Here is a 72,089-nt window from a genome sequence, read left to right on the forward strand (position 1 = left end):
AGCCCTAGTCGAATGAGCTCTGATACCGAAGGGGCAGTTCTGACCCTGGCTTTCGTACGCCAAGGTAATAGCGTCCACTACCCAGTGAGAGAGCCTCTGTTTTGAGACAGCCCGGCCTTTAGTACCCCCACCAAAACAAATAAAGAGCTGCTCCGACTGCCGAAACCCGGCCGTGCGATCTATGTAAGCCCGCAATACCCTTACCGGGCATACCGCTCTCTGAGCGTCAGCATCCTGTGGGTCTGACGACTCGGAAGACAAGGCGGGCAAGGAAATGACCTGAGCTCTAAAAGGGGTAGACATGGACTTCGGCACATAACCCGATTTTGGCCGGAGAGTGACGCTGCAGTCGCCTGGCCCAAAACGAATGAAATCAGCGCCGACTGAGAGCGCTTGCAAATCCCCTATGCGCTTAGCCGAAGCAAGGGCGAGAAGGAGAACGGTTTTTAGAGTGAGCTCTCTTACCGAAGCCGCGTCCAAAGGCTCAAAGGGGGGAGAAGAGAGAGCCTTCAACACCAGTGCTAAGTCCCAAGGTGGCACCGAAGGGGTTCGCGGGGGGAAAAGTCTCCTCGCTCCTCTGAGGAATCTGACCACCAGCATGTGCCTACCAATCGATTGCCCATCAACCGGGGAACGAAACGAGGCGATGGCCGCTACGTAAACCTTCAGCGTTGACGGGAGGCCGCCGCTGTCCAGCCTGTGCTGCAGGAAAGACAAAATATCAGACACGGGGCAAGACGCCGGGTCGATATTGTTGCTGCTGCACCATTTAGCAAACACCCCCCATTTTAGAGCGTATAAACGTCTGGTAGACGGCGCGCGAGACTCCGAAATAGTATCCAGCACACGCTGAGGGAGTGCAGTTAGAATCCCCGAAGCGGCCAGGCATGAAGGTTCCACAACTCCGGGCTGGGGTGCCAAATCGTGCCGTTCACTTGGGACAACAGGTCTCTCCTGAGGGGAATCCGCCACGGCGGTGCCGTCAACAACTCCCTCAGGTCCGGGAACCATGGTTGATTCAGCCAGAACGGAGCGACGAGAATCACCGACGCCGTCTCCTCTCTGACTTTGCACAGCACTAGGGGTAAAATCTTCACCGGAGGAAACGCGTAAAGCCGAACGGCCGGCCAACGCCCCGTCAGCGCGTCGCTCCCCATAGGGGAGTGGATCAGCGAGAAATACAACGGGCAGTGTGCGTTCTCGCTTGTCGCGAATAGATCCACCTCCGCTTTCCCGAAGCGTTCCCAAATTAACAGGACTGTGTCGGGATGAAGCCTCCATTCCCCGTGCTGAAGACCCTCCCTCGAAAGCATGTCCGCTCCGCGGTTCAGATGACCGGGGATATGCGCTGCTCTGATAGAGAGTATATGCCGATCCGCCCACAGTAGGAGATCCGCCGCCTGTTTGAAAAGAGCTCCGGAACGGATCCCTCCCTGGCGATTTATGTACGAAACCACGGACATGTTGTCGGTGCGAATCAGAACATGTTTCTGCTCCAGCCTCGACTGGAAAGTATGAAGAGCTAGAGACACCGCCTTTAGTTCCAAGCGATTTATGTGCCATTTCCTCAGAGACTGTGACCAAAGGCCGGATGCCGGCATGCCCTCGCACACCGCGCCCCATCCCGAGGACGATGCATCCGTCGTAACGACTGTGCGTCTCGTCACCAGCCCCAGGGGAACTCCCCGACTGAACATGCTCGGGTCGCGCCATGGACTCAGGGCGTCGAGGCAGCGGCGTGTAACCGGGACTCGCGCCTGGCCCGAGGACCATGCTCTCCATGGAACCCGAGCCTTCAGCCAGAACTGAAGCGGTCGCATGTGCAGAAGACCTAGGTGGCAGACCGCCGACGCCGATGCCATGAGACCCAAAAGCCTCTGGAACTCCCTCAGGGGAACAGACCGGCCCAGCCTGAGCAAATGTAGAGCTGAAGAGATGGACTCCGTCCTCTCTAGGGAGAGACGAGCGCGCATCTCCACTGAGTCGAAACATACCCCCAGATACGTTATAGACTGACTCGGCGTGAGTTTGCTCTTCTGCATGTTCACGCGCAGCCCCAGGGATGCCAAGTGACCAAGCAGCATCTGCGTGTGACCGATTAGCGCCTTCCGAGAGTGGGCTAAAATCAGCCAATCGTCCAGATAATTGAGAATGCGCATTCCGCTCGCTCTGAGAGGGGAAAGCGCCGCGTCCACGCACTTCGAGAATGTGCGCGGAGCTAATGCCAGCCCGAATGGGAGGACGGCAAATTGGTACGCTGAATCCTCGAATGCGAATCGCAGGAACCTTCGGTGGCGCTTGTTTATCTGAACATGGAAGTACGCATCCTTCAGATCTACGGAAACAAACCAGTCCCCGGGACGCACTTGTGCCAGGATCTGTTTTAGAGTTGTCATTCTGAACGCTCGCTTGTGAAGCGCTCGGTTGACGGGTCTCAAGTCCAGAATCGGACGCAGACCACCATCTCTCTTGGGCACTACAAAATACCGGCTGTAAAACCCGCTTTCCCGCTCGTTCGGGGGGACACGCTCGATCGCTCCCTTCGCGAGCAGGCTGCGGATTTCCTGCCTTAGCACAGGTGCGTTTTGCGCTGACGTAAGCGACGGGACCACACCGCTGAAGCGGGGAGGTCTGCGCCTGAACTGCAGGGAGTACCCGTGTTCTATCACGTTTAGCAGCCAAAGAGAGATGCCTGGGATGGCTTTCCACGCGTCCAGAAACAGACATAACGGCCGAATCTGATCGGGGGTTACCGTCATCGGACCGTTTAGGGTAGCGCGCTGGCCCAGCGAGGCTAAATGCACTGGCGGGAAAATATCTCGCGCGTGAGACTCCAGCGGTCCCTCGTCCACGGGAGCGTCCGTGGACGAGGGAATGCTGGTTATAGTTGTGACTAGCTGCGGCTTCGCGCTGCACCGTGGCAGGGCAAGGGACGCAGCATTGTGTGTGTGAGGGGGAAAAAGCTCCTTCTGTGAACAGGTATGTGTTTTTATTGCATTCACACAAACAACACTTACAACATTGCAATAATCGCCCGCAACCGCGGGGGAAAACTGTTGCAAACAGCGGCGCTTTGGGTCCGCCGGCACGCTCACAGACTCTCTCCTCCTCTTCCCAGGTCCGTCAGGACGACGGCTTGGCAGCCGATGACGCTCCGCCGTCGTGGCGTGGACCTCTCTTCGGCCCGTACCTCTTCTTTGCTGGGCCCGCCCATTGTTTAGGACGGACGTCCGGTTCGCGACCTCGACTAGCCGGTGCGGGAGCCGCGTGCTGTTTGGCGGGTCTCTGCGAGGAGTGAGGCGCGGATGAAGAGCGGGCTCTCGGAGACGGTTGGTAAGAGCGTCGAGGCAGCACGTGACTCATGGCCTTGGCGCGCTTTTGCGCCTCACCAAAACGCTCTACTACCGACTCCACGACGTCACCAAAGAGGCCGGAGGGAGTGATCGGCGCGTTGAGCAGGGACTTACGATCGGCGTCCTTTAGATCCGCCAGCGTAAGCCACAGATGACGGTGGAGGACGACCATAAACCCCATAGATCTGCCGATAGCCTGGGCGGTGCGTTTCGTAGCCATCAGCGCGAAGTCGGTCGCTGCCCTCAGATCCCGTGTAGCGTCCGTCTCCAGGCTGCCGCTATCCAGCGACTGAAGGATCTTTGCCTGGAACACCTGCAGCACCGCCATAGTGTGCAAGGCGGAGGCGGCCTCGCCAGCGGACGCGTATGCCTTACCAGCGAGATGGGCGGTAAACCTGCACGGCTTCGAGGGCAGGCCTGGGTCCGAGCCCAGCGAGGTGGCGGAAGGGCACAAATGAGCGGCGAGGGTCTCCTCGACGGGTGGCATGCGCACGTAACCGTGGGCCTCGGCCCCGACCACGTGGGCAAACATGGCCGGCGTAGCAGCGTGGACGCGCGCCGAGTGAGGTGCTGACCACGTCTTCACCACGTGCTCGTGGACATCTGGGAAGAACGGCGAACTCCTTTTCGACGTGGCCTGGCGGCGACTCGCCTGAAAGTACCAGGAGTCGAGCTTACTCTTCGCCGGCATCTCAGGTGGATCCCAGGTGATGTCGAGCTCGCTTACAGCTTTTTCGAGAACCCTGACGAACTCCTCGTGGAGGTCCGGGGTGCTCTCCGGATCGGGACGATCACGCTCCGATCCTGCCCAGTCCTTGTCCGAAGCTGATATGGACATGGAGTCATCGTCCTCCTCGACGCCGAAGGAAACGGCGTCCGCGATGGAAGGCGGAGGACGAAGGACCTCGTCGACTGGGGAATGAGGTGACGGCAGAGGACGGGGGCCCGGAGCCGGGTCGTCGCCGCCACCTCGTGGAGTGGGTGGACTCACCAGCGGCTCGTTGGCGGCGGTGAGCCTCGACCCTAAGAGTCCACGAGCAATGTTCCTGCGAGTCCTCAAAACACGCGCCGGCAGGTCCGCACAGTGCGCGCAATCGGACTCGCAGAGTGCATCCTCCGCATGGGCAAGGCCCAGGCAGGCAATGCAGTGCTCGTGAGTATCCTGCGGGCCAATGGGGCCCGCGCAGAGACGACAGAAAGAAGCCATCGGATGCGGTGAAAGAAGTATCCAGTTGCGTCTTCAACGATGGCAGCGTGAAAAAGAAGATTCTGAGGTATTGTCGTCTCATGCACTGTATTTATACTGTCTAGATTCGTCAGTATTTGCATACTGTGCATGTCTTGCGACAATTGGCCAGTTTTTTAACTGGCGTTATCCTATAGGACTTCAGGAAAAGTGAAAAAGAGGAGGAGTTTCATATGCGGTCTCCGCAATGTCGAAGTGACCGCTCTCGAAAGGGAACCATTTGTATTCTACATTTGAAGTTGTCTCCACATTGTAGCGGTTCTAGCTGCATGTTAAAATAATGATGAGCTTAGCTCACCAAATAATTCTCCACCAGATCTGTCAAGATCAAATTAATGAAATGAGTTATTTAAACATCAGTTAAAGTCAAGGAATTAGTTAAGCTCAAAGTAAAATACATATAATAATCGTTATTATATATTAATATTTTACAGTCTCTGATTAGTAATGTACAGTATAACAATATTGGTATTCATTCGTCCAGCGAATGCATCAATGATTAATACACTTTACGTTATCTCATGGCCATAAGTTACGTTACTTCACTATACAGAGACTGGAGCAAAGGTAGCATAAATCTAACATTGTTTAAGGGACTTTGCATTGTGAGCATTGATCACAGAAACCCATCACAAATGAATATATGGTTCTTTATTAAACAAATAACGATTGCAAATCAAACAATACACAACATGAAACACAAAGCATAGAAAAGGGTAGAGAGAGAGATGTGAGAAATAGATTGTGAGAGTAGCATGGAGAGTAGCATCTGAACACCAATAAAATCATCTTGGTACAACATACTTGGTACATGGTACAACAAAGTCATAACACTGGGTGGGCACCGGCATGGGATGGGGGCTGACCCATCGACAAAGAACCTCCATATTTTGCACAGAGGAATAAGGACAGAGCGGGAAACCAGAAGGCAGACCCCCGTGGACTCAAACCCTTCGCTGGCTTGGCGTTGGCTTAGGCACCTTGTCCTCTTCTCTGCATTAACGTGATCGCAGGACCAAACATAGCTTTGCCGGGCTCATCTGGTGGCGCTCCAGTGACGTGTCGCTTTTCACAATCAGGTAGACCTGAAAGATTAAGCCACAGTGTGCACTCTCCGACCACCCAGAGAGCCATTGATAGCCCACTTACTTGAACCGCCTAGCGGGCGGAGAAGGTCCCTCTCCTGGTCAGAAGCAGTATCTCCAGCCTTCTACATTTGAAGATTATTTTAACATTAATATCCCCTCTACATCGCTGAGGAAAAAAGATTGCAGCACCAAAAACTAAAGATAGGCTTTTAGGCATTTCTATCACAAATGTTATGACATACCACAGACAAAATGTTGGGTCTGATCCTGCGTGAGAAAATGAATGAGTGCCATGAGAGTGTGAGAAAACAGTCAATTGTGTCTCAAGGCTTTTGCATGAGGGTTGGCAGCAATGCTTAACTTAGTAAAGCCGGCCATTCGATGTTGAGGTGAGTGACCCCTCATGCACAAATTTAAAAAAGGATCGACTGTGACAAGGCAGCTGAAGCAGTAACCTGAGAGGTTACAGACAACGGGATGGAGACCCGTTATCCCCGCACCACAGTTATAGATCGCACCACAAGAGGTCCCCGGGCACGCATCAGCATCGCCATTTTCCCCATCAGAGACTGACAAAAAAAAAAGATTCCTGAGCAAACCCCACAGAATGGAATGAGAATCCTAGCGAAAATGACACCACATGCGGCCGGGCAGGCGGCCAACACCGATATAGACAGAGACATGACAGAAAAAAGGGGAAGGATGAAGGAAGGCGGGCAGCCTGATGAAAAGTGCGAGAGTGGGTGACAGATATGGCGTTCCATTCGGTCCAAAATTATGACTAACCAACACACACACGTCTCACTGAACGTGACGTCTGCGTCTGCCGAACGTGACGTCTGCGTCTGCCGAGCGTGACGTCTGCGTCTGTTGCTTGACTCGTTGGTCTGCCGAACGTGACGTTTGCGTCTCACTGAACGCGACGTCTGCGTCTGCCTGAACATAGGCTACAAGCAATTTTATGTTTTTATATTGACAATACCTTAAACAGTTATTAACTGAAAGTAAGCGTATTCTTTCTTTTTTGAATAGTAAATTAAAGTTTGAGTATGTTGTAATCATTTGACTGATCTCACGTTTCCCTTGCTTATTCTTGCTCACAACATATTATCAGATTTCCAAGGGGTAATATTTCGTGGCCAACACAAAACTTAGTGAAACGAGCATGTCCCCTCCAGGTCTCCGTACATGTGAGATTGGTCAACGTAGTAAATATATTTATTCAAATTATCCTGTTCTTCTGGAATAGTTTTTTTGGAAATCCTTCTTGACAACATATCGAACAGGAAGAAATAGCATTAATGGAATTAAATATGCAGCATGTACTTTTCACCACTAGGTGTCTCTAAGTCACCAAAATAAGAGGGACGGTTCCATTAACTGTTAAATATTGTACGAGAAACTCCTCCCCTCAACTAGAACACTCAAGATGGGTAGTGGATCGGCCTTCAACATGACAGAGACCTAAAACATATAGCTGAGACCACCAAGGAGTGGCTCAAAGAGAAGCACAATAAAATACAAATCAATTTCTAAACCAGTTCTACATTCTTCCACCCATGCACCTTTCATGCAGTTTAATTAGTACTAAACAAATAAGTACTAATTCAAGTAATTAGCTAAATTAATAATATGATATTTGGCTGAGAGACAACTATCAAAATCAGAGGGTGCCAAAAAACTACTTATTTATGTAATAATAAATTGAGTGACAAATGTTAGGTTGATGATTATATTATATTAAATACGTAATGATTATAGTTTCTAAGTGTGGTTTAAAATGAGAGCTTTGAATTGTTCAATGACTTGCACCACCAGTTTTGTCATTTTATCAGATGGCAAAAGCAGCCTTTGCATTTGTTTTGCATTCAATTATGGTTGAAAACAATGTAGAACACAGTAGATTTGAAGATGTTCTGGACTTCAAAATCCCTGAATAAGAATATTGTGTTATATTTATTTCTGTTTTAGCAGATTTGGAGGAAATCTGCTGCTTCAGTTTTTTATTTATCCTGACAGAATTTTCTTGGCATCACAAATAAGTAAAAAATAAAACACAAAAACAATAATATGACATTGTCCAGTAAATTAGTAAAACCTTGCAAATACACACATCCACACACACATTATTATTATTATTTAACATAAAAAATATATGGCTTGGCAAACCATTTAATGTTGCATTTATGCAACCTACTGGAAATAAAGTGAAACACAGATCAAATAAATGCAAGCGTTTATTTATTTATAAAGCACTAATAAACTGTACACAGCAGTGGTCACCACATTTTAACGTGGTGTGTATTTGTTATAGTGAATTATATCGGAAACGCAGCAATAATCGATCGCATCAGAACAATATAAACACATGCCCTACATATAATGATATCACACGGTTTTGGACTTAAATGTATTTCACGAACACTTAACACAAAGCATTACAAACTGCATAAACTAAGATTGACAGCTGGTCCTTACCAGTGTGTAACACAATTAACAGAATGTCAAGAAAACAACAGATTATAGTTAGTTTCTAGGACAGACGCAGACGTCACGTTCATTGAGAGGAATGAGTGAAGTGAAAGTTAACAAAGTGACGCTGGACACACTGCATTAAGCCGTGTATAGTAGCGTGTTACAATACGTGTTAGCAAAAATGAAAACAAATGACTTCACTGCTACACGTGAATGACACGTGACGCCTAACTGGACGCTTCCCTGCTACACGTGACTTACGTGACGTCTACGTCACGTCAACGTCTCGTCTGCGTCTTGAATTCAATGCAATAAATAGCAGAATTTAAAAAAGAAGTTAAGACGCGGAGTGAGACGTTAAGTGAGACGTGTGTGTGTGCTGGTTAGTCATATTTTTGGACCGAATGGAACGCCATAGACAGACAGCTAACATCGCGTAACAGACAATCACGTCTCATGTAGGCTGATCCACAGATATGTCCTCCTGTAGACAACAGTGAAGTCCAACCAACGATCTTGTTGAGTTCTTGCAATTCATATCTGAAAATAAAGATAACACATGGTATTTTTATTATTTCCTTTTCAAGATGTATAACAATTTATTTTACCTGCTTATTTGTCTACACAGTTTTAATGACAAACAAGTGTTTATATAGAAGAGGAAAGTGATAGTTAGCTGTTATGGATCACAGAGGAAGAACCCAAGCGCAGGCAGCGGGGATGAAGGGGTAACAGGATTTTAATAAATAATAACACAGGAAACAAAACAAAAACCCACGAGGGGGTAAAAAGCAGAGTACACAATAAACTGATAACTAAACACTCAACAAGAACTTAACTATAAAACACTAAGACTGAAACAAAACACTAAAACAGACTAGAATATACTTAAAAGTATTTCTCAAGACCAAGGTAATTTACAGAGCAGGAACAATATACAACGAACCAGCACAAGGCAATAGACAAGAGGGCATTAAATAGGGAGACTAACAAAGGAGATGACGATGGGCAGGTGTGGGTAATGAGACACAGGAGGAAAGCTATACTAGGAACGAGAGGGGCGGGGCCAAATGACGAGACTGGAGAGAACGCATATTATGTCCTGATTGACAATAATATGTTTCTCTCCACATAAAACACAAGACTTTGTCATGAATCTGCCTCAAGACCAAGAATAGACATGACATGAAGGCAGACTCATGACAGTTAGCCTAATTGTGTTATTGCTCTGATGATTATAACTAAATACAACAAAAAATGCATGCACTAATATTTAATGAAACGTATGGACTTCAAATGTATTTTATAACCTTAACCATTTATAGAAAATGTTAGCCATAGTTTGTATGATCTGTCATTGACCTTGGCCTGAGGTCTCAAGGCTTTTACAACATTTTCACCAGTATATGGCACCAGCATGTTGTGTTTCGAACGCTTCAAAAACCTGAATCATTTTGCAAAGCAACTCACATCAAAAATGTCAATGTGGTTCCTCTCTTTAACATTGCTCATCTTCCGGATATGCAGCTACGGTGTGCGCAAAAGTTGGCCGCGTCATTACGGTGATGCAGAGATGCACGATCCCAGTCTGTTACTCTGTTATTTTGCACTTTTATGTTATGTCCTGTGCGTGCCATGTTTTTAGTTCTTTGTCGTTTTTCTTGTTAATTATTTTCCTTTGTTACCCCAGTGTATTTAAACCCTAGTGTTTCCTTTGTGTCGGTCTTTGTTTTATGCTTCGTTTAGTGTCTGGATTACTTTGGTTTGTTTTTGTCCTGTTTGATTTTTATTAAACATTTTACTGCACGTGGATCCATTTGCTGCCTTGTTACTCTCTGTTACAGACTGAAGCTCTTAAAGTTAACTGAAATTAAATCTCAATGTAAACTTAAAACAATAAAATATATATTTTTAGCTTGAAATAAACTGATAAAAAATGATCAAAAACATAACAGTTTACTGTTTAAAATCTGGTTGCAGTGTTCAGTTGCTTTGTTTTATAATTTAATTAAGTACATTTTTATTCATCCATTTTAATTAAGTGATTCTAATTTTGCTTATAGTATGAATTACTTTAAATTTCTTATAAAATCTTAATAAAAACATTAATCTGAAAGGAGGGGGACAAATTTTGTCTAGCTCACAACTGTTGCACCTGTTGAATGTTGAGATTTGTCCAGCAGAGGGTGGTAACGCACTATGTGTGGGTTTGTGCACTATTAAAATCCAGTGAAGCATGCGCTTGTGTGTACTGTATGTCTAAATGCTGCAATTGGTCTCAATAAAGTGACCACAGAGAACTTTTGGCTCCTCTTTGTTTCCTTTTTGTGTTCATTGTCTTAAGATACTACAGCACCATCGGTCCAGCATAAACTGCTTTGTGACTTTCATTCAGCAATGTTAAATTGATTGAACAAACTCTAGTGATGTAAAGCTGACAACATTAAATTTTTGTAAGTGCAACTCAGTATAATAAAGTTCATGTAGTAACAAGTGCATTTTTAAGTAATGTAAACAAAGATGTATTGAGTGAAACTAACAACAGTGAAAGTTCTTTTTTCTGAGTACTGTTTTATAAACTGATTTTACACTTACCTGCAGTTCTCCCTGGTTATGTTGTTACATCTATTTCCTTTGAGTCCAAGGACCTGCCTTATTGGCAAAGTCTATTTGCAATAACTCACTGGAATAGAGAAAACGAAAGAACAACATTGTGTGCATAGTTACTCTAGTGGCAAAGGCACTAGCAAATATTTCTGACACTATCAACCCAACTTTTTTTAAATTGTTTCCAACAGAAACGTTGTTTTTTGTTTTCAAATGTTCATGTTTTGAAAATGCAGAGCTATTTTCAGTTTTATTATTATTATTATTATGGATTTTTACAACAAATGTTGCAATCATATTGTGGAAATGTTTTAAAGTATTTTCCGTATGAAGATATTTTTGTCATCCCCCGTTCCTGAAAAAGGCCAGTAATATTTTGTCAGGACAGAAATAGGGTGCAACAGGGATGATACATTTTTATAGGCCAACCTGGAAGTAGAGGCCGGACTGGTTCCCTCAACCAAAAGCCTATGGAATTTTCCCATAGACTTTCAGAAGATTGCAAAAAAATCTCCATACTCCAGCTATAATACTGATTAGGAGCAGACAAAATGTTTTTATGCTTTATTCCTTGTTCCTCTCCCCGTAAGTCACTTTGGATAGCCAAATGAATAAATGTATATGTAAATGTAAAATAAAAGTTCATTATCTTACCTTATATTACCTACAAATAATCATAAAAATATATATTATTATTATTAACAATAACAAATAATAATAATAATACAAATAAAAATACACAGTGATGACCAATCAAAAATAGAACTGATTGATTGAACAGTAATAAACCATTAAAAGTTTGCTTTCTAATTGCTCTTCTCTGTACTTTGACGTCATCCGCCTGTCGAATCTTGCGGCGCCGCATAAAGTCTATGGAAGGCCATTTAGGCATAAATGTCTTTAGACGTAACGTGTACAGACGTTATAACGCGTGTACGCGTTATTGCGCCTAAAGACGTAATTTCGTGTACGGACGTTAGACGCGTCGATGCGTAATTGCGTGTAGACACGTAAACCCACAACTTCCGCTGTCAAACTAAAAGTCACATCAAGAAATGTAGCCCTTACCATATTTCATTTTAACTACACTTTCCCTTTGACTCTTTTTAGTTTGCTTAAAAGCATGGCGAAAATACAGTTTAATATTATTATATAAATTATTAAATTTATAATTACTAAACAGTATTTTGTGGAAAAAACTCTGTTTTGTGTGGTTAACCAATATCATATGCTGCATTTAGTTTGCATTTCAAAACATATATTTTAACAAAACATATTATTCACAATGGAAAACTCAAAATATAGAGTGCACTTATAAAACAAGAAGGCATAGGTCAAGCACCAAGAGAACATGATCAAACACAAATAGGGCAAGACTCACAAACCAGCAACTAGGCAATGAATTGCCCTGGCAATGGATTTTTTTTGACACTTTAGTCACTTTTCTTAAAAATATTTTTTATGTTTAGGGAAATACCAATAGATGTCACACTATACAAGCGAGATGAGAATTACGCTAAGTGACACTTACGCACGCATGTTGTTTGTGTCACGAAATGGATTGGACAGAACCCAGATGCAGGCAGACGAAGGGTAAATGTAAATGTTTATTAAATAAAACACCCGCAATGGGGAAAACCAGCACAAAGAAAACACTTTCAACCAAACACTGGAAACAAACACCTCCCACGAGGGGGATAAAAACAAAACAAGAATCTTTAGAAAAGATAAATAATAAGTTCACAAACTGTAAACAGGAACCAGGTAATCCAATAACAGGGGATAACACGTGCACGCAAGACATCAGTGTTGTACAATAGATATAGATAATAGATATAAGACAAAGACAATGCACCAACACTGAACAGAGGAAAAACTGAGACCATATAAAGGGAGACACTAACGAGGAGTGATTTACATGGGGAGAGTGGTGACAGCTGATGGGAATGAAACCCTAACGAGGTGAATTACAAAACAGACGATGGGAATGAAACCCTAATAAAATTACAGGAGATAGGAGGGTGGGGCTGAGAGACATAACAGGAAGACACGTGGCATTAAGTAACAACATAAAGCCACGTGTCTCCACACATAACACAACAGAAACCCGAAAGACGTGGCAATGTCAAGACTCTGCCCAGGGAGCTTGAAAGCTCGAGACAGGAAGGACAGAGTCCTAACATTACCCCCGCCCCCAGAAACGCCCCATGGCGTCTCAAGGGAGAAACTTCAGCGGGCCAAAACACAAAAGCACAAAGACAAACACCACAAGCACAACACAGAACAAACTAAAGGGAACATAAGGGAGGCTATGAAGGGGTTCGGGTGGGTCAACAAAAACAACAAACATGGGAGGGGGGGTGGGGGAATGGGAGGCCAAACCTTGGGGACACCAGAAAAGGGTGGGACAGGTTGAGGAGACCTGAAACAACCGGACGAGACCGGCGGGGACTTGAAGCAACCGGACGAGACCGGCGGGGACTTGAAGCAACCGGACGAGACCGGCGGGGACTTGAAGCAACCGGACGAGACCGGCGGGGACTTGAAGCAACCGGACGAGACCGGCGGGGACTTGAAACAACCGGACGAGACCGGCGGGGACTTGAAACAACCGGACGAGACCGGTGGGGACTTGAAACAACCGGACGAGACCGGCGGGGACTTGAAAAGGCTAGGGAGAGGTGTGTGTCCAAGGGGGAAAAAAGTTTGAGGTGATGCCGGCTGGAGAACTGGCTGAGGCACCGGCTGGAAGTCCGGCTGAGGCACCGGCTGGAAGTCCGCCTGCGGAAGGGCAGGCCTGGACGCCTGCGGATGGGCAGGCCTGGACGCCTGCTGCTGGGCAGGTCCTGAAGCCTGCGGAAGGGCAGGTCCTGAAGCCTGCGGAAGGGCAGGTCCTGATGCCTGCGGAAAGGCAGGTCCTGAAGCCTGCGGAAAGGCAGGTCCTGAAGCCTGCGGAAAGGCAGGTCCTGAAGCCTGCGGAAAGGCAGGTCTGGCCGCCTGCGGAAGGGCAGGTCCTGACGCCTGCGGAGAGGCAGGTCCTGACGCCTGCGGAGAGGCAGGTCCTGACGCCTGCGGAGAGGCAGGTCCTGACGCCTGCGGAGAGGCAGGTCCTGACGCCTGCTGAGAGGCAGGTCTGGAAACCTGCGGAAAGGCAGGTCTGGACGCCTGCTGGATCGCTGGCTGTGAACCCGGCTGGAGAACCGGCAGGAGCGCCAGCTGGGCTGGGTTACGTGCCCCCCTCCGTTGCCTCTTCCTCTTCTGCCGAGCCAATCTCCTGGTAGTCGGCTGGAGGAAGGAGGTGAAGGACGGGGCTGGCTCCGCGTTGGAGGCCCCCGAAGAGGACCCCCAGGACTCTCTCCTTCCACGCTTGCCCTGAAGACTGGTAGGTGGTGAAGAGGTTGCAGGGTCCGAGGCTGATGGTGCGGTGGTGGTCACCACCCCAAGCTCCAGGGTATGATCCTCGGGGATGGGGCCCAACGGAGAAGACAACCTCGGACAGACGGAGACACTGGGCTCCGGTCGGCTCATGGCGAACTGGAGCACACCCTCGAAGCCAAGCGGTCTCAGCCTCCTCATCTCCGCAGGCGATAGGGGGACCCTCAGTCCGCTGTTGAATGCCGCCGTCACCTCTTCCTCCCCGAAGAGCTCCTCCACTGCGGCTTCCAGGAACCTGTCCAGGTACTCGTCCCGGTCCAAGTTCCCCTGGCGAATGCTGGAGAGGGGACCAGGCTGGCGAGGCCTTGCAGGGAAAATCGCCGCCTGCTGGGTTCTTATGGGTTGGTGCATTCTGTCACGAAATGGATTGGACAGAACCCAGATGCAGGCAGACGAAGGGTAAATGTAAATGTTTATTAAATAAAACACCCGCAATGGGGAAAACCAGCACAAAGAAAACACTTTCAACCAAACACTGGAAACAAACACCTCCCACGAGGGGGATAAAACCAAAACAAGAATCTTTAGGAAAGATAAATAATAAGTTCACAAACTGTAAACAGGAACCAGGTAATCCAATAACAGGGGATAACACCGTGCACGCAAGACATCAGTGTTGTACAATAGATATAGATAATAGATATAAGACAAAGACAATGCACCAACACTGAACAGAGGAAAAACTGAGACCATATAAAGGGAGACACTAACGAGGAGTGATTTACATGGGGAGAGTGGTGACAGCTGATGGGAATGAAACCCTAACGAGGTGAATTACAAAACAGACGATGGGAATGAAACCCTAATAAAATTACAGGAGATAGGAGGGTGGGGCTGAGAGACATAACAGGAAGACACGTGGCATTAAGTAACAACATAAAGCCACGTGTCTCCACACATAACACAACAGAAACCCGAAAGACGTGGCAATGTCATGACTCTGCCCAGGGAGCTTGAAAGCTCGAGACAGGAAGGACAGAGTCCTAACAGTTTGTAGACTTCAGCTCTGCTTTCAATACCGTCATCCCTTCCAAGCTAATCGTCAAACTTGGAAACCTAGGAATTAACAACTCTACCTGCAATTGGATTATGGACTTCCTGACGAACAGGTCTCAGCTTGTTAGGTTAGGCCACATCTGCTCCACCACCACCACCCTCAACACTGGTGTACCACAGGGCTGCGTACTGAGCCCCTTTCTCTACTCCCTTTTCACACTCGACTGCAGGCCTTTGAACGGATCTAATTCCTTCATCAAGTTTGCAGACGATACAACGGTGATTGGTCTCATCAGCAACAACGATGAGACTGCATACATTCAGATACTGCATACACTCTCGTGCACTCAGATCTTCTTCTTCAATTTCTCTTGTTGTACCTCGGATCCGACTTACCACCATGGGTGGTAGGCCCTTTAGTTATGCTGCCCCCCGCCTATGGAACTCTCTTCCTCTTGATGTTCGCAATAGTGAGTGCTTGCTTACTTTAAAAACGAATCTAAAACATATATTTTTAAACAGTTTTTTTGTATAACATGATTTACTGAGACTTATCTGCACTGTACATGTATATGCTGTTGGTTTGTTGTTTGTTTTGTTTTATGTGATCTGAATATTACTTGTGAGGCGACCTTGGGTGTTTTGAAAGGCGCCATTAAATAAAATGCATTATTATTATTATTATTATACAGGGAGGAGGTCCGGCACCTGGCCACATGGTGCTCAGACAACAACCTGCTCCTTAACACCTCCAAGACAAAGGAGATCATCGTGGACTTCAGGAAGGCGAAAGGAGGCACAAACGACCCTATCCACATTAATGGGATGGCTGTTGAATGTGTTTCCAGTTTTAAGTTCCTGGGGACTCATGTTTCGGAGGACCTGTCCTGGACCACCAACACCTCATGCCTGGTCAAGAAGGCTCACCAGCGTCTCTTCTTTCTGAGGACACTGAAGAAGAACCAACTGTCTTCAACTATCCTGGTGAACTTCTATCACTTGCCCGTTAGAGAGCATCCTGACCAACTGTGTCACAGTCTGGTACGGGATCTGTTCTGTTGCTGAGCGCAAGGCACTGCAGCGGGTAGTGAAAACAGCCCAGCGCATCACAGGGACTACACTTTCACCCATTGAGGACATCCAGAAGAAACACTGTCTGCGTCAAGCTCGCAGCATTCTCAAGGACTCCTCTCACCCTGCTCATAGACTGTTTCCTCTCCTGCCTTCTGGTAGGCGCTTCCGGTGCCTCCGGACAAGAACCAGCAGACTAAGAAACAGCTTTTTTTCCCAGAGCTGTTTCATTATTGATCTCTGCCCCCCACTGATTCCACTACCTCTCATACCTTGAACTCCAAGCTGCTATAACATCGTTTACATTGCACTACAGGGCTGCATGCATGACTGAACTGTACACACCAGTACTTCATGTTATCTGCTCTACTGGACTGTTTACACATACACAGCATCATTTGCACTCTATACTGCTCACTTGCACATCTGAAATATGCTCATTTGCACTAATGGACCACTTTCATAACTGCATTAACTAATCTACTGCACTGTAACTCTATTAACTGCATCTACTCATCTTTTGCACTGTAACTTCCTTAACTGCATTAACTAATCTACTGCACTGTAACCTAATTAACTGCATTAACTCGTCTATTGCACTGTAACTTCAATAACTGCATTAACTAATCTACTGCACTGTAACTCTATTAACTGCATCTACTCATCTATTGCACTGTAACTTCAATAACTGCATTAACTAATCTACTGCACTGTAACTCTATTAACTGCATCCACTCATCTATTGCACTGTAACCTCAATAACTGCATTAACTAATCTACTGCACTGTAATGCTATTTACTGCATCTACTCATCTATTGCACTGTAACTTCCTTAACTGCATTAACTAATCTACTGCACTGTAACCTAATTAACTGCATTAACTCATCTATTGCATTGTAACTTCAATAACTGCATTAACTAATCTACTGCACTGTAACCTAATTAACTGCATTAACTCATCTATTGCACTGTAACTTCAATAACTGCATTAACTAATCTACTGCACTGTAACCTAATTAACTGCATTAACTCATCTATTGCACTGTAACTTCAATAACTGCATTAACTAATCTACTGCACTGTAACTCTATTAACTGCATCTACTCATCTATTGCACTGTAACTTCAATAACTGCATTAACACATCTTCTGGACTGCAACCTATTATTAGATTAGATTAGATTCATCTTTATTGTCATTACACATATACAAGTACAGTGTAACGAAATGTAGTTTAGGTCTAACCAGAAGTGCAGTTAGCAAGTGCAGGATATGCAGTTAGAATAAATACAGAATACAATATTGATAAAATATTATACATCCATCCATCCATCCATTTTCTACCGCTTATCCGGGGCCAGTCTAAGCAGAGATGCCCAGACATCCCTCACCCTAGACACTTCATCTAGCTCTTCCGGGGGGACACCGAGGCGTTCCCAGGCCAGCCGGGAGACATAGTCCCACCAGCATGTCCTAGGTCTTCCCCGGGGTCTCCTCCCGGTCGGACGGGCCCGGAACACCTTCCGGGGAAGGCGTCCAGTAGGCATCCGTAACAGATGCCCAAGCCACCTCAGCTGACCCCTCTCGATGTGGAGGAGCAGCGGCTGTACTCCGAGCTCCTCCCGGGTGACCGAGCTTCTCACCCTATCTCTAAGGGATCGCCCAGCCACCCTGCGGAGGAAGCTCATTTCAGTCGCCTGTATCCGGGATCTTGTCCTTTCGGTCATGACCCAAAGCTCATGACCATAGGTGAGAGTAGGAACGTAGATTGACCGGTAAATTGAGAGCTTCGCCTTGCGGCTCAGCTCTTTCTTCACCACGACGGACCGGTACATCGACCGCATTACTGCAGAAGCTGCACCGATCCGTCTGTCAATCTCCCGTTCCATCCTTCCCTCACTCGTGAACAAGACCCTTAACAAGATACTTAAACTCATCCACTTGAGGAAGGAACTCTCCACCAACCTGAAGTGGGCAAGCCACCCTTTTCCGACTGAGGACCATGGCCTCGGATTTGGAGGTACTGATTTTCATGCCAGCCACTTCACACTCTGCTGTAAACCGTCACAGTGCATGCTGAAGGTCCTGGTTTGAAGGGGCCAACACGACAACATCATCTGCAAATAGCAGAGACGAGATCGTGTGGTCCCCAAACCTGACACCCTCCGGCCCCTGACTGCGCCTAGAAATTCTGTCGATACAAATTACGAACAGAACCGGTGACAAAGGGCAGCCCTGCCGGAGTCCGAAATGCACTGGGAACAAGTCCGACTTACTGCCGGCAATGCGAACCAAGGTCCTGCTTCGGTCGTACAGGGACCTGACAGCCCTTAGTAAAGGACCACAGACCCCATACTCCCGAAGCACCCTCCACAGGATGCCTCGAGGGACACAGTCGAATGCCTTCTCCAAATCCACAAAACACATGTGGATTGGTTGAGCAAACTCCCATGAACCCTCCAGCACCCTGTAGAGGGTATAGAGCTGGTCCAGCGTTCCACGGCCTGGACGAAAACCACACTGTTCCTCCTGAATCCGAGGTTCTACTATCGGCCGTATTCTCCTCTCCAGTACCCTGGCATAGACTTTCCCGGGAAGGCTGAGAAGTGTGATCCCCCTGTAGTTGGAACACACCCTCCGGTCCCCCTTCTTAAAAAGAGGGACCACCACCCCGGTCTGCCATCCCAGAGGCACTGTCCCCGACCGCCACGCGATGCTGCAGAGGCGTGTCAGCCAAGACAGCCCCACAACATCCAGAGACTTGAGGTACTCAGGGCGAATCTCATCCACCCCCGGTGCCTTGCCACTGAGGAGTTAAAATACTACACAGTTATGAAAATTAACTCTTATACTGCACCGTATCTTTAATAACCGCATTAACTCATCCACTGCACTGTTACTTCAACAACTGCATTAACTCACCTATTGCATTGCAACTTTAACAGCTAATGTCAATAATCTATGCACACTTAAATCACTTGCACTATTGTTTAGTCTAAATTATTATCTGCTCATATCCACCTGTACATTAATGTTCATAGTGTTAATGTTCATAGTATATAGTCATCTGTATATATTGTTCATAGTACACACCTACTGTCATATTTTCATAGAACATACCTACTGTAAAATATTTTCATAATCCATGCGCACTGTATAATATTTTCTCAATACTGTATTCTGTATTTATTCAAACTGTATATCCTGCACTTGCTAACTGCACTTCTGGTTTGACCTAAACTACATTTCGTTACACTGTACTTGTATATGTGTAATGACAATAAAGTTGAATCTAATCTAATCTAAGTGGGAACACTGTGAGGATGGCAGATCACTTGGCTGTTAAGGGGAAAAAAACTCCACATTATCTGACATGCAAAAATTTACACATTCTTGAAAAACGCGTCTGCAATTGTTCAGAAAATTTCACAAAGCCATTGCTTTTCCTTGTCTACTTCTACCGCTTGTATTTTGAAATGCTCTCTTTTTCCTTGTCCTAAAATTACGTATTGCTGACGCATCTGGAACGTATCCGGAACTAGGACCATATGCAATGCCACGCATAAGGGCACGTCAAGTTTGTTCATGTTCATGAGAGTGTATTCATTGCCTAGTTGCTGGTTTGTGAGTCTTGCCCTATTTGTGTTTGATCATGTTCTCTTGGTGCTTGACCTATGCCTTCTTGTTTTATAAGTGCACTCTATATACTGAGTTTTCCATTGTGAATAATATGTTTTGTTAAAATATATGTTTTGAAATGCAAACTAAATGCAGCATATGATATTGGTTAACCAGTACACAAAACAGAGTTTTTTCCACAAAATACTGTTTAGTAATTATAAATTTAATTATTTATATAATAATATTAAACTGTATTTTCGCCATGCTTTTAAGCAAACTAAAAAGAGTCAAAGGGAAAGTGTAGTTAAAATTAAATATGGTAAGGGCTACATTTCTTGATGTGACTTTTAGTTTGACAGCGGAAGTTGTGGGTTTACGCGTCTACACGCAATTACGCATCGACGCGTCTAACGTCCGTACACGAAATTACGTCTTTAGGCGCAATAACCTGTACACGTTACGTCTAAAGACATTTATGACTAAATGGCCTTCCATACGTCTAAAGACAATTCTGCCTAAGTGGCCTTCCATAAAAGTCGAACAAGCACAGCGCTGGCAAATGACTTAGGCGTGACCATCACGAGACGTCAGCGCATCATGTGATGTTGAGCCGAGTATTTAAAACACAAATAACTAATAATGTCATTTTGTGTTATCATCCAGGGGGCGCGCGACGGCCCATACGAGCGAATTCTCTATCGATATCCATGTATTTACGATGCTTTTAAGTTATATTTGAGACATCGCTAGACTTAATCTCAAACATACTGTTTTTAATGTATATATTGAAATCACGGTATAGAAATGCGCTCTGTTAAATGCAATAAAACGACTGAATAGAATTCTTGATCTTGCCAAGAACAGACACTTATGATTGATTCAACGTCAGCAGCGCTTAGGAAAACAACGATAACCACGTCATAATGTAGCAAATTTGTTTTTTTATTGCCGGCTTGGATAATTATATAATGTCACTAAACATCTTTAATATACATTACATTTAAAGTTATACAAGAATTAAAGTTTGAGAATTATTATTTCGACCTCGGACGTGACCAATTAGAAACGACTATGGGCCGCAATGCCCCGCCTACTACGTGTCTTTCATGGCCGTTCTGGTTGTTTGTTGAGTCGTTCACTCTTCCGTGAGTTTGACAGACGCTAGTTCGCGGTGTGTCCGCAGACATGGTGCACGTCTATAACTGCCACCCGTTCGCGTCTCAGCACATCGTGTCGACGGAGCAGGAGCCCGGGCTGACGTGCTGCGGCGGCGGGGCGCTGTTCGTGGTGTGCGGCTGCAGGATCGAGGCGTATGATGTGCGTCAGGACGGGTGTCCGCTCATCTGCCGCTTTAGCAGCGTGAGCTCCGTGCGCAGCATCCGCCACAGCGGCGCGGGTCAGTCACTGCCTCATTCTTATACCACCAATATCGATAAACTGATGATTAAGCATTGGTTGTGTTTATACAGTCTGAAGCTGTCGCGACACGCTGTTTCTTTCATGCTTACTGTAAGTCCTTTAAATGCCTCGGTAAAGCAGACGGTATTCATGTTAATATCATGTTATAAGTGTCATAGTAAGTGGGAATGAAACACACAATAGCTACCGTGAACTGTGTCCTATATGTTTGTGGATATGGTGTTCTCAGAGATACCATGTAAGTTTCATGCAGTTTGTCTTAGTTTTCTTTTAGAAAACATGGAATTTGAGCCTTAATGCTACTAAAAAGATATTGGAAAGATTTGCATTCTCCACGTTTGTTGTTAGGGGACTATCTGGTGACCATTGAAGAGAAGAATGGGGCGATGTACCTGCGGGCCTACACTAACTGGAGGTACCAGGCTGTTGAGAAGACTCGTGTTGGTGTGCGTCTGCTGGGACATCTCCTGCGTGGCGCATCTTTCCGTGGAGCGCCCAAAGAGCAAATGGAAATTATAGAGATTCCTCTGTTTGAGCCACCGCTGTGTATGGCGTGTTGCCCTCTCACAGGTAAAACTTATCTGAAAATAAAAACACATAATACTTACAGTAAGCAGGCTTTTCAATTTAAATGGGTAGTTCACCCCAAAACTAAAATTCTGTCATCCTAAATTGTTCCAACCCTGTTGTGCAACAGGATATTTGTAAGAATGTCATTAACCAAACAGATTTCACCATTGACTCCAATACTATGGCAGTAAATGAGGGGTGAGATCTCTTTGGTCACTGACATTCAAACAAATATCCTTCTTTGTTTTCAGCAGAACAAAGAAATATATACAAGTTTTTAACAACTTGAGGGTAAGTGAACTATGCCTTTAAGAATGTTAGAATGCTCCGAATGCTAGAATTTGTAGCCAAGTGAAATAATGTCTGGTCCCCAATTGTAAGGGACCGACGGTGAGGCAAAAGAATCACAGGAAGTTGTCTTTTGGAAAAATTGGGTTTTATTACCCAAGATGTTGAGGAGCTACACAAGGACCAGAATTAATAGCTAGGCCCCAAAACAATCTACAAAACCAGTGATGGCATATAGGCTGATGTGCATATAGGCTGATGTGCATATAGGCTGATGTGCATATAGGCAGAAGGGAGCTTATATAATGTCCAAGCAAAAACAACTAACATAGAAGGGGTAAACAAACTAATACTTAACACCACAAGAATTAACTAAAGGCAAAATCCCCCCTGGCACATGGTGAGACATGGTATGGCCTAATGAGAACAAATAGCTTGTGGCTGTTGAGCAATTTGGAATAAGAGCTTTTTTACAGAGACGCGTTGGTTGCTGTGATCTGGAATATCTACGACAGTAACATGTTCCGTGTATTTTATTTTCAAAAATATTCCTAAATACAAAAATGCAGTTACTAGCAATATTAACTCCATTGTTGTGTATGATGGTTGTACAATGTAGTGTTTGCCCACCACTCCTACACTGTAATTGGACAGCTATCAAAAAAGGGACTATGACGAGCTGTTTTACACGTGGTAGAGAGCAGGTGTAAAATGATTTCATACCAACTGACATTTGGAAATCACTAACTTTTTCATCAATTCGAAAATTAATGTCAATTAAAGTCGATCACTTTCCGAACGATTTACAAAAAAATTTGTTCTGCTCGTCTTTCATGAATGAGGCCCAATGTCTGTACATTGCCAAACAGCAAGAATTCATTATTTCTCACGATATGAATCCTGTTCAGGGCTCTAGACTAACTTTTTGCACTGGTTGCACTGGTGCGCCTAACTTTTTTTCTTAGGTGCACCAGCACAAAATTTAGGTGCACCCAAATTTTAGACCGGATCCCATTTAACACTGCAGTTTTACAAGTTCACTTTTTTATAAATCGCTGTCCATATAGGCGATATTGACTTGTTAATGATTAACTAACAATCTGGTCAAAACAAAGTTTTTTATTTGAAGTACAATTCCACAAGAAAGGTAACTTACTGAAAAAATATGCTTCACTGAACTCAAATATAGATTTACAACATCTTCAGATAAATAAAAGAAATCTAAATTAAGTGTTTTAAGGGCTTTAAACTGAACATCTCGTAGCTCAATGTCTTATGGACTATCCTCCATTGCCGTCACATGCCCCTCTGATGGCCAACTCCTGTAGTTTGGCCTTCTTGATCTTTGGCCTTGGCTTAACCAGCTGGCCACACTCTCTCTAGCATTAAAGTCTTCCAGACTTGGCCCCTCAATACTGATTCTTATCAGATCTTCCACTGTGTCTGAAAGAAGGGATGCTCTAGTGTCTGATTTGATCCTCTTCTGTGCAGAGAATCCTCTCTCACAAACTGCAGCTGAGACCGGAAGGACCAGCATAATGTGTACAAGGTGCAGGATGTTCTGTGAAAAAATACATTCAAGAGATGTATTTAAGAAATGTGTGTTTAATAGCAAAACTAATACAATCTTAAGAACGAAGATTAACTAAAACTGACCTTGTATTCCGAGCAGTAGGGCTCTCTGGTCAACATGAGCTCCCAAAGGCTGAGGTAGGTCTTGTCTTTGAACATCCTGGCAATTAACAGCTTCAAGTCCACAAACTCTTCTTTTGCAAGCTCAGTGTTTACACCATTTCTGAAAATGATGTGGATTACAAAGCTAATCAGTGTTCACATAAAAGAACCAAATATATACCAGCAGCACACATAATAGTGTAGTAATCCACCAGCTACCTTCTCAGGACTGTGGAGAAGTGATTCAAGAGAAATGCAAGGTTGTCAGCCCCAAAGTCCACTAAGTCCTCTTGGTTCTCTGGCCAGCTATCAAGATTGAAAATGTTAAAACAATTTACAGCCTTGGTTGTTTCAGACTCACAAAAACCCTCCCCTGTTGAAAGAACAAATACATTTTAGTAAATGAGTAATAATATTTCTCATCAACATGTGTTTTTAAGACAGGTTACACTTGCCTAGAAGGCAACTGAATCTTGCTTTCAGATGTTTCACAGTGGATTTGATTGTTGCATCCATTACTTTTTTATGTTTAGTGGCAGCAACATCATCTCCTGCCAGCTTTGATGCCTCTCCTTTGAGTGTTATTGTCTGTATGTTGCATAAACCATAAATAGAGATTTTTGTTAGATATTAGAAATATTTGTAAAAATAGACTGTTCTCACTTTAAATGGGAGATAGAACCATACATATACCTGGAATTTGTAGACTGCCATTTCACCCTCTTCCTGCTGCTGCCTTCTCTGCAGCATCATGTCAGCCAGGACTCTGACAGTCTTCCACTAGGCTTGGGTCTCGCAATCATTGCCTCTATGGTCACCAGCAGTTTTTCTAAGCCGCAAACTGCCTGTTTAGATATAACAGTGCACTATTATGAACACAGCTGATGATGACCCAAAACACAATTCAAATTTACACATCCCACTTCATCTCCGTTACCTGTGGTAGGATGATCTCATTCCTCTGAAGTAGGAGGCTAAACTTAGTAATGCCACTGAACACGTCTGCAATAAAATGGCAAAAGGCCACAAAAGTGGCATCTTCCATTGATTTCTTAACCTGTATCATACAAAAGTAGAAATGAGTCACATAGAACCCTGATTAACTAAATTCCAATAAAAAGTGTCTTTAATGAAAGTAATATTCTTAAAAGAATGCACTGACCTTTGTAGCACGGCCTGCAATGTCTGCATTGGCAGAGGAGCCTGCCAAATGGTCCATATGGTAGTATACAGCAGTGAACTGTCCTGGTTTAAGAAAGGTCTCCAGGGCCCTTGAAACATGTGGGAGCCACCTTGTCCCCTTCACCCCAGATGGCATCAGCACATTTACCCCCAAGTCAGCCCCAATGACCCTGAGCTCTCTCATTGATTTTGGGCTGAAATGGTATGTCTTCCAAATTAAATGTAGAAGATCATACAATTGCCCCATCATTGGATTGTCCCTCTGCACTGACAACATTGCCAATTCCAATCTGAAAAGATTGATTTTAAAATGAATTATTAATTCTAAATGTAGATACATCTGCTTTTTAAAAGAAAATAACCCATGGTGACTTAAGGTGTCAGTTATACCTTAAGTATCAGTTCTAGTCTTACCTGTGAGGCATACAGTGGAAAGGCACAATGTGGTCACCTGCCTCTTTTTGCACAAGGGCTATGACACCCCCTTTGCTGCCCAAATTAACAGCAGCACCATCAGCACACAGAGCAATAATTTTCTCCAGCCAGTTACTGCACTGGTCCCCGAGAGCAGCAAATGCTTTCTTTGAGGCAGCATAGATTCCTGATTAAACAAATAGAAATTATAAAACCGTTTACTTCCCAGATCAAGAGTTAATGCAATGTTTTTTTTTATTTCAATAATAAGAATATCACATATGGTTAATGTAGTAACCAGACGGTAGGCATATTATTTACATAGGCTACATGACATGATATGGCTTACCTTGGGCATGGGCATGCTCGACCTCGATGTGTCCAATCAGTATATTCACCGGTCTTCCTCTCCGTAAGATACGACAGTACACAATGACACATTCCTTTGTGGCGATATCTGTGTCTCCGTCGATTAGGAATGCCATGTACGGACTGTTCGCAACATGCACAGACGTATTCTTTTTCAATGTATCTGCGATGACTCCTATAAATTGGGCGCACGCGACATCATTGCTGTAGGTCGGGTTTACGTTCAAGCCGTTTTTCTTCATAAGAATTATTTCGGACTTGAACTTAGTGAAGGGAAGTTCTTCCTTTGCAGTATTGTAGGCAACGTTAAACTTGATTATCATCTCAGCCTCGTCTGATGATCTGTTTGCTGCTGCTTGCCGCTGAAAGGCAGCGGGGAGAGGGCACACTTGTGCAGTGCATTTATCGCGGCATGTAATGTGTTTTATAGATGCATTGTGCTTTTTCAGCGTTTCAATTCTAAATGTATTAGAACCAGTCACAAATGCACTTTTGCCGGCCATGGTCTTCCCACACTCTTTACAGTAAATGCAGTGCATTATTTCATCAGCTTTACTGTATCTTAGCCAGGGAAACTTGTCGAGCCACCTTCGAAACCTATACACTTTCCCCCTTTTAATTTCAGTCGGCTCGAACTCGATCGTATCTGGCTCATTATCGAATGCCGTCTCCGGATCAATGCTTGACACAACCTGGGAGGTTGATGGCTCCGTGTCAGAACATTGTTTACGTTTATTGCACGGATTCTTATCGAAAAAGTTTTCAATCGTTCTTTTCATCTTTTCTACTAACCTCTATATCTGTCTGATTGCACCTCATGCGATTTCAAATGTAAACGCACGTACAGGAATATCTGGACCACGGCCAATCAGAGGGGGGGTCCGCCCAACACTATCTCTAATTGGTTTAGACCACGTAATGGGACTTATGTGTGACAGGGAGACTTGAGTCGCGGAGCCTTTTTTTCTCCGTCGAACGGCTGGTCGCACCGGTGCGACCTTAGATTTTTTTAAGTCGCACCATTGAGAATTTAGGTCGCATGTGCGACCAAATTAGTCGCACTCTAGAGCCCTGCTGTTCATAGCACAGACCACAGGTTTGTGGTTCAGAAAGACAGAGTCCCTAACTTTTGTCACTTGTCAAGTCAGAAATGTTGGGCGCTCAAACTAATTCAGCAATGTTTAAAAGAGCCACTCTGTTTACACTCTTCAGAAGGTCTGATTTAAAAACAAAAGTCGTTATATTTGAGACCGTTATACCCAATGCGTTTGTGTGACTGCTGCAGGTGATCTTCTGGTGGGTTGTGCCAAGAGTTTGGTGGTCTTCAGTCTAAAGCGTCAGAAGCTGAGCGAGCAGCTCTCTCTTCTGGACTTTGAGAGGGTTCTGATTCTTCACGTCCAGGGGCTGAGCCCATCACAGGTAGCATTCTGTGCTGGATTTGTGGCTCTTCAGACCGAGTTGGAGGTACTCGTGGTAAAGCTCACCCAACAACAGAAGAACACAACCGACACAGGCCGTCATCACGTGCTGTTACCAGATGACATCATCACTGATGCTGCTTCAGATGAGGATGCAGGTATTACTAACACAAACCAATCTACTTCAGTTAACATACTTTTCCCATGCTGAATCCGCCAATGGCACCAGGCTTTACAGTACGACCATTTATGATGCGATCGCTGGGACAGTTACAATGCAAAACTTGCAGCAGGTTTTTCTGTCCATACAGATTTCTTTAATGTAATGGTTAAGGTACAGTACAGCTATTTGAATTTCACTTGTGTTTTTTCATGTTTGTCCATCTTTGAGAGATGAAAAAGGATGGGTTCAGTCCCATTCATGAGCAGGAGGACTTCTTCATGTTTCCGAAGCATCAGGAGATGTTGGGCAGTGAAGCTCAGTACTGTGGCATATCTTTTCTTCTGGAGTGGACGGGTATAGAGGTGGAGAGGTCGGAGGACATGAGCATATGCTATGTCTTATACAGGTATAATAAACTCTGTGGAGAAATCTTTCTAAAGGCAGCCATGACTGTTGCCAAGTGTTACCTGTCTATTGTGCTCTTTCTAGGAGATTTGCACCTGATTTCTTTCAAGGTTGCAGCGTAGAGGAGACACACTTGCATTCCCTACAGCTCCACCCCATGTTTACTGGTGAGGAAACTAAAATAGTTGCTGCAAACATTTCCTCTTCAATGCTGTAAGGTACCTTCACCTTTGAAATTTACTTGCTAAATGTAAACAAAGAAAACATTGAGGGCACTTGTGGACAGCGTGTCTGTGGCCCACGGCAGCTGTAATTAAACAAACGGTTGACTGAAGTCTATTGCCTGACTCTTGTAGAAAGAGTGGTTATTCATTTCAATACGTGTAGTAAGGTGTGCGGTCTTGTAAATTTCATTGTACCAGTTCGTCGCCGGCGCAGCCATGTCACGGAGATGTTGTGTGTTTCGTTGTTAAAAGAAATCCACTTTGTTTGGCCTGTCAAAAGACGATACAACAAAAAAACGAATGGTTACATTTTATTTTCAACACTGTTCTAGAGAAGTACAATCTGAATGTTCAGGTTTGTGCAGAGCATTTCACCAACGATTGCTTCATGAACCTGGGAGAGATCAAGACCGGCTGTGCACGGAAGCTTTTGTTAAAAAGTGGCGCAATTCCAACAGTTAAAACTCTGCAAGGACTGTCTGGCGCTTCAGCCTGTTAGTATATTTTCATTGTAAAAGACTTTGTTACGGACTAACCCGAGTTGAGTTTGATGTTGTTGTTTCTTTGTGTGATCACACGTGCAACGTGGAATAAAGACAACACACAGTAAATCCTAATAATCAGTAATTATGTTCCAACTAGAGGCAACAAATGTCATGTTTATAATAGGGCTTATTGTCTTTGTTGAGTCGCGACGAGACATGGCGTAACACTGGTTGATCAAGAAGGGATAAAGCACTTGCAGTATTTATTTTTACTTTTACCATTGCTTTTACCAATGCGAACTTGTTTCTATCTCACACAAACTCTTTATGATGTATATGGTTGTTTATTTATTGTTAATTACTATTACTACCTGACTTTGTTACGGACTAACGCGAGTTTACACCAGTCACGCTGGCGAAGTTGTATCGGCTTGATCTTCATTTTCCGGATCAGATTTGGGCTCGAATTGATAAGGAAGGATCGATGCCATTTTATCACCTGTCAGTAATTTTGGAACCTGATGTTCCGAATATGGCAAGCGGCGTTACATTTCCTTGCTGTTTTCGACCAATCTATACGCACTAGAGAGTTGGCCAATCATAGCACACCTCGCTTTTCAGAGTGTTGAGCTTTGTAAAATATCAGCGTGTTTCAGAGAGGCGGAGCAAAGAAGATATACAAACATGTTTGGTATGTGGAAAATGCAGCTTTTTACACCTTAAAACGTGTATACACATTATTGTTTGCTTTGGATCTAATACAATTAGTTTTAGCCATGTCAAATGACCCCTTTAAGGTTTCTTGGCTGTCGCTCAGAAAATTATTTGAGTTTTAGCTTCACAGATTTACTATAGCACTAGAGACTGGCAAGGACATGTAATGTGCTTCTCCTTAAGCGACTCCTTGGGTGTCTTGGCAATATGTTTTGGGTCTTTGGCATGTTAAAGGCACATCCCCGACCCATCTTCAGTTTTCTATTTAAGGGGAGGAGGTTCCCATCCAAGATTTTCCCCTTAATGCTGTGAAGTCATCCTGTATCCGAGCAGAGAAAAAGCCCTACAGCATAATGTTTCCAACACTGTGCTTCTCTGTTCTTATATATAACCTTTATATATACATTTCTTCCCCAACTTTTTTGGTAGATTTTCAGTTCACCTGGTTTCTATCAGTTAAAATAAACCTACCATAACAATTATAGACTCTTCCTTTCTTTGTAAGCAGGCAAACTAACAAAATCAGCAGAGGATAAAAAAAATCAGTAGTGGATCACCGCGAGTCACTTTGCATGTATCTCTAAACGTACAAATTGCTCTACAGAGCACATTTCATAAATGGGTTATGTCATTTGACAAAGAAGTGAAAATGCGACAACATCTTTTTTCCTGTGTCAGCCACTGTAGTGCTTCTAAAGGGAGCGGTGGGGTGTGCCATTGCTTGCTTTTTTTTTAAACACGCTGTTAGATTTTACAAAATTTTAAACACTTGACCTTTAAAATCTATTACTTGTACACTCGCTGTAAAGTTGTGTGAAAAGCCTAGGGTGTGTAAACTTCACTTATATGCAGTTTGAACATTCTCCACCACACGCCTGTTACATTATATCAATACACTTTGTTCTTATTCTTCATCTTTGTAGTTCTGACTGTTTTCTTCCTACTAGTTACACAGGAGGAATCCATCATTTCTAAAGGAGAAGAACCCACCTGTATGTTTGTTTTCTTCTCTTTGCCAAACACCGGCTACATGTACAGTATAAAGGACTCTGTAGAGCTTGTATCAACCTACCAGTATCCTGAAAAAACCCATCAGGCTGTGCTTAGCAACCAGTTCCTCTATGTCATCACCAGGTAACACATTTCATATTCCCCTAAATACAAGTTGATCTTACACTTAAATCAAAAGTACAGTAAAAACATTGTAAAGAAGCCCCAGGAATTTAGTCACCTGCCAATAAGAATGAACTTTGAACTAACAATAAACCTCATTCTTCAGCATTTATTCATCTTAGTTTATCATGTTAATTTCAAGATTTTTGTTGTTTATGTTAACAGTAGTAGTACTAAATTTAACAAATCAATACATGCTGTGAAAATATTTTAATGAATGTAACCTTTTTGTGAACTGTTACTGTGTACGTTTTTGGAAAGCAGGAACACAGTGTAATACAGTGATTGGTCCATTACAGCATTCCGGTGCATAATGTATTCCGGTTGTCCTACATAGTCGTGCTAGTAATTTCACGTCTGTCAGGCGTAATAAACTCTTTTCAGCTCACAGAAATATATAGGGTTTACTGTCAGTAAAATCCTATATCAGTCTGTCATAGTTTCTTTTAATTAACTGTGTTTGGTGTAGGAATGCTCTGCAGTGTTTCACAGTCAGGTGTAGTGCGGTAGCAGCACGGGTGCATGACCCCTACATTGACACCACTATGAAGGTAACGTCTGTCCTCATTGAGTCCTGTCTATTTCTTTTTTTATAACACATTTCTTTTTTAACAGCATTTGGAATACTTAAAAGCTAAGTCTCGTTTCCAAGCAACACATTGCTTGATGTCTGATTGTTATCTGATGTTACCAATGATAACATAAAAAGTCTTGTAAAGTTTTGGGGTTGCTTGGTGTATGGTGTTGATTTAGGCGTGCCCGCCCGTCACAATGGAGGTGTGCGCACTGAGGATCCAGCTCTTCATCGGCCTGAAGGCTCTCTGTCATGACGGGAATCACATTGTTCTCCTGACAGCTGCCGATGTGGACAACAGAGAAGATCTAGAGAGGTCGGCCCGCAAAAACACGTAGGTCTATCAGTGGACATGTGCAGATAAGAGATTGACTCCCAATATCTGTCTGATCTCCTTTCTGGTTGTTGTAGTGAATCGAGAGAATACAAAACCCTGACAGGCATTTTAGTAGCTGTAGGTCTAGAGCCGTCTTCGACAGCAGCTCTGGAAAACCTTCTGTCCAGAGCTTTACTGTAAGTTAGCTAATAGCATGACTCTAACAGTCCCTCCTAACCCACAACTGTGTGACTCTGACTCATCTAACACCACCATATTGCTGAAGAGTATCCCCCTTTAAAGGCTTTATCTGCGTGCAGAACTCCTAAGATTTTCTCCAAAATGTTTCCATTGAGAGTTACGTACATGTTTATTTTCATTAAGTGAACAGATGATGAGTCACTGTTCTTCTGTTGAATGGATGCTTTCTAAAAAAAAATAAGGTTTGAGAAGTGTTCTTTGCAGCAGTGCTATAAAAGAACTATTTTTGGTTCCCCAAAGAAACTTCAAGTCAAGAGTCTAAAGATAATTTTTCTCTACAAAGATTCACTCAATAGGACTAGGTGCTGAAACCTGAAACCTACAGCAGATTTGAATGGTTCTTTATAAAACCACACAGGACATCTATGGCATTGTTTAGCGTCTTTATTTTTTTACTTACATAAACTGTAACAGAACTTGAGTCTCGACTGCGGGTGTTATGACGTGATGCACATGGACACTGAATGAAGAGCTCTTGTGTTATATGTTAGCATGACTGTTGATCTGTCAGTATCCAGGACTGTAATGATCTGTTTTATAATCCCCAGTAATCCGCTGTTCCCCACTGAAATGTGTTTATCATTCTTGTACAAACGTGAGCTCAGTTACTAACTTCTAAAAGCCGAGGGTGTCAAAAGAACTCAAACCATTTAAAGCATTGAAACTTTCTGACTGTTCATCGTGTTCCTTTATGTGTTTTAGATCCAGAAAGACCTCCGTCTGCAAGTCCACTGAGCCGACAGATAGCGGTCATGGCTGGAATCTCTATGTCATCACGTGTGTGTCCACACTGCAGCTCTACCGAGAAATAGTACTGTATCTATACCTCTCAAACATCAATTACATTTTTATTTATCTAGTGCTTTTACAATTTTCATAGTTGCAAAGTAGCTTTACACACATTATAATAAAAAATGTATAATAATGGAAGTATATTATGATTTTAAATATTGTTATCAGGGACTGGAAATCTAAAATTACAACTAGAAGAATTTGCAATAATATCAAAATCTGGAGAAAGAATATATTTGTTCAAGTTAAGGTATGTTAACGCCCATGTAAGTTGTTAAATGTAAATTATTTATGTTTATGAAATCAAGGGATAGTTCACCCAAGAAATGAAAATTCTGTCATTTACTCCAAACCTGTATACATTTCTTTGTTCTGCTGAACACAAAGGAAGATATTTGTAAGAATGTCAGTGACCAAACAGATTTCATCCCCCATTTATTTTCTTAGTAGGGAAAATAAATACTATTGGAGTCAATGGGGGATGAGATCTGTTTGGTTACTGACAATTTTTCAAATATCTTCCTTTGTGTTCATAAGAACAAAGACATTTATACAGGTTTGGAACAATCTGAGGGTTAGTAAACTACCCTCTAAAACATCCTCAAAAACCACTGGAATAAAGTCTGGTCTATTTGAAAGTTTATTGTAGCTCAGAACTTCCCACTAAAGACATCAAGCGACTTCTCTGATTCACATCTAGAGGAAACCAATCACAGTTTTTTTATGTGGCATTTAGGGGTAAAACAGCAACCAGCTTTAAACCGTAAATGGGAAAACACTGATTTCACGCATATGTTGTGTCCAAAGGTTGTGTGCTTGTTTGTGTCAGGTGGAATACAGTAAGCGGTATGAGCAGTCGAGCCCTCTCTCTCAGAGCTGTGTTCATCTGCTGAGTGAAGCTCATCTTCTCCTGCGTTCAGCACTGCTCACACAGCAGGACTGTGAGCCTCACCTGCAGCAGGCCTTTCAGGAGAGCTGCGCTCATTTAGCAGACTGTTTTAGCAGGTAAAACAAACGTTCATTTATTCACCTTCAAGCCATCCCAGATGTTTTGTTCGGTTGAGCTGTCTTTAGTATTGTGATGTATGTGTGTGATATGCAGGTTGGATAAGAAGGATTGTCATTTGGCTCTGCCGTACTATAACATGTCCGGTCTATCTGTGACCGGTGTTGTTCAGAGGAACATGGCCATGTGCAGCTTCATGTCTGGATACGGCGGAGGATTTCTCTTCTATCTCAAACATTCACTCTATGAAGGAACCGTGGAGGAGCTCAGTGAGGTGCACAAGACTCTTTTAAGAAAAACAGATTAACATGTTATACGCATACAGCATTCTCGAATGAAATCAGTGTCAGCCAGTGTGAAAAGTGTAAAAAAATCTCTAAATGGCCATATAATCTCATTTAGTAGCATAGAATACAAATATAATCTTAAAAAAGAAGGTACTTATTGGTGTCCCATGACTTTAAGTATCCTCACCAATCATACCAAGAACAAAGCATGGAAACAAGAAACGGAGGGATGACAATCTGTTTTTCTAGGCCATGGCCAATAAAGTTCTGGCGATCTTTAGCGTGGCTGAACCCGCTGAGCTCCCTCATGTGGTGAGCAACCCATCCATGCTGAGGGCCGATCCTGACTGTGCCATGACCCACCTGAGACAGCTGGAGATCTCTGGCACCTCATCCATCATCTTGTCTCTTTGTATGGCCTCCCTGGCGCTCCGCAAGGGCGATCTACCCACATACAGGCAGGAGATGGACCGTCATGCCGAGGTGAACTGATGCACGTTCAGAGTTTACTGCTGTACTGAAATCAGTAGATGACTATATGAATGTGTGTTGGTTTCATCTGTAGATGCTGCAGGTGTATGGCTTCCTAGAGGAACCAAAACTCCTGCTGCATGGCAGAGGAAAGGCCATAGTGCCCACTGTACTGGCACAACACCTGCGAGACACAGAGGAGGCGCTGCTGGTGGCCACAGTCGTGGCGCTGCACGAGAACAGCAAGATCAGACTGGAGGAGGCCAACCTTTTCTTCCAGGTGCATTCTAAAGGCTTTATTTTAATATGAGGTTCACTTATAATGTTAGTGATGCTTAAAAAAACATGATCATTTCCACCCTCGTTCTGAGATTGGAACGCTCAGTGAATAATGTCTGCATATGAATGAATGCTATTTGATATAAAGAGCTTTTAAGTCAGGTGGCTTGATTGAGGTGAATAACCTCCATTGAAACAGGATAATGTATTTGTTAGGTTAGGTTACTTTAGGTATTCCTGCAGGTAAATTTGTTTAGTTTTTTCAGGTGTTTGTGTGGACTATTGTGGAAGCTCTCTTATACTGCATGATAGACTGTATTACGGGTCCAGAAGATGTGAATACTCCTGAAAGCCCCTGTCCTCCACATGGCTGAAAATGGCTGAAAGTCACAAGCAATCATTCTCACCAGATCCTCATCCAGTTTGCTTTGTTTTAATTTGCCTCCTTGGACTAACTGGTCCTTGGATGGTGGTGGGTGCTGCTGGTACACTGGATGGTGGTAGAAACCGCTCCAGCTGCTTCAGGGCTAACTTGTGATAACAGCACAGTTGGATGTGAGGATGGTGACCGTCTTGAGTGACAGTTGTCCTTCAGCTGAAATTTGCACACTATATTTCTAAGTAAATCACTTTATCTCTCCAGTTTTATGTCAGTTTGGGTCACAACTTTTAAAGCTGACGTTATCATAACCTTAATATTTTAAACTAACATGAATCATTCTAATTCATTGGCTGATATCTTCCACGTCTCGTACCGTCACGTGAATGGAAATATGCATGTGTAAATGATATGCAGATTAATTTATGCATAGACTAGGCATTGTAAAACCCATATATGGTTATATCGGGGAGGAGATTTGGTCTTTCCCTGACTTGGATTTAAAGGGAATTTTTTGGCATAGGAATGCACACTTTAAGGGTGAAATCCATGCAAAGTTTTATAAATGAGACCCCAGGGCTTTTGCGGACCTTTACTGAATAAAACACCTTTTCAACATCCTTAAACTCTTAAACCAGAATTTTAACGTTGATCTTAAGACACAAATCCTGAATTTCGAAAATAGAAAAACAGGGTTTGTTATTTATATATTTCCTCACATGCTTTATCATATCCCTGCAAAAAGCCCCATATGAACGTCACATTTGTTAGTGAGTATAAACCATCACAACAAGACTGTAAAAACTGTTTGTGTGGATAATGTTGTCTGTCATTCATGGTTGTCAGGAGCTGTGTAAAGATGAGATTCAGAGGGCTCCTCAGTTACTTCTGGATTTCTGGGAAGCTTTGTTGATAGCATCTGCTAATGAGTCCATCATCCAGGAGCTGCTGTTTCACCTGGTGGGTGTCTACATCGACCGGATCACGTGTCGAGATCGCTCAGGTGTTGAAGCCCTCAAAACAGCTGAAGACCTGGTGAGCATCATCAGGCCTTACTGTAAATTACAGTTCAGCCCAATTTCAATGGTAGAAACTACAGTGCTTTTACTCTTTAGTAAGATGAGTGTGCTGTTCTGTTTGATTGTGGCCCAAAGCAAGCCAAATAATGATATCTGCATTGTAGATATGCCTTGGGTCTGGTCGATTTCCTAAGTCAAGTGTCACTATTTTACCCGTAATTGTTTTAAAGAAAGCCATTTCGTTATAAAATACTGTCCGATTATACATCAGAAAACAAACACTTAGACTTTTATGTCACTCATAGCATTCTTAAAACTGTCAAGTATTTCTTGATGCGCAGATAAACTCATGCTGTCATTACGGGATGTTGTATCCGTGGGTGAGCATCCTGACTCCCGTCCAGTTTGACATCGCTCATGACCAGCAGGACATACACAAACTCCAGGTCTGGACTAATACAGTAGCTCTGTTTTTATCAAATTACACAAATGTCAGAATAGTAAATAACTGTTGTAAGACTGACATAAGCGATTCATAGAACCGAGTTACGACAGATCTTCTGAATTCATACAGCATTTCTTAATGTTGGAAGCCTGTGGTTTCATTATTGATGGTTTCTCCTGTAGTCTTTACTGTGTGGTCCGACGCTGGATGTATCGTCCATCCTGCCTCTGCTGGAGCAGCTGTCTGACCGCGATAACACCGGACTTAGTGTACATGTGTTATGTGCCACTAAACTGGGCCAACACGTTGGCTGCATAGACAAGCTTCTGGATCGCTGTCCACAAGCCATCATCTCTTACGCCAAACATGAGCTACAGAACGAGAACCTGGTGACAAACTTTACTGACATTTAAAGGACACTTACATGTATCAAATTGTTACAAAAGCCTAGATGTTTAGACTGTTTACTGTCAAGACGGCAAATCTAAAGATGTTTTCAAATCAGAGTAAGAAAAAAGAAAGGAAAAATGTTTTCTCTGCTTTTCGCTTATTGCTTCCCGAACTCTTTGTAAGTCGCTTTGGATAAAAGCGTCTGCTAAACGACTAAATCTAAATGTTTTTAATTTGTTTGTCTGTTGTCTTCAGTGTCTTTGGTGGCAGAAGCTTTTCCCTGAGCTCTGTGAGAGAATCAGAAGAACAGGAAATGACATCACAATCCTCTCTGCACTCAGAGGTTCGTTTTAACTTTTAAGATTAACAGATTCAAATGAATTCTGCTGCTTTTACAGAAATGCTCTTGTGTTTCTCAGACGTTTTGGCTGTGGTGGCCATAGAGCTGAACCCATTAGAGTTCCTGGACTTGTTACCGGATGATGGAACGGCTCAGTTTTTCCTGCCACATCTGCTTGAGTGTAGCCAGAGAAATCTTCTGGTGTGAGGACTCATTTTCCATCGGTATATTTCAGACAATCAACACTAAACCTGTTTACAGATACGCTAGATTTATTGTCCATTTACCGCATTGAATGCTTATTATCACATTAAAGTATGTTTTCATCTGTCTGATTGGGAAGATGCGTGGCAATCCTAAAACCCAGAATGTTATTTAAGGGGTCAGAGTTTATCTCAAAACTAAATTTTTGAAACAAAATACACAATATAATAGTGATTGACAATACAATAGAAATTGCTAGGTCAATTAAGACTACTTTACAAAATACTAGAGGGGTTCTAGTTCATGTTTATTTGAATGTTTTGGGTTGCTTTATTCCAGTTAAGCGCATCATCTCATGATATGTATATGTTTGTGTTTGACCATTTAAGCTTATTTCATTTCATGATGTTTAAAGGTTCGTTTGCACACCTTAGCCTCTATCATCTGTATTAATGTGTCTTATGCTGTTTTTTTTTTACAATAAAATGCTAATTGCTCAGTTTTAGTCAACATTTTGTGTATACTGTTTGCCTGTTAGTAAATCATTTTTGTTCTACAGTAATCCAAATAATAGAAACTCACTCATTTGTTGTCACACTCTCAGTTCACAACTATTTCTTCTTGCATGCTTTATTTAATAAAACAATTAACCCATAAATTCCATTTTGTATTTTTATTTAGAAAAGCCATGGCCAAGTATCCAAATGAAATCTTCCTGTTACAAATGAGAATGAGTTAACCACTACCAAACAAGCCCAGGAAACCTCCCCTCTTCCCTAGAAAACAAACAGACATGTATTTTTTATTCTACTTTAATGTTCACCTTCATTTACAATAATTGTTTGCTGTAAGCAGACTCACCATCTTTGTCGAGAACAGTGTATGTGGTGTGCATTCCAGCCAGTATGTGGTCCGTCACGTGACAGTGTAGTAGCCATGTTCCGGGATACAGCGGACGCATGATGACCGTCTGGAACGTCCCAGGAAACAAATCAAAGACATCTGCCCGGTGCGTTCCACTGATCTGATGGTAAAACAAACACTCCAGGTTAAAAAACAGATAAAAGGTTTTAATAGAGTATCGGTAGGAAGGTGAGGGGATGTATTAGAATCTTTACCTTATACTCAAAACTGTGTCCGTGAAAGTGAGCAGTGTGTATGTCCACTTCGTTTCCCATTCCCATGAGATACCAGTACACTTTTTCTCCCACCCGCATGTTAAGCCCTTTCAGGTTACCGTACACTAAACCATTGATACCTGTGATGGACACGTGAATAGCCATTACTTCACATTGTGACACTAGGGGCGGTTTCCCGGACAGGGATTAGTTTAAACCAGGACAAGGCCTTGGTTAAATTACGGATATTGAAGTTGTTTTTAAAAACATACTTTACAAAAAACATTACTTGTGGGCATCTTGAGACAAAACAATCGCACCTATACAGTATATTTAAAGATATGTCAGTGTAAGTTGTTTTCGATTAAGACACCTCTAACATTTAAGTTAGTGTGGGACTAGGCTTAAGCCCTGTCTGGGAAACTGCCCCTAGAACATCTGATGTGGACCTCAACTTGTTTGACATCAGAGTTCTGTTTGTTTTTCAGATTTGCATGCATGCACAAAAGTAGAATCAAAATCTGATTCAGATTAAGCATCCGTGCTCACCGTGCATCTTGTTGCTTTCAATAAACTCAGCATCTTCTTTCAACTCTTTGGGAGGGTTTTTAACATAAGCTTTGATGTTATCATCCAGAAACCAAGATTGATTTTCGTCAAAGACCATGAAGAGCAAAGCAAACTCCTCAATCTCTTTCTTAAGCCCCAGTTTACGTGCTAGGCTCTTCTTGCAGAGGACCAGCGGCCCAATCAAACCGCTATACATGTCCTGCAATGAGAAAGAGTTTCAATTCGATATGGGGGCCTCATTTATAACAGTCTTTGACATGTAAAAGTGCAAAGCGCCACGTCTGAATCTTAGCAGACGTACGCACTAATGCTTGTCGTAGTACTGTAGGTTTTTGGAAATACAGGTATGAGCCATTCTTGCCACTTGCAAAGGATTTGGAAATTGAAAGGTCCTCTTTAATGTGTCAATGATATTGATTAGTCATTGTTTATAAGGCGGAGATCTGAAACTGTTCAGCTGCACACAATTTCAACATAATTTGCGATTTATAGATTTCACATTGAGTATTTACATGCATGTCCGTTCTATGAAGAGCACGTATGCACTTTGAGAAATGATCGGAAAATCTCATTTAGGATGGCTTCTACTCAGCATTTTATAAATGAGGCCCAAGATCTCCACATACAGAGGCTATCTGCCGTTACAGTTACCTTAATAACATCTACAGTGGAGTAATATGCTCCAACACTGCACTCCTCCTGCTCTTCTGTCGGCCCAGCACTTTTTGGTATGTACCAGGTATATGTCTGAGTTTCACCTTTGGGAGAGGAAATTGAAGGAATGATTAAATAAATTATTTAATAAATGGAAAAAAGGTGATTATTATTTCCTGAACCTGACTTTAGTGCTCTGTATCAGAACAACACTTGCCTGGAAGTGTGGGAGTGACTTGAGGACTGTCAGTTTTAACTCCATGAGCGTGTATGGAGTACGGTCTCTTCGCCATGTTCTTAAAGACAACCTTCACCTTTTCCCCCACATTACCATGAATCATGGGTCCTAAGGTGAGCAACACTATAATTTCTCGTATTCTGGAGCTTTGTAAACTTTCAAATCAATTTTGAAGTATGTTTCAAGCATTGGTGCATATGCTGAAATATTTACCCATAATTCCCAAGTGTTCCATATCAGCGGGTCTCTCCTTTGGTTTTGTGAAGCTTTCATCAGTGTACTCTTTGTAAAGTACCTTCTTGTATTTCGAACCAATGAATTTTCCATCTTTCTTTAGGTACTTATTGCCTGGACTGATAGAATAAAAATTTTTTTACAAGAACCGTTACCTTTGCAGTTTACTGACTTTTTCTGGTAGTCTGGTAGTCTTGAAAGAGAGGAAAGAAACCCCTAATGCTATCATTTCCACCCTAAGAGGGACAATATCTGAAGCCTGTATAGAATCATATCTATTTATGCTTCATATTTAAATCTCTCAAATGCCACATCATTTTGTGGAGAACAAACATGCCAGGAAGATGGATCTCTTTCTACAGGACATTGACTTTCCATCTCCACCGGCCTCTTTTTCTCAGAATGCTGCCTGTAGAGCACGGAGCGATCCGCAGCCTGGGGGGGTATCAGCAGCTGAAGGAACATCTGGTTATGATGACTCATTCATCCAGCCAGAGGGCACATCAGGAACAGACCAACCAAGCCTTAGTTTAGTATATGCAAGAATTTAAAGCAAATTCTTTGCATTATAAGGGGAAACATATTGCTCTCTGGTTGCGACCGGATTTCTAGCGAGAGCTTGGTCTAAGGGACCAAGTGAGCCTGGAACAAGTGTCTTATCAAATACATACTGAAAGAGGAATGCTTCTTTGAAAAGGTAAGACAAGAAGATTGAAGCTTTGATTGCAGAAACTGCAGCATTTGCATGGGATATATATTAGGGGTTTCAAGGAATTGATTTACACTTCAGACTAGAAAAATCTAGCTAAAAGCAAAGCCCAATCATCAGATTTTCTGTTGTTCATGGATTATCTCTCCAGCAGTTCTCATTAGTTTAGTTCCCTTCAACATAGAATTATATAAAAATAATTATTTTTCCCCATATGATAAAAGCTTACAGTGAAATGGGGTGGTCAACTACCTGTTGTTCAGACTGTTGTGCATCTTTTCCTCCCAGGTGCGGGTGGGGGAATAATCCCACTCCATCTCAACGGCAGCAATGTAATATTTTTTCTGCTGCAGCATCACCTCAGACTGACGGTTCCAGAAGTGACATTTCTCTACGGTGTAGTTGGCTCTCATTCCCCCATGGTAATGATCTGTGGTTTTACAAACCACCTGAAACTGCCCTGCAGACATCATAAGACCAGCACATTTATGTCATTTTTTTATTTTGGAATGTTCTAAAGTTTGAGTAAAGGTACTGAATAATTGTTAGACAATTATAGATAACTAATTCCAGATGATCACAACGCACAGTCAGAGTATTACAGTCAATCATTTAGCTTAAATGTACATTTACTTCTGTAAAGATATGTTATGTACCCATGCTGTCAGGCTCCATGATGACGGTGTGAGAGATGTGAGGAAATACATTGACGGTGTCTCTTCTGGTTCCTTTGTAGAGGAATCTGTTGCCCTCAAAGTAAAGTCCATGGATGTCTGCCTCTGATCCAAGCCCAGACAGATGCCAAGACACCTTGTCACCCTTACACATATTCAAGCCTTTGAGATTTCCATACATGTAGCCATTTAGAGCTGTGGATTAAGAGTTAACACTTGTTGAAAAACAACCAATCCATTTTGTGTGTTGAATGCAAATATATCTTTGATCAGTCCTCACAGTGCATTTTATTGGATTCCTGAAAGTCTTCATTATCTTTGTTTACAGATTTGGGCTGTTTTGCATATCTGTTGATGTTGTCATCCAAATACCAGCTCAAGTTCTCATCAAAAACGGTAGCAAGAAGGTGAAACTCTTTGTCAACGTTCTTCTGAAATGGAAAATGTGTATTGGAAAAGTTGTTAGTTCTGGATTGTTAAATACTATTTTCTGAAAACAGCCAGGCCCACATAGATTCTGCAGCCGAACTCATGAAAATACATTTTGTTTACTCATCCTCCACGTCTTGTGTTTGATTGCTTATTCAATGTTTTGGCTGATTTAATACGTTGTTCAACTACTAATAAAAGTATATTACCAGTTTTCCACAGAATGAGCATGGCAAATTCTGGTCTAGGCTTTCTATGTGGGCCTGGTAGTAGCCTGGCGTCCAACTCTCACCTGTTTTCCAGATTTCAAAGATTTTGGCTTGCAGATGAGAAGCGGTCCGACTAGCCCAGAGTTGGTGTCTTGGATGGGATCAACAGCTGAATAGTACAGGTATGTGATGCAGTCGGGGTCATTTTGGGTGGGTCCTCCACCCTTGGGCACCACCCACTCATAATGATAGGTGGTATCAGGAAGAACCATTGCTGCCGGAAGTGGCTTGACTACTCCTGAATAAAGTCAAGACCATCTAACCTCTGTCTTACTGTACATTTAATGATTGCATACTTTTAATGACATTTTGTGTGAGGTGTCAATAACTCAAATCAAATGGACATCAAACTCTTCGTTGTTACATTGATGTTAACCAGCATTAAATTACTGTTTAATATTTACAAGATTTTAGAAATGCTGCATAATCTCCAATGTAAAAGAATGTCTAAATGTCTGTTTGACTATATTAAACATTAACCAGTAATGACATTGGTGACAACGGCCAAATCAGATGCAATATTTAATTTCCGAGGTTGAGTAAATTTGACGTGAAGGGTTTCGGTCCAGCCAGGACAGAAAAGTACACTTTACCCAGATCATTCAACCCTATATTTGTAGGTCTTTCGAAATATCAATATCAAATCATTTTGCTCTTACTTGCTTCTTTCTTGAGTTCCCGGAGCTTTTTCTCTGTGTATGTCTCTGAATAAAAACATGATTACAGTAGCAGAATAAGAGTTGGTTTGCAGGTCATAATATTAAGAGGTTATTGCTTTACCTTCAAGGACATTGTGGTAAAGAGTGCCATCCATTTCAATGTTATATTGAACTCCATGAGGTTGAATACTGTAGGGTCTGCTGGCTTTATTTCTGAATGTTACTTTTATTGTGTCCTCTTCCTCTGCTCTGATTATTGGACCTGAAAAACAAACCACAGGCCTTCATTTGTGTTGTAAATGATGACGAAACCACAAAGATGAAGTCCTCTGGATTTGTGATCAGCTGTTAGTGAAGTAAAAGAAACACAATGATGCTGCAACTTGAAATATGAAGTTGCATTTGGTCACACTGATACTACTTTAGCTGGAAAAAGTAGTTTGGTACTGCAGAAGCAAAAAACCTTTCACTCTTTATTCTCTTACAATGATTCAGCCGTAAGATCTTTATAAGTCATTTACTGGAATATGCCTGTCTTCTAAATAGCCTCAAATGATTTAATGGTGGTTTGCCTTACCACCTTACAGTTTGCCTGTAAGCACAAGTCCCAGACTAAAGTAAATGTTAGAGAGCTTTACAGACTTAAAAACAGCTTGCACTGACACATATCTTAATAATCAGTGCTATTGTCTCAAATTGCAAACAAATAATTTTGTTTTGTAAGACATGTTAATAAAAACTACTTAAATATCCTAATTTAAAGGAATACTTACGGCGAAGAAACAAAATTGCCCCATGTTTTACTGACCCTCAGGCATCCTAACTGAAATTGACTTTCTTCTTGAATAATAATAATAATGTAAAACCACTCATCCTTTTTGCGGTAGAATGGGAGTGCATCCTTAGATCGAAGAACTGCTCGACTTGGCTCTTCGCTTCAGAAGACTCAAAGGGCTTAAATCCTGTTTATTCATACGAAGTGAACATGTTTTGTTGTGTTTTATAACAAATGCAGCATAAGGTCACAATGTTATCAATTATGATCATGTCCTCACCTTAACTAAAAATAAATACCGTAAACAAATAAAATGTGTAGGGGAATGTTGCTGAAGGGGATGATTATTCGTCCTGCACCGACGTTTTGCATGCTAAGTGATGCCGCTCTGAGACCAGAGTACCAGCGCTTCCAACTTTACTCTTAGTGTGTTTATAGCTGTATAATATTACTTTTCTACTGGATCTACTACTAGTCGAAGGTGAATGACGTCACTTCCAGATACAAACATGCCCACTAAAGAAGATCACCTCCGCCATTGATTGACAGGTTTCTGTCAAAGTCAGAGAAAAAGCAAATGCAAGGGGAAATGCAAGGCTTATTCCACGTCACCAGAGGAAGTGAAATAGCATATGGTGCTCTTGTGATTTAAGTATGGCTGGGTCGTAACTCGTAAGACAGAGGTTATTCAATTGCAAATAAACTTTGCTTTTGTTTATTAAATTTGGCAGAAATTGTATGTTTGTGTAAAATGGTCCGCTAAATCCCCCATTGTGATCAGCCATCTCCATCCACGATTTTAAGCTTTAGACCATCCATTTACAGTACATCATCATGAATTTATTTTATTTTAACAGACTGTTTTGATGACAGTATCTTTATTTTATAAATAAAAGTTAAAAAATTAAATCTTTTGTAGTGTTCGGTTGCACATTGCTAAAAGCTATAAACAAGGTAAACTGAAATGAAAAAAAGGAACCTTTGAAGCAGAAGGGGCTAATATTTGGCAGTAAAATTGTGTTTCTGGTTGTGCTATACCTGCCCTTTTTGCTCTGTGGTTATTATGTAGACACAAGCTTTTACATAAAGTTAATTAAACTGCACATGCATTACCCAGAATTCCTAGGTGTTGCTCATCAGATGTCCTCTCTTTGCGTTTGGTGAATTTATCATCGACGTATTCCACATACTGGACCTTCTTGTATTTGCCTCCAATGCGGTCATTACTGTTGTCAAAGTAAGTGTCCGACACACTGTGGATGTTTAAAGACATGGTTCAATTAAAAAAAAGACATGAATCCTCACGGCTCATCTTCTTTAACAGGAAAATTGTTCTACCTGTCATCCATGAGTTTTTTTTGTGTATACTGGTTTATTTCTGTGGGGCCGTAATCCCAGATGATTTCTTCAGATGCAATGTAATACTGTCTCACTTCCCCAAATGGTCTGGGTTTGTGTACATGTGGGAAACACTTCTTAATCTCAAAAAAGGCCTGCATGCCAGCTGAAAGTAGATAGAAATGTCATTTCTGGCATTTTGCTACAGTACCTCCTGCTCCCTGAATTGTTTTGCTGGTTTCAGTAAAACTGTTAACATGCACAGATTTATTCAAGCTACACCCGGTGTGTTTACGATATTGATAATAAAATGTATTTAATACATCAAATTTACCCCATTAAAACAATTATTGTTTACTGTTGTATTTATATAAAGGTCGCAAACAAATGATCATAATTGTCAAAACATTTTCCCATGGATTTAGTGTCATTGATCTTTTACCTTTGAGGTGATCGTTGACTTGACAGCTGAGAAGCCATTGACCAGGATTATCTGCAACCATCTCCACATTGACAAAGGTAGCTGGGAAAAGACTGACCGTGTCAGCGTGGTAGCTTTTGTCCGTCAGAACCTGGCCATGGAAGTATGCTGAATGGATGTCCACCTCATTTCCCATCCCAAACAGATGCCAGTGGATCTTATTGCCCACACACATACTGAGATCCGGCAGATTACCGTAGACGTAACCATTAATAGCTACATGAAAATAGGAAGAGGAATTTCCGATTAAGTCGAATAAGACTCAAGAACAGGTGACAGTTTGAAAGCATTGCGATTAATTAACAATAAAAACCCCAAATGTGATTACTATGAAATTATTGCAAACGTGTCACGTATAATTCCTATCGTTGTCGTGTTTTTGTGCTGGAATATATTTTTGAAAAGCTGCTCTGCAACCATGCAAATTGTAAAAAGTACTGTAGAAATCAAATATATACAAATAACATTTAATATGCAGTATGTTTATTGTTTACAGTTGTAGACAAGCAGAACACACCACAATTATCCATCATCTCTTGTACCAAATGAAACAATATGCAGTATGTTTTAATACTTATTCCCTCCCTGCCATTTTTTACCCAAAATGTAGGCGTTTTTACAGCACTGTTTTCATCAGACAATGTTTCACAGTTCTAATGAAACACTTTGATTTTACTCACAGTGCATTTTATTGCTTTCCTGAAAGTCCTCGTCCTCCTTGTTGACCTTTGCGGTCGCTGAGCAGTGCGTCTTGATGTTTTCATCCAGGTACCAGCTGAGGTTCTCATCCGACACAGTAAACATAAGGGCATAGAGATAGTCAGCTGACTTATCACCATGAACATCCAAAGTACCTGATAATAAAAAAATAAGAAATGTAAAATATTGCGTCATAGCAAAAGTATTAAAATGTGTTCATATGAAAGTCATTAAGGTTCATCTTATTCAAACCATATTGTTTTGGAGACCTATAGCAAATTAAGCCATCAACTAACCAACCTCACATGAAAAGGAAATGTGACTGATCGAGAATTAGTGAAATAGGGCTTAAATACCAGATAAATGCTGTCTGAATTTGAATTTGCACCGTATTTAGCTTAATAACTTGAACACATATATCACTGAAATGCTCAAGTCATGGTTAGGTTCCCTTCTCTGGCACAGTTTGTCACAGTGTAAAAAAATCAAAGCTGTTTACCTTTTTTACATATGATAAGTGGCCCGACGAGACCAGAGGCGATGTCTTTAGGAGGGTTAACATGTGAGTGGTAAATTCTTGTCAGGCAATTGGTGTCGTCTTTGCCAGGGGAGTGGGAAGCAGGTAGAGTCCAAATATAAGAGTAAGACTTTCCAGGGCCCACAGAATCATCAGCTTTCTCTATATTCTCTGTTGAATCGGGATACAGCGCTCCTGCGGACAAATGACACAGTGCTTCTATGAGTGGGATATTGACCCATTCACTTTTGTGCATTTAATGCTCGTGTTCAACACAAACCTTCACTGGTCTTGTTGTAACTGACGCCGTGACCATGGATGGAGTACGCTCGTGTGGCCATGTTCTTCAGGTGCACGATAACCGTATCATCCTCTTCTGCACTGATAAGGGGCCCCAAGTAGCCTAGCCATTTTGGTTTCTCTATCTCCTGCTTGTAGGTGGAGTCTGTATATTGCTGATACACAGCCTTCTTATACACCCGCCCTATGCGCTGCTCTCCTTTCTCCAGGAACACCTGTGCCTCTCTGCAAAACATCAAACCGGCCCGCCTCTCTGTCAGCCTTTCATATGCATTGGGATTTGCTTAATAGTTTATATGAGCTGAGGTTAATGCAAACAATATGCCCACTGGGGTATTGATGTATCCCTTTAAAAATATTTTAAAGCCTATGGGAAGCTATGTTTCATTCAGCTCTCTTGTTCAGTAGGCAGGGCACTCATCTGGCATCCTCCCAGTGCATTGAAACTAAATAAACATCATGAAACGCGATATAACCTTTGGAAAGACAAACATGTATTTTAGTTTAAATGAAGACGGTTTCATCTGGCACAAAATTAACATTGGGTCTGTGTTTGTTGAACGGTCTTTAGTAACATTAATTATGATTATTTGTATATGATTCAAATGACAGAGAAAGTTCTGCCATGAAACTCTAGATGGAGCAGTCCTTTAGTCTAACCCAATCTGACATAATAACTTTACCACAGGATAAACAGCTGATTGATTCATTCTGTATCAGCAGCCTATAAGCTTGCTGCTCAACAATTAAATCTTGGAAAGTGATTGTTGTAGCAGTGCAGCGCGCTTCAGAAACCCTCCTCCTTCCCCAGCTTCACCTGTGCTACAAGGTGATCATGTACTCCAGGGCTCTCCAACCCCGTTCTTGGCGAGCTACCATCCTGAAGATTTCAGCTCCAACCCCAATCAAACACAGCTGAAGCAGCTAATCAAGGTGTCCAGGGTTGCTTGATAATAACAAACAGCTGATTTGAAACATGGTTGGAGCTGCAGTCTGCAGGACGATGGCTGTCTAGGAGCAGGGTTGAAGATATGTTATCTACTCATATATGTTATATGTGCAGCACAGCATTCCTTACATGCACGCAGCAGAAAGTTGTGGATGTATTGGCAATAGCAAGTCTCTGAACTTGCTTCGCATCAGCAGTATCTATTCCGCCAAGACCAAATACATTTTTATGTCAAGTAGGCATACTTTATTTATTTATGTTTATTTTTAAAGACTCGCCATAGTTAGCTGACATAACACTTTCTAATTTTAATATTCTAAGTTTAACACAGTCACGTCACTAACGTCAGATCAACTCTAAAAATCGTCTATAATTATTACAGTATATTGACAGTATATAAAAGTATATACCAAATTTGACAGTATATAAAAGTTCAATCGTGTTTATAATAGTTGTATTAATAAAGGTGGAAAATGAAAAACATACTGAAAAACAAAACCATATTCATATCAATTTCCCAATGCTGCCGACAGGGGGTGCTGCAGCAGCACCCCTACTTTCCGCGACTATGCTCTATGCTATGCGACTATGCTTACTGTGGGTTGCTAATATTCTTCCAAATATCTTTCTTTTTGTTCAACCAAACCATGAAATTTGTTGGGTTTGACAAATAAAATTTGTTTTCAATATTTAGGTTGAGATCAGCTGTAAGTACAGAACCATTCACTGAAGTAGATTCTACTAAAAGTACTACTTACACATCCTCTTCAATGCTTTTGTTCTGAATCAGGTTTCTACCGCTAGGCGCATAATCCCACTGAATTTCCTTAATGGCCAAGAAATATTCTCTGGTAATAGATGCAACAACTCCAGCGTAACACAAAAGCACGAGCAGATTCAACTGTAGCCCCTTCATGATGCATCTGTGGAATTTGTTTATCAAAATAGCAAGTTGCTTCACTCTTTTAAATGTGAAAGGTTGACAGCAGTCAGCCAATCACAGCAGACGTACAGAGGTCAAGAGACAGTTGACTATCAGTCCATCATTCAGTACATAATCCTTGAATTTACTGGCAGCGAGTAACCCGATGTGCTCTGGGAAACTCCTGCCCGCTGTATGTCTGTCAAACTGTCTTATACTGTATAAGTTATATATTCAATAAATTCTATAAATTCTTTGTTTTTATAGAACAAGATTCTATTGTTGAAAAGGAGCTTTAAAGAAAATGCATGTTAGCAGACTGTGTAAATATTTGAACCGAGAAATCATAGAAAACATTAACATTATGAAATAAATAAAATGCATTGTAATATTATAATACTTTTCTATAAGATTTACACTTGTGATCCAGTGTAACTGGGAAAAATCTTAATATACAGCATGATGACAGACATGCATATCCATACATGTCAAGTGTCAAATATGGTCTGTATTGTTAATGTTGCCCATTAGGAAAAAATATTTTTAAAGATAATTTTTCTTTGTTCGGAGAAGAATAAATACCAAACAAACAATTACATTTACATTTATTCATTTGGCAGACGCGATCACAAGCCCAACGCTGTAAATAACTTTCACAGTAGAATTCTATTCAAACTGTTGCTCCTCAGATTTTACAACGGCTTGTTTCTATAACAATTTCTAAAGTTTTGTGTACTTTCATACATGAGTATGTTTCAGGTTTAAAGCCTTGTACTTAGAAGTCCAAATCTCAGTCCAGAAGCTTTATGTTGTTATAAGAGAATAAGGCTTGAGACATATTCTTCAGGTATTGCAGTGAATACTGTAGTCCACTTAATATACAAACACTAAAACACAAATTGATCCAAATTAGGTCAATAAACCAAAATAAAAAAGTCCAAAACTATTTTTAAAGGTTAAGCCTTCAATGACACATTTACTAATGAAAATGATCATAAAAACATACAGCAACTTTCAATATAGATACTGTATATAAAACATTATTTAAGCATATTTCTATCACTCAATAATATAGAAAATAACTTACAAAACTTACAAACCCATACAAAAATACATTTATACTTAACAAAATGTGAACAATATAGACATCTTTGTTCTATACAGAAAGCATGCACTGCTAACACAGACTCAATCTCCAGAAACATTCAGTAGAACGTCTTCCGGGAATCATGAATGTGTACGCTTCACATCTGATAGATCTTCAAACATTCAGGTTGTATTCCTGTTTATAACAGCAGGGCCGGCAGACGGCATTCACCAGTCCACTGATGAACTGCAGGACACATATGATGAACTCAATTGTACTGAGACCCAAGAGGATGGCCAGCAACGTCAAGTTCCACTCCACAATGTGTTTGGGCTGAATGCATTCAGACCATTCATCACGGGCGAAAAGATACCTGTATGAATGAAGAACAGAGTTAAAGGAGTCTGGTTTCATGAAGTCAGAGCAAACTATATCGCAGAGAACCCATACTTTGCCCCATCATTCTCGAAAGGAGACATCCATCCAGTCTTGGTTAAGCAATAAGGTCCCTTCAGTAGGGCGAAGGCAGAGACGAGGAAGCAGTATCCAGAGCCGGCCATTCCCACCAGAGCTGCTATCACTGATCCACACATCTAAAGACACACATGAAGGTCTTGTTAAACCTGTCAGGGACTGAGATGTCAATATGAGATGACGTCCAAACACTCACCGCACAGTTCTCTGTCCCACAGGCGTCCGCACATTTGCCCATTCCCAGAAACACAAAGGCAGCAAACAGTATCTGCACATGGACAGACAGCATTTCATGTCAAATGTGTCTTACTCTCATCAGCAGGGCTATACTGTACTGACTCAAAGTCAACAATGTGTGTCATGTGATGCATTCTAACGCAGGAAATTCAACAAGAACAGAAAATGTCCGGCAGGACTTTGGATTCCACTGCATTGCGGAAAGTTCCAGACAAGAAAGCAGACGCTTAATATAAGGAAGAGAAGTTTTATGAAAATATGAGTATTATTAAATGGGAATGTACCAATGACTATAATATTTGCATTTGAGGAATAAGGGGTTTTATTTTTATTAGCCTTATTTAAGGACTAGATATATTTTTTGCATTTTTATTTTGAATTTCACACAGAAAAGAGTTTTTGTCAGGTTTTCCTTTGAGTTTAAAATGTATGCATTTGGTATAATAATAATAACCTGATCTTTGTGCTGTTAACACAAGGCTCAGCCTACTGCAAGGCCATTTATGACAATTTTCTATTGTTGGAAACAATGCTGGTGATTTCAGTTTACCCCTGTGGGGGCCCTGACCCGAACAGACATATCAATTCACAAATCTCTGCACAAATTCAGCAACACAAAGACAGTTACTAAAACAAATGTGATACTTACAGCCAGACCACCTCCTCCGATGCCCATAAAGTACCAGACATATGTGGTGACATAATTCTCCTGAACGTAAGTGACCTGAGCGTCAGGGAAGAAGAGCAGGACATTAGCCAAGATACAGCAGGTGGCAAGAGGTAAGAGAGCAAAACCCAAAGATCTGGCGAAACCCAGAGAGCACATGTTCACACAGTAAGACAGGATACTAGGCTGGCTGGATGGAGACGTGGAAGGGTTTTAAGAGCCCCCCCCCCAACCCACCAGCAGTTCCACTTGGGAGGAGACAGGAAACAGCTTGACATTATACTGTGTGAGCACAAATGTCCTGACATAAGACATGAGTGGAAGGATGTTTTCGCACTGATGTTTCCTTATGCCATAATGCATTAGAGGTAACTTAAAATTCACTGTTTTGAGGTGTGAAATATACACATTTTACACTTTAATGAAGTGACTTTACATCTTTTAGACAAATACGATCTCCTTTGAAAACATTTGATAGTAACAGGGTTGACAAAGTTTCTCTCTATCGCCAATTTTGTTGCTAAAACATTAAATCGCAGGTTACTTTATGGGCCTGTGTTAAATGCCATCAAATGCACATTTCCAGCAAACCCAACAACTCAGCTTATGACTGTGAATCTAGGTAAGATGACAGTTTTTAAAACTGATTGTTTATAGACAAGCTCATTAACATATATTTTTGTTTATTTTAACCCCAGAAAATAAAGAAAAATTACAAGCAATATTAGCATTTAATTTCTTTCGAAATATTTATTTTTCAGGAAGAATACCCACAGAATTATTACTGTCCTATTGGGCAATTCAACTGTGCTGAAATAGTGGGATTATAACACCTAGTCCTATTAAGCGAATCTGAAATGTATTTTATTTAGTGAGTTTTCAAATAGGTTTATGAGTCACGTCTTTCAGTCTTGGGTCTTTCTTATCTGAGACTATAGATGGCATCATAAACAAACTCTCCGACAGCTAATACACCTGTGCATATGGACGACATGGGGTCCAGATGTGGAAAACGTTTATAAAAAAAACCACTACTGCCCTGTTGTTTCCTCAAGTGCAAGCCCCATAAACACTGAAGGCATTTAACATAATTTTCAATGGCTCTTAATTCATCTGATATATGATCACAAACGAAACGAATAAACTGAACTGTACACTTTGTGTTCCTCTGGCTGAAATATCTGCAGCGTTTGTGTGATCAAGGATAAGACGTCGCAGTAATCCGGCTTTATAAAGAAAGCAGCCTGTTATGAGGAAGTTTCACACTGGATTATGTAAGTGAACAGTGAATACAGCCGACAACTGTTTTCATTCTCTTGCCTGTGCTTTGACGGAGGGTTAGAGAACAAAAACTCTTGAGAAACGTTGATAATACGTTTAAAACACCAAAGCTGCAAAACCACCTGAGTTCACTTCATGTTTCTCCACAGGCAGTTTAATATGCATGTGTACATAAAAGCTGTATATTCACTGCACATGCAACATTTTGACTGCAACAGCAAAATGATAAAAAATATGTACATTTAATTAAAATTATGGAAAAATGTTGGCAGATATACATCACCATCATGTAAACAGTTTTCCTGCAGTCTTTTGGAAGGGAGGAACATTTCAGACCTCTTCCTTGTATGACAGAAATGAGTCAGAAAGGGAAACAATGGATGTGTAATGGCACATTACTTCCGGTGAACTGTTGATTCTGAGGACAGGACTTTTCCTAAAGAAAGCCCAGTGCCCTTTAGGAGAATGAAACAGGAAATTTCACAACTCTGAAACATGTTGAGAATATTTGTGATGTGATGTGACGGCAAACACTTGAGCCATGTGTCACAAAATCCCACCCAGCAGCCGCTTGACAAGTGGTGCATTGTGCTTCATACTTAAATATGAATTACAAATGAAAACCACGGCATGGTAGAATCTGACAATGCCATATAACCCTTTATACTCTATAAACAAATAACAATCAAAATGAAGCTGCATTATTTACATTAAATATTCAATAGAATATATAATACGTCTTATAAATTAACGATTTCATGTTATGAAATAATTTCCATTTATTCATGAAACATTTTATAAAATTATTCCATTGTATGTTTTTCTGAATATTTAATATATTTTCATTCTAATAGCACTGTAAATAACTGTTTAGAGGAACTGTATATAATACAGTAGCTAAAAAGCTTAGAATTATTTTTGTATCACAGCAGCAATAAATCCATGTTCTACATAGTTTAAATTGTTTCTAAAGTATCCAAGATACTCCCAGAGATACTCTGTGTAATTTAGCATGTGCACATGGTGGCACACCCATCACCCCCGTCCACATCCCACTGTCTCCTGCATTCCCACCGCACACTCAGTCAAAGTTTGGCTTGCTATTACTGTCCAGTTAACCCCTGCTATGAAAATAATTGTATAATAATAAATACAATATTTTTTATTGAAATATCAACAATTACATAGGAAATGTTAAAAGTTAATGAATTTATTAATGAAACTTAAGTCCCCATGAAACCTCTTAGCCAGGACATTATCTCGACTCGGAATATCGGAAAATCTGAATATTTCAGTTTACATTTACAATTATTCATTTGACAGACCCTTTTATCCATAGTGACTGTGCCGATCTGTGGGCCCTAAGCAAACCCTTTTGAAGGGCCCTTGTGATGATAGTTCAAAAAAGATATAAACGTGCTCTAGAACCTCTATTGGGACGCAGCAGCATGGCATCTGACGCCGTAAGATCTCCGGTCAAACAAATGATTGGCTGAAAGAGGTGTCAAATAAATATCTGATATATCATTGGTTAAAAACGAAGACAAGAGTCCACGTACTGGCTACGTCACATCATAACGTTAACATGCCGAAACGTCCGACATCATTTAATCCGGAATGGACAAAAGACCACAAATTCATTTAAAAAAGCAGTAGAGATGCTTTCCATGGATTTTGCACACTATGTCGCTGTGAAGTGGACGTTAGTAGTAAAGGGAAAGCCGCCATTGACCGACATGCCACCACTGAAAAACATAAAGGTAACTGATGAGCTGCTGGCACGTCTTCCCTTAGGTCTTAATTTCGAGAAGCAGCATCACCTCAGGATGACAAAATCTGCGCTGCAGAGCTTTGTAAAGTCTATCATGCAGTCAAGCATCACCAGTCATACAGGAGTGTCTTGAATTAATACAAATACTGTGAACAAACACTTTTTTGCCTCTTCTGTAACACATAGGTCTACATCAAGATATGTTGTTGATCAAGTGGTCTGGCAATGAATAGAGTAGGCTATTTCACTGTATCATGATACCATTGATATGATAGACACAATTGTATTATATTTGCGAGTACACCAGATGCAGTAATAAATGCCGCAAAGTGTCCTCCTTTTTGGGGTTATTTTGGAAGGCGGACCTCCGTCGCTAAAGAGACCATAATACAGAGCGCTGCATTTCTCTTCATTCATAGTGAAGAGAAGTGTGCGCACATATACAAACAAATAAACAAAATGGCGAAAAGTTTGGACATTCGAAAGGGACTTCCATTGAAGCTCGTCAACAACGCCATTGACAAAGTTGTACCACCATCTTCTCGTCCTCCCGGGTCTGATCCAAAAGCGCCGTTTTAAAACCCTTTGTCACCGTGAATAAGTGTTAAGATTTTGCTGTAAATAAAATGTTGGCTCCGCTGGTGGTTATAGCACTGGTGTAGTAAATCTAAATCCAAAATATTTTTTTGCTAAAAAAGTTAACAAACTATTGCGCAGTGCAAAAAAAACCATGTAATCCGCCATTGATGTATTTATTTCTTCTTCGTTGTGTTTGGATGTACATGCGCATACCACACCCCCACACATAATACGCATGCGCACGATGTCTTTTTCTCATTCTTGCATATTTTAGGGTTTACACAGAAATGAGAACGCCGTGGTTTTTAAAAACTTGCACTTTGAAACCCGTTTTTAAAAGTTTGCGTTATCAGTCCCTTAAAACGCAGTTTCCGCGTAAACGGACAGCCAAATGGGAACACGCCTTGTGCCGGTGTGCCACGCTCTCCATGGAACCCGACTCTGAAGTCAATGCTGAAGCGGTCTCATATGCATCAACCTGTGCAGCATGACTGCCGAAAAGGAAGCTATATGTCCCTGGAGCCTCTAAGTGTTTCAGAGCGAGCACTGACTGTTGCCTGACAAGGGCCAGGCAGCACAGCATTGACTGGGCATGTTCTCATGAGGCATGCTGTATGAGTCTTGGTTGGTGCCTCTAGGTAGCACATCTGTGCACAGAAGTGTATGCCTTACATCTCCACTTCGGGCTCATCCTGGGCTCGCCCAATCATAGCCGGGAGCTGCAGGGAATTCTCAGCGTCTGATGTCAGGAAATCGGCACCCGATGTTACGGCCGAAATCTGATCCTCTGCACGCCGTGGCGTGGCTCCACTATGGGACTGTCTGGCGACGCCAATAGAAAACTGGTTCGGTGAGCACGACGGGGCCTGGGCGGGTTCCGCTGCAATAATGCGACGGAGTTAGGCCACCCAGACTCCCATATCACCACCGCCGGTCTCCGCTGCAGCTGGCTTTTTAGCCGCTGTTGAGCAAGAAGCAAACGGTGTTGCGGCTGTGTCCGATGACCACAGCCAGCCGTGACCGCAATATACCTTTACCACGAACGCATGTGAGGTAGTTATCGTGCCTTTCTGTCTCGAGGATGGTGCGGTCGCACCCAAGACTACAGCGGTGAAACATGCCTGGCGACATGTGCACGCTGCAGGAGAAATTGCTCTTTTATAAATATGCGCATTTGTACGTATGAGAGAGTTTAACACTGTGGCACAGGGATCACCAAACCTGCTCCTGCCTGTAATAAGTAGTTTGCAATTGTGTGGTTTTGATGCCATGTGAGGCGCAGCTGGAGAAGTGATTTTCTCCATAGGAATTCACTATCTTAAAGTACCTATGTTTAACGACCTGAACAACCACCAGGTAAACCCAAATTTCTAATTGTCTTTTGTAATAAACATTAGCTTTTGTTAAAAGAAGGGGCCCTTATTAAATGGAGAAAGTGAAAAATCTTGCGTTAAGCATTAGATCCCCATAACAGGCCAAGCGCCTGCCAACCACAGATTCAGGTTTACAAGACACTTTTGTCTCTGTTTCTCAGTCAATACTCGCATTTCCCACTTTATGACCATACATTTTTGCCACGTAATAAAAATACATTTCCTGGTTTGATCGATTTGAACAATCCAAAAGAAAGCAAAACATAGGTGTAACAAGCAAGGCGGAACAAGGATTGTGAGGGAACAGCCGAGGAGGAGCTCCGGGAGCATACAGTCAGCGACAGTTAACCGTGTGGCCGTCAATCGACCGTGAGGGAGCTGTCTGCATTTCAAGTTTGTTTTATTGTTTGTTTTTGTTATATTAAAAGCTTGTGTTACGTTCGTCGGTTCCCGCCTCCTTCCTTACTTTGAACATTGTTACAATCACGTTCACCCAATCTATACTTGTAAACTAAAACTTCATAATGTGGTTCTGGGTGAGAAAAATATTAGCTGTGAAAAGGTTGAAAATCATCTAATCACAAGTGGTCAAACATGTAAAATCAGTATTGATACGTTTCCACAAAAATGAGTTAATGATCTGACTCGAGCCAATTAGAGACCAGTCTTGGGTCACCTTCCTGCCAAAAGTTTATGACCCTACATAAGTACTCATTTGTCCAGCGCCGCAAACGTAGAATATTTCAATTAAATAAATACAATTTCAAATAATATTTATAATTAATATTAACAGAACTACCTGGCGAATAGTGTGAATTAATAGTTTTATTTCAATTAGATTTTTGCTATTTAAAATATATGTTGACTTCTTCTCTGGATAATTCGGACATCTTAAACATCTTAAAATGTTGGTTTTATTCCTTGTGTTCCATGAAATTATTAATTATTTTCTCTTCATTTAGTAGATTATTGCGGGAACAGTTATATCAAATGGATCAGGAATGGAAATAAATTTTTGTGCTGCTTTTGGATAACAAGTCTTATGTTCTGTTAATTACTGCTGGTGCGGGTTTATCAAACAGGGCCATCCAAGACTTTACTCAAAGTAGCATGAACAATACATAACTTTATTATAAATTGTCAATAATGCTCCATTTAAGCCGTCACTAACCACAAGCTGCACTTTTGTTCTAAACAATAAAGCTACTACATGGATGTCTCCACTACACAGTGAATCTCTGACTTACATTATGTCTGTTGGTAATAATGGGAAATAAATCTTTTGATGAACACATCTGTTTAGAGTTAATTCTCTGCCAACCCGCCTCTGATTGAAAGCGTCTAGGGCTACATGATATATTGAAAATAAATCCCACATAAATTTTGCGCAGTTTGTCAGTAAAGTACGTTTAAATGCTTTTGCATCTGAGAGCCAGATGGCGCTCTTGTGCAGAATCTCCAAATAAAAACGCAGAAGAAGAGGTACCATTACACACTAGTTACAGGAAATATCGATAAGTATCTTTCTATCACTGTTCTTCTAATATGGTAAGGTATTTTCATGGCAATATAGTATATTTATTTATAATGATGATGTTTGACAGGTGTTGTTTTTCAACAAAAAACAGCCCAAATTGTGTCCATACTCTCTACATACATGTCAGCGATTGTCAACAATACAATGTAACTAAGTTAAGCAGTTAAATTTTTCAATATTCAGCCGGGGTATCCATGCTGAGGGTAGCCTCGGACAGGGAGTATCATGGAAGAAAGTGGGAGTTTCACAAGAGGAAAACATGTCCACCTGTCTGTCCACGTTACTGAATACACTCCACCTGCGGATGGAGCAATGAAGCATGACCTGCCACAAAAGTTCACCCATAGTACGGTTAAGGCAATCTGGGATATACTGTAGGTGGCATGAACCCTAGTGTCACTACATTGAAACAACATTCTTTTTCCTTTGATTTAGTTTCGCCATGTGATATTATTGCAAGATTTATTTATAAGTAATGTGTAGCTGCATAATTTAACAAAGTGTTCAGTCACATCTTAAAGGAACATATATTATTATACGTCAGATAATATACAGATTTATACTGTACACTCTAAGATGAGATGTGTACATTAACCCTGATAACCCACCTCATAGGTAATCTTCAGCTGTTTTGCGCAATGTGTGAAGCAATGGTTCAGATAAGATAGGTTTTTGTTTAGGTAAGAGAAACGTTTGGTTCAGCCTCAACTAGGGGTTTATAAACGGTACATTCTGTTGGTCTTAACCTCTGAAGTTCTTTCAGACACATATTTATTCACTCTGAATTGTTTATTCTGTAGCTACAGGTGGCCGACTGATGGTTTGATCTGTTGAGACTCATAGTAGCCTCTAAATTAATGCACTCCTTGAAGCCTGAGCCACTGAAATGACGGATTAACAAATGGTGAACTGGGTTACATGTCATAACCAGAGCACTGGAAAAAGTGCAATAAAACTGAAATTGGGTCTGTGTTGCCCATGACCAGCATTCTTAGTACTTGAAGTTTAATTATTTAAGGCAACGTGTAGGAGTGTGCAACACAGGCAATATCTGATCTGTATTTTTACTGATATTTTGTATCAGTCGCAAAATTATTCGTCTTTTTCTTCAGATAAAATCGGAAGGGGGTGTGTGAAAGTTTAACAAAAGCTTGTTTTAAAAAGAAAATGTAAACAATGCCTTGTATAACACATACAAATGTTTACAAATATAAAGTTATCATTACATCTTCAAGGTAAAACAATGGTGGTAAAGAAAATATTCAGTGGGCTCATTAATATGTATACTAGCCTGTTTATGTCACGGATGTGTTAGAGAACCCAATTGCAGGCAGCGAAACGGGGATGAAGGGGTTAACAAGGACTTTAATATTCACAGAAAACAGAAACAAAACAAAAACCCACGAGGGGGTGACAACAGGGTACACACTAAACTGAACTAACTACAGACTAAACACTTGACAAGAATTACAACTACAAAAACACTTAGACTAACAAAACACTCACACTGACTAGACTAGACTAGACTAGACTAGACTAGACTAGACTAGACTAGACTAGACTAGACTAGACTAGACTAGACTAGACTAGACTAGACTAGACTAGACTCAAAGACATGGCATAGCATAAAGCATGAAGTAGCAAGGCATACCAGTACAACGAACGAGCACAGGACAATAGACAAGAGGAGGCTTTAAAGGGAAACAAACACAGGATAATTGACAAGGGTTAGGTGCGGGTACTGAAACACTCAGGGAAGGTTAACGAGGATACGAGATGGCGGGAAACACTGACGAGACACGAGAAAGCACCTGGCAGTCAGAATCACAACAAAGCCATGTCTTTCTCACACAAAACCTAAGGCTATGCCATGACTCCGCTGCAAGACCAAGAATTAACATGACATGATAGCGGAATCATGACAGTTTACTGTAAAATAAACAGTAAATGAAATGACAGTGTTAATTCTCAGACATATCTTATGGTTTGGAAGGTTAACTGTCCCAAAGACTGAAAGTGAGACTGTGGTGCTCTCAGAACATCTTTGACAATGTCGACTTGACCAATGCTGTGAGTTTGCGGTGGGACTACCTCTTTACTTAACCAAAGATATACAGGGAGGATTGAGAAATGTTTGAAAGCCAAGCTGATGATCACATTTTTTCTTTGGGGCCACTAGTTGGAAAGTAATCAAACATTTGGTTTCATTGTAACATTTGACAACATTGCTGGCAGAATTTGGCAAATTGTCATAACCATTTCCCAGTAGTAACACATGACGAGTTTGGTTCCAAAAAAAACACATGTTTCTATGATGTTATCATATTTTAATTGTGTTTTTTTCAGTTAGTAAGCTGTAATTTTGAGTTATTATGGCTTAATCAAGGCAAACCAACTGCAGTTTGATTGATACTAACTGGAATGCACAATAAAAAAAGTTTTTTTTTAATCTAATGTTGGAACCAAACTCGTCATGTGTTACAACTGGGAAATGGTTAGGCCATATGGTTACGCAATATGCCGACTCGGTGGCCAACAAGGTTGTCAAATGTTACATAAATAAACACTTTAAGACTTGCAAATTTGAGAAGTTACATGGTGTGAAGAGCTTTCCCTTCACATGCAACACTACCTCCATCATCCCACAAGTCTCTGTCAACATGGGGGAATTACAGTATGATGATATGACCTCTTGTTTGATAGTACCACCCTCTTCTCTGTTAGATGAAGCAGTTAAATAGAGATAAAATAGAGAGGCTGACCATACCAGCAAGTTATTATTAGAAATCTTTCTAAGAGCATTATATAACCTCTATTTCAATCGTAAAAATCCCAGGGAAAATATTTTACAAACATATTGATCACTGGTTAGGAGATCATTGTTGATCAGCCAGCTTGAACAAAGAATTCACTCAGCAGATGAAACCTAAGAAGTTAATGAACAACCAGCGTATTTGTATAATGATCAGGACATTTGTCTCTGACAACATATCCTTCAGAGAGAGAGATAAATAAACAAAACTCTTTTTATTAAGGAATGAAGATAAATGAAGGAAAATGCCCACTGTTTTGAGGTCGATGTCGTAGCCCGTAATATTATGTTGATTAAGGATCGAAACATCCTTCCTGTCCACCAGAGAAAAGCCAGCGTTTGTAGTTTTTAAGTTGCCAACAAGAACAAGCAAATCTCTAGCCACAGTAATGCCTTCATCCACATAGTTTGAATGAGACATACATCAGTTGCTGCTTGTTTATGTGCAGGAAATTCTTGTCGATTTGAAAGGTTGTGGATTTTACACCCTAAAGTCCTGCAAAGCTCATGACCATTAGCAAATAACGCATCATGCATGTTCTAGTGTTGTGGTTGACAGTAACACATTTGATATCTCCACAGTCTAAAGTCTGCAGGTAATAACCCTCACTCAGCACCGCCTCTGAGCAGCATCCTATCAGTCTGTCAGCCGATAGAGACATGAGCCATCGTGGCCTGAGAAGCAAATAACCCTATCTAATGTCAACACTGTACCTGACACTGCACGGTACCAACAGAGAGAGAGATAGAGAGAGATTAAACACAGCAGCAGACATAAACTATAGAAATATGATTTGGTAATCTAGACACATGAACTGCAGTAATGTAAATCACATTACATGACGACACCACAATTTTTCAGTCAGTCTATCTCATTTAACACATTAAGCCATTAATCCAGTGGTCTGATGGATGGAACTATACTACTACCGGTATATATTCTGGTGCCAAACATCTGTATAAGCAAGTTACCAGCAACACCAAGGTCATGGGTTCTATCCCAGTGGATTGCACATACTTAGAAACACATGTATAGTGTAATAACGCTTTGGATAACAGCATCTGCCAAATGTATAAAAAGTCCAGGCCCCGCCCACACATCAACCACTAAGACACTGCAGGGGGATCCACACTGCAATAAATATGTTCTGTGAAGTACTTTCGAACTGAATTAAATGAATACATTCATGTTGCTTGTGATTCTAATACTGTATGAAGGTTCTGTACTCGAGCACTGACAAAGGTTTGCACCATTTTGCATCATAGAGGGAAAGTGCAGTGAAAATGATATATCCGAGGGAAATCCCTGTAAGAAGATGTGTAGATAAGATCTGTTTAAAGAAAGTGTTTTATTATTGTCAGTTCACAATCATATTGGCTTCAACTTTGACGCATGTTAGATAAACACCGTAAAAATATAACAGTGTGCTATAATGATGGGCACCATAAATGGGTGTGTCTGACGTATTATTAACGTTGTGACTGATAACAGCGAGAAGTGTTTTTTTTCAGACTTTATGCATGTGCACTGTAAGAACAATAGAGGGATCAGGTTATCACAACAGTACAGTGTTTTTTGTGTAACTGTGACTACATCCATCCTGACTAATTCAGGATCAGATGCGTTTTCGATGCTTGGTGTACATCACTGGCGTTATCATTATAACTCAAGTGTCATGTGGTGTGTTTTCAATAAACATTCTTCGAATTGTTGAGCATTGGCAAACTGCAAAGCAAACGAAGATTTCAGGAAACAGTCGTAACATCATACATTTCTCCAGTGATGCATCGCACAATGGTTGGGAGCTGCGTCATTGTATGGGGAACACCCATGATCAATTCAAATCTGTCATGGAAACCGTTTCCAGTTGCAACACGTTCTAATCATGGGCTGAGGGAGTGCATTGATCTTTCCACTGACTTCCCTTCAACCTGCGATAAGATTTCAGTTATAAGAGAAGTGCTTTTCACCTGTCACTTTTATCACTGGCCATTTAGGATGACACACCTGAAAGAATAACCTGATCTGATCATTCTTATGTGTGTTCTCTAGGAGGGCGAAATGTGTAAAGTTAAATGAATGAATCCAAATAGGAATCTCAAAACCGTTTTCTCATGTTATACATTGAACCCTTGCAATATACACGTTTTAAAAAAAACTTACATGAGTAATAACATGATCATATAGAAAAGATACTCAACTTGATCTCGTAACTATTTTGATGTAGAAAGTTTGTACAAATGTGTACAATGTGAGGCATACGTGAATATGGCGAATAGATAACAGCAATACTGAAACACCACCCCTAAACCGTCACTGGCACGAAAGAAGATCATACTAAAACATACAAATGAAATTAAAAGTTACAAATTGCCATGATATTGTGTTGAGATACTTATTTCGGGTAGTAGCTCTAAAGCAGAATTGAAAGTAATTTATATTAACATGTTTTATATTATATGTGTCATTCACTGAACAAATGTATAAATGCAACACTTTTGTTTTTGCCCATATTTTTCATGAGCTGATCTAAAAAAAAATCTATTTCTCTCAAATATTGTTCACAAATCCATCTAAATCTGTGTTCGAGAGCACTTCTCCTTTGCCAAGATAATCCATCCACCTCACAGGTGCAGCATGTCAAGATGCTGATTAGACAGCATTATTATTGCACAGGTGTGCCTAAGACTGGCTACAATAAAAACATCATCAAATGTGAGCTTGACTCAGACAATCTAGAAGGTGAAGAAGCTCAATGTGGAGGCCCTTGGCTGGTGTGGTTACATGTCGTCTGAGGTTGTGAGGCTGGTTGGATGTACTTCATTCTATGAAACGCTTTATAATAGAGAAATGAACATTCAATTCACGAGCAACAGCTCTGGTGTACATTCCTGCAGTCAGCATGACAATTGCACGCTCCTTCAAAACTTGCAAGATCTGTGGCATTGTGCTGTTTGATAAAATACAGTAAAACTGCACATTTTGGAGTGGCTTTTTTTATTGTGGCCAGCCTAAGGCACACCTGTGCAATAATAATGCTGTCTAATCAGCATCTTGATATGCCACACCTGTGAGCTGGATGTATTATCTTGGCAAAGGAGACTTGCACACTAATACAGATATAGACAGATTTGCGAAACATATTTGAGAGAAATAGACCTTTTGTGGTCATAGAAAAACTCTTAGATCTTTGAGATCATCTCATGAAAAATGGGGTTGGGGTCCGGGACCTGGACATGACCCATATCACGTCTCATACATGTGTCTGGCACACTTAACACTGGGTTACAGCTCAGACACTTTATGTCACTGTTATTTACATTTACATTTAGTAATTTAGCAGACGCTTTTATCCAAAGCGACTTACAAAGAGTTCGGGGAGCAATAAGCGATATGTCATAAAAGAGCAATAGTATGATAGGTGCTAATACAAAGTTACTAGTTTCAACAAAAGCTAGACCACTACCTGTTGAGAGAAGGTTGTGAGAGATGTGGTTGACCGGACTGTGTTAGGAAGAATGTTCCACCAGGAAGGAGTTGTGAAGGAGAATGGGCGGGAAAGTTATTTAATGCCCTTATGAGAAGGCACTACAAGGTGCCGCTGGTTTGCGGAACGCAGGGTTCTTGATGGGGTGTAGGAGTGTAGTAGGGTTCGAAAGTATGCCGGTGCAGATCCAGTGATAGTCCTGTAGGCAAACATCAGTGACTTGAATCTGATACAGGCTTCAACCGGTAGCCAGTGGAGAGATGAAAAGGGGTGTCACATGAGCCCTTTTGGGTAACTAATGGTCAGGAGTTAGAGCACAGTCATTTTATTCATGGTGAACATCTGCATTTTATGGCTGTTTGACATGACTTGGCCAATCAGAATCTGCCTTCAAAATGTAGTCTGTTTCATAACAGAACAAAAGTAAGGGATAATCCATGGCTAGCCATGCATTAAAGGATCTTAATGCACAACATGGAGGCCAAGTGCCCGGTGCGAAGTGCATTGAAATCCTTAAAAGAACAGCTAGCCATGGATTATCCCGCTTATAACATGTTGATTTTCCCATGTTTAAAACAAGTTTAAGCTGTTTCTGATGTTATTTTTAATCAGATACGTGAACTTTTCCGTAAATTAATTTCAAATCTTGATCAAACTGGTATAAGACCTCTATACACTCTAAAAATTGCTGGGTTATTTCTGTAAACACATTTTTGGGTTAATTGAGCTGGGTCAAAATGTTGGGTTGTTTGAGGCACTGTAAACACACAGTTGGGTTGCACACACTGGGTCAAATGGACTGTAGGGGTTATTTCACCACTTAACCGCATGGGTTGGGTTATTTTGACCCAAACGGTTCATTCATTTTTCCTCATCATCGAACTTTCTGGATTCTTCACTCGTCTCGTAGCTAAACGGCCACGCACGTCGCAGCAGCAGCTAGATTATGAGGTAAATGTATGCATTTTACGATTATTTTCCTCTCAATTGTGGTAAATCAATTGTGGTAAAAGCACACGGATTTAACAATTAAATGCAATATTTAACCTGTCGCTGTGCAGAGTTAGCGTTTTATTCAGCGAATGATTTACGTTAAGTGGAAGCCTAGCAAGATAAAACTTGTTTTGACAAAAAAGGCCTTAACAATCGTATTATCGTTAAATTAATGTTATATATTTATATATATGTGTGTGTGTGTGTGTATGTGTGTGTGTGTTACTTAAAACATTTAACGTTTCGTTACTTTAATGCCTCATAGAAAAAACTAACCTTAGCTCAAAGGAAAGTTCAGTTACTGTGTGCAGGCTGTATGGCTTGTATTGTTTAGTCAGAATTAGACCATTTCATACTAAATTAGATTTAAGGGCATTTTTTTCAAGGTTGTGGGACATCCCGGATCCATCAACTACACAGATCCATAATTTTTACGTTTTGCATTTTCATGCTTCTTTCCCCTCAGGTAACTTAAGGTTAGCTCCTGCCTGCATTAGCTAAAAACGATGCCCCTTAACTTACTTTAATAACGTTAAACCGCGTCGATATTACTGGTATGTACTATTTGTTACTGAAATGTAATGGTGTCAGGGTAGGGCGATTTCGTAGATTTTTTCGATTCATTCGAATTTGGGCTTTATTTATTGATAAATCTCGATTTTAATTAAAAACGTTAGCAAACATTATCAGTCATGTTGACAGTAAATGACGGAATTTAAGTGAAGAAAGTAACCAGACCGCATGATGGCGCACGTAATTAACCACTCGTTTATAAGTCGCAACTGGGCAAAATGGCTGATGTTGCACTCGCGTCTCAGAGAAAACAGTAAGTGGTGTGGTGTCTCTTCCCTATTGCTGCATCATACCACTCGCCAGTGTGGATGCGAGTTTGACTTTCTTTTAACTTTGTAAGAATGCGTTTTATGCGCAAGACTTTCATGTTGTATTTAAGAAGTTAACATAGGCCAGCGGTTTTTACTCGAAGTCCTCGCGATTTGTTTTTTCTCATGGTTTAGATGCTAAAGGGGAGAGTGCTGCCCATTTTGCTTTCCCTTCAATATACAAGAAAAAGGAAAGGTCTTCAGACCCACAACCATGGAATCCCGGAAGTCATTCATTGACGTACAACCTGTAAGTTTTGGCTTAATTTTTTGTACTCTAATAATCACTATGCGTGAGATATAAATATTCTCAAAATTAAACGATATATGTATATAATATCATTGTAAATTTAATTTGTTCAGATGTAAAAGACTAAAAAGGGGATTTTGACATTTTCTAACTAAATTAGTATTTTTATTAGGCCTTAGTGTTTTTTCATGAAATGCACATAACTTAAATGTTAGTTATGTTTCAATACCAAGCGTCATATATTTAAAAGGTGGGGAACAACATGGTGGAGTATTTAGAAAATGCAGAGACCAGTGAGGTATTCCTGCACATTTTGTGTCTTGGGGACGAGGCAACGACATCTCAGACCTTCGTCATTGTTTCGGGCCATGCCATCGAAACTGACTCCTTGCTTGAGGCAGTTGATCTGTGTTTCAAGTCCTTTTTTGTGCTTGATGTCAACTACAGTAAGCAGTGTCTTCCTACCTGGGAATTTCTACAGCATGCAGTGTATCGTTTGGATGGTCATGAGTCTTCATGTGTTACATTTTTGAGAGCAACAGTTTTTTCTGGGCACTTGTTTTTAATTCTCACATGTATTGTCTGTTGTTTGGAGTCTTTGTTCGGCCTAGTTTTATTGGCACAATGTTTTGAATGATTCTCACTGATTCTATGTGCAATGTTGACATATTGAATTGAAATCTACAGTGTCTAGTTCAAACAATTTGTGTTTTTAAAGAATCTACAAAACTTGTTTTATCTGTGTCTGTGTTGGATGAAATGCATGGTAATTGCACCCATTCAATGGTTATAAAAAGAAATGTAAAAACTCATTAAATTGATATTTAAAATTGTTTTTGTGTTGTGTAATTTGAATTACGGAAAAATAATAATAATCGTTTTAATAATAAAATTTGTGATTATTTATAATTATTGGTAAATATAAAGGTAGCAATGCAATGAGACAACGTATAACCCAATGTTTAGGTTATGTTTAACCCAGGAACACAGTTAACCTGACCCACTGGTTGGGTCAAATAAACAACCCAGCATTCAGGGTAAAATTGTTTAACCCAGCACCTGGGTCAAAATAACCCAGCGCGTGTTCTGTCCCATAGTTACCCAGCAGCTGGGTTAAGGTTGGGTTATTTTTTAATCCAGCTATTTTTAGTGTGTATGTTTATTCTTTCATTTATCCATCCATCCAATAGAAAGATTGCATTTAGTGTGGCGCTTGTGCTTTTTCTGATAATTAACATGAAACTGTTAGCTCAGAGATGTATTTCAGTGAATTCAGAGGAAACTGCTAAAACAGCGATTTATGAGGGGATCCAGGAAGTGAGCCAGTCACACACACACACACACAATGAATACACCCGGAAATCAAAGTGAGGATAATAAGGGCGTGGGGGTCACAGGGGTGAGACATATATATAAAACACATTGAGGCATTGTTAGCGTGTCATTGCAGCTCTGGTTTGTTAGTTCTTCTGCGTCACGTTTCCTCTGTATGCCAGCAGAAAACATGAGTTCACATAGATATGATTTAATGAATGCAGTTTCCTTTTAAAACTGAAAGTCACAGCCTGAATAAAATCATAGGTGTAATTTAAACAGTGAAATTATAAAAATCATAATTTGTAGTCTATAACCAATCTAACTGTAATCTGTTGCCTTGAAAAAAGCCTCACATGATCAAGTGTCCTGTTTTTTCTTTTCTGACTGATGCTAAACTTACAATCTAACACAAATTAAGATGTTTTTCTAAATAATTAATCAAATGTTATTTGATAAATGACAGTACATGTGTACTGTTACAATATTCTTTACACATCTATAGTAGATACATCCTAGTTCAATGTTAATTGAAGGTGTGTAATAAAAGTCATGTGCTGTGTGCTATATTTAAACTGTTTATCTGATGAGCTTACATAAGGGTGCTGTTTTTCAAAATTAACATCAGACGTTCATCCAAGTCACACAAAACCCTGCCGATCCCATATTAAGAAAATCCATAAATGTTCGCGTTTCTGCATTTTCACATTTGTTTAGTTCACATAAATAATTCGATTTCAAAGCTGTTCCTTCCACAGTTTGATACAGCCGTATATGTTTTAAGGTCAGGTTAAGAATCAGCATCTTTAAAAACAGCTTCATCCAGATTAGTTTAAACTAGTTTAGGAAGTTACAAAATTATTATACATTTCTGAAAAACGATGCGTCAAATAATAACCAATTTGTACATTTGTACACAAAACACATTGTATGTTGTTAACACATTATGAGTCATTTTGTGTGAAGCAGGCTAAACAAAAGGGAAAAACAAGGTTAAGTTAAAAGTAAGATGTGTTCTCTGTCAGTTTAACACAACATGTCTAAAATAATACAAAAAAGTTAAATTTTTACTTTGGATAAAAGCGTCTACTAAATGTAATTGTACTAACTACAGTATATGACTAACTACAGAAAATATGAATCTGTAAGTTGTAGGAGACATTGTATCAATAACAAAGGCCTCACCAGTCGCAAGCACCACAGCAAAAGAACATTTCACAGATGAAATATCTATCAATATTATACATTTTCTGTCATATATATCCCAACAAACTAATATAGAGCTGCAATAACCAATAAAAGAGAAGCAGAACTGACATTGTTTACTCAGTGTAGCTTTCTCCAAAGGGTATTTACGCTGCTGCTCACAACTTCTAGAGTTTTGGCTCAGTGGGGACTTACAGATAAATATGTTGTTGCACAATTTTCGAGTTCTTAAACCCATGTTGCTAGCCGTTCGGATTACAGCCGAAATATACTTTATAATCAAACAGAATTTACCAATTGTAACAATAATTTACCTCTACGGTAAATATCTGCAAAGAACAATATGCAAAGTTTGGGGAATAAAGGGGTTAGATTAAGGAAAATATTTATCTTGTAGGTATTTTAAAACAAAGGGGTAACTATTTAAAAATGACGTGTGTCATTATGTATGTATGATCTACTATTCTAGACAACAATCTAATGATTGGGAGTTGGTATGGTGGTCCTGTTTATATAGTTTAAATTGAGCAACAACAGACATCTACATGATAAGGTGAAAGTCCCTAGTTCAGTCTGTTTACAATAATAGCCTTTCTGCTTTCCTTTGACGCTTCATCTTTCCCTGCGCATCCCTTTGATTCCATATGCCAGTTAATGAAACCACGGCAAAGAACTGGCGATTGAAGATGAGTTCGGTGTATAATTTAACCCAATCCACGTCCTTCCACGCAATACAGCAGGGGTTCTCAATCTTAAGACCCACCAGCGTTTTTAATAGAAATAAGAAGAAAACAAACATTCGTTCCCTTGTTTTGTAATGTAATGTAATGTAAGCATTTATTTGTCAGGGACAATGCAGCGCACATTATTACATACATAATTATCATAGACAACAATAAAAACATGTGTAAATGTGTTGCATAAAAGGTTTCTAGCCAATAGGCTAATTTGCAACCCCAGTCCCTGGTCAGACCTTTCTAAAAACATAATCCAAATATATTAATTATAAAAAACTACATAGTGTAAAAATTGACACATTCACACAGCAAATACATTATAAGCACAAACATTGTCATTTTACAAAATAACAACCACATTGCGCAAAACAATTTTTTTATAACTTTCTGTGAGGCAACTGCGTGTCATATAAACATCCAAATCAACCAGCTCTTGAAATACTTTGATTAAGGTCTTAAAAGTTCAGCATTGATTTTAAACATAAAAAAACATCAAACGTGAATATCTCATAATTAACAGAAATTATTTGTGACCGACAATCCTAAAATTGATCAAATAAAAATGTATCCTAAAGTCAAAATTGCAGTTGACAGACAGCCCAACCCAGACAACATATGGAACGTGTGCAGAAACGCAACACATCCTTTCCCCATATTTCATGTTTGCAATAATCATAAAATAAGAACCCGTTGTAAACTAATATCCACAGTAGCTTATATTTATGGGAACAATGTGACTACAAAAATGTAGTGTACGTTTATGCTAAGATTCTTATCTAGCATAGGCTGTGCATAACACGTAAAATTCTGTTTATTATACTGTACATTGCGGGCCGTAATCAAAAGCGTACCCAAATGTTTATTTTCTGAAATTAATGTATTTCCCAGAAATCTGCTTGGCAAAAACGCACTTTAGAGAAACGGCTCCGCAAATAAAACTGATTTTATGTAGTGTCAGTGAAGCAGACAGGATGTTGTTCCAGGCCTGGATCCTGATGCTAGTCATGATGCAGTATTTTCTCAATTGCAACCTCTTCGTCTTTCTATGTGTATCATTCTGTCACATCTATATCACATTGTTCCTGCTAAAAAAACACAGCTGACGCAAAAACACTTAAACGATAACATGTGTTCTTATAGATTTTTATCAGTTTTAGAAAAGCAGTAAGAGACTTGGGGCTGTGCCATTTTGTGAATATAAATGAAATTAATAAAATTTCAACATGATTGACCAATCAAAAGAATTAAGTCTGGGAAAAACTGGGCCAGAAGGGTATTACACACCCTGTATTAAAGTACCTGGGTAACACTGGGCTAGTAATGTCCACATCCATTAAAACGTGTCTACACGTAACTGTTTTTGTAAATATTCCATATTGTAAGTGACTGATATCCATGGTGCATTTGACACTATTACATGCGTTTGTGATGCATACATGTAAAGGGGTGGGTGTTTTATCACTCAGGGTGAGGCTGTGACTCACTGCTGACAGAATGTGGGGTCTGACAGATAAATGCATCTCTGTAGGTGCAGTTACACATTTACAGGTGCTTGTAACTGACATCACTGCATCAGGAGTGTATATATACACACTGACATTCACCTGCACGAGACGGGAAACCTCACTCGAACAGACCCATCGCACGGCTTTGTTGTGGACTGTACTGTACTGAACTCAAGCTTAAGCATGTGTTCTGGAAACTTTGCCAAATGTCTGGGGATAACCCTGCTACCTCTGGCCGTCCTGTGTCTCCTCTGTAACATTCTGCTGTTTTTCCCCGGAGGTAAAGTGGCTGATAAGAGTGACGACATAACAGATGAAGTCTTCTACCTGGGAGGAATTATCGGGTCTGGTGTGCTGGTGAGTTTGAGAAACAAGCGTTTCTATGAGAAATTCATGAGGACGGAAACTACTTGAACTCATTTAATGTTACAGTTTATATAAACAAAAAATTGAAATTTATTAGTAAATGAAGAGCTTAGGCAGGACATTCGTCTGCTGGTGTTTCAGGAGTGAGGTCTGATATGTGCTACTTTATGTTTACATGTGTAGCACAGTATTTTACAGGGAAACAAAATATGGTTCAAGTGGAAAACATGTAAACTAAAGAAATATTGTCGGGTGATCTGTGTTCAGATGATTTTTCCCGCTCTGGTCTTCTTGGGCTTGAAAAACAATGATTGTTGCGGCTGCTGTGGGAATGAGAGCTGTGGAAAACGGTTTGCGGTAAGGAATATGATGCCTTGTGTTTATTTTCACATCCATTCGAACATGAAGTCGTTAATGAATTGGTTTTTTTTCCTCTAGATGTTCGGCTCTATTATCTTTGCTGCGGTCGGAGTTTTGGGCGCTGGTTATTCTCTTATTGTGTCTGGTGTGGCAATCAATCACGGACCCAAATGTTTCATCAATGAATTAAATGTAACATATCCTTTTGAGAATGGGTATGTTTTTTTTTTACTCACATCACTTAAATGAAATGAAGTCAGCAGGCATAATGGAACTCCGATTTCTATCTTGTTTTCAGCAACTATCTGTCAAATCACTCAATGTGGGACGCGTGTGTGAAACCAAATGATATCGTCACGTGGCACTTGACCCTGTTCTCTATCCTGATGGTGGCGAGTCTGGTCCAGATTGGTCTGTGTCTGTTCCAGGTGATCAACGGTCTGATCGGCACCATCTGTGGAGACTGCTGTGGCTGCTGTGGGG

General features: G+C 41.1%; 4 protein-coding genes across 7 annotated transcripts in view; 2 read left to right on the top strand and 2 right to left on the bottom strand.

The window, feature by feature from the left end:
* Window positions 1–20,980: 20,980 nt before the first annotated feature.
* Window positions 20,981–37,808, top strand: hps3 (HPS3 biogenesis of lysosomal organelles complex 2 subunit 1). 2 transcript variants are annotated; one of them, XM_079471151.1, is made up of 19 exons: window positions 20,981–21,288; window positions 21,660–21,881; window positions 27,094–27,384; window positions 27,618–27,795; window positions 27,879–27,961; window positions 30,165–30,351; window positions 30,860–30,941; window positions 31,144–31,298; window positions 31,376–31,477; window positions 32,244–32,352; window positions 33,163–33,338; window positions 33,436–33,613; window positions 33,876–34,109; window positions 34,192–34,377; window positions 35,602–35,790; window positions 36,116–36,220; window positions 36,402–36,608; window positions 36,865–36,952; window positions 37,029–37,808. In XM_079471151.1, exons 1-19 carry the CDS (start codon window positions 21,078–21,080, stop codon window positions 37,154–37,156), a joined length of 3,111 nt encoding a protein of 1,036 aa, XP_079327277.1. In that variant the 5' UTR covers window positions 20,981–21,077; the 3' UTR covers window positions 37,157–37,808. The 2 variants fall into 2 exon arrangements, with proteins under 2 accessions (XP_079327277.1, XP_079327278.1); XM_079471152.1 differs by lacking the exon at window positions 31,376–31,477 and having other exon boundaries at window positions 20,983–21,288.
* On the bottom strand, window positions 37,450–48,835 carry cp (ceruloplasmin). 2 transcript variants are annotated; one of them, XM_079471148.1, is made up of 20 exons: window positions 48,525–48,835; window positions 46,798–47,042; window positions 46,500–46,712; window positions 45,982–46,155; window positions 45,263–45,517; window positions 44,821–44,986; window positions 44,596–44,735; window positions 42,829–42,969; window positions 42,708–42,752; window positions 42,072–42,286; window positions 41,631–41,781; window positions 41,333–41,545; window positions 40,929–41,136; window positions 39,947–40,086; window positions 39,713–39,841; window positions 39,493–39,599; window positions 38,821–39,040; window positions 38,272–38,411; window positions 38,015–38,177; window positions 37,450–37,929 (listed from the first exon to the last, which is right to left on the bottom strand). In XM_079471148.1, the coding sequence occupies exons 1-20, from the start codon at window positions 48,680–48,682 to the stop codon at window positions 37,889–37,891; spliced, it is 3,264 nt and encodes a 1,087-aa protein (XP_079327274.1). In that variant the 5' UTR covers window positions 48,683–48,835; the 3' UTR covers window positions 37,450–37,888. The 2 variants fall into 2 exon arrangements, with proteins under 2 accessions (XP_079327274.1, XP_079327275.1); XM_079471149.1 differs by lacking the exon at window positions 42,708–42,752.
* A 441-nt stretch (window positions 48,836–49,276) lies between these two features.
* tm4sf18 (transmembrane 4 L six family member 18) lies at window positions 49,277–52,872 on the bottom strand. Of its 2 annotated transcripts, XM_079471155.1 has the most exons (5): window positions 52,718–52,872; window positions 51,136–51,210; window positions 50,446–50,517; window positions 50,226–50,368; window positions 49,277–50,148 (listed from the first exon to the last, which is right to left on the bottom strand). In XM_079471155.1, the coding sequence occupies exons 1-5, from the start codon at window positions 52,721–52,723 to the stop codon at window positions 49,950–49,952; spliced, it is 495 nt and encodes a 164-aa protein (XP_079327281.1). In that variant the 5' UTR covers window positions 52,724–52,872; the 3' UTR covers window positions 49,277–49,949. The 2 variants fall into 2 exon arrangements, with proteins under 2 accessions (XP_079327281.1, XP_079327280.1); XM_079471154.1 differs by lacking the exon at window positions 52,718–52,872 and having other exon boundaries at window positions 51,136–51,335.
* A 17,963-nt stretch (window positions 52,873–70,835) lies between these two features.
* The window catches only part of tm4sf4 (transmembrane 4 L six family member 4), a 2,324-nt gene continuing 1,070 nt past the window's right edge, over window positions 70,836–72,089 (top strand). The window contains exons 1-4 of the mRNA XM_079471153.1: window positions 70,836–71,237; window positions 71,514–71,603; window positions 71,685–71,821; window positions 71,905–72,088. Of these exons, the coding sequence (XP_079327279.1) occupies window positions 71,064–71,237; window positions 71,514–71,603; window positions 71,685–71,821; window positions 71,905–72,088 (585 nt within the window). The 5' untranslated portion in view covers window positions 70,836–71,063. The remainder of the gene's footprint in view (window positions 71,238–71,513; window positions 71,604–71,684; window positions 71,822–71,904; window position 72,089) is intronic.

The sequence above is a fragment of the Barbatula barbatula genome (assembly GCF_947034865.1).
Source record: "Barbatula barbatula genome assembly, chromosome: 13".
NCBI classification, from domain to species: domain Eukaryota; kingdom Metazoa; phylum Chordata; class Actinopteri; order Cypriniformes; family Nemacheilidae; genus Barbatula; species Barbatula barbatula.

Bases quoted from the DNA above. Each gene is read 5' to 3' on its own strand.
- cp (XM_079471148.1), bottom strand. From the start codon at position 48,682: ATGAAGGGGCTACAGTTGAATCTGCTCGTGCTTTTGTGTTACGCTGGA. The intron at 46,156-46,499 runs GTAAACAGCTTT...TTTTATTATCAG, and splicing joins ACTTATCATATGTAAAAAAG to GTACTTTGGATGTTCATGGT. The intron at 42,970-44,595 runs GTAATGCATGTG...TTTGTTTTTCAG, and splicing joins GCAACACCTAGGAATTCTGG to GTCCAATAATCAGAGCAGAG.
- tm4sf18 (XM_079471154.1), bottom strand. From the start codon at position 51,312: ATGTGCTCTCTGGGTTTCGCCAGATCTTTGGGTTTTGCTCTCTTACCT. The intron at 50,518-51,135 runs GTAAGTATCACA...GTCCATGTGCAG, and splicing joins TCGGAGGAGGTGGTCTGGCT to ATACTGTTTGCTGCCTTTGT. The intron at 50,149-50,225 runs GTATGGGTTCTC...TCATTCATACAG, and splicing joins TTCGAGAATGATGGGGCAAA to GTATCTTTTCGCCCGTGATG.
- hps3 (XM_079471151.1), top strand. From the start codon at position 21,078: ATGGTGCACGTCTATAACTGCCACCCGTTCGCGTCTCAGCACATCGTG. The intron at 21,882-27,093 runs GTAAAACTTATC...TGACTGCTGCAG, and splicing joins GGCGTGTTGCCCTCTCACAG to GTGATCTTCTGGTGGGTTGT. The intron at 36,609-36,864 runs GTGACAAACTTT...TGTTGTCTTCAG, and splicing joins AGCTACAGAACGAGAACCTG to TGTCTTTGGTGGCAGAAGCT.